We start from the raw sequence: 72,089 nt of genomic DNA on the forward strand, positions 1-72,089 counted from the left end.
AAGGTCCAAGTGAAAAGCTTGAGACTGAGTGGTTAAAGTCGTGATCCAAAGCAAAGAGTGTGCTTAAGAGCTCTGGACACCACTAATTGGGGACTTTAGCAAAGCTAAGTCACAATCTGAAAAGGTTCACCCAGTTATGTGTCTGTGGCATTTGTGTATCCGGTGGTAATACTGGAAGACAAAATGCTTAGGGCCACAGCCAAGACTCATGAGTAGCTGTGTTCAAGAATCAACATGCTTAACTAAGAAAGTCAATAACACTATCCCAAATTCTAAATTCCCCCAGAGACGTCAATACCTCTAAACTACAAAGGAAAAAGTGAGATGCCAAAGCTGTTCAGAAGCAAAAAGCTACAAGTCCCGCTCATGTAATTAAATTAATATTCATTGATATTTTGGACTTTATAGTATATTCTCTTCTTTTTATCCTATTTGATTTTCAGTTGCTTGGGGACAAGCAACAATTTAAGTTTGGTGTTGTGATGAGCGGATAATTTATACGCTTTTTGGCATTGTTTTTATTTAGTTTTTAGTAAGTTCAAGCTACTTTTAGGGATATTTTCATTAGTTTTTATGTTAAATTCACATTTCTAGACTTTACTATGAGTTTGTGTGTTTTTCTGTGATTTCAGGTAAATTCTGACTGAAATTGAGGGATTTGAGCAAAACTCTGAAAAAGGCTGACAAAAGGACTGCTGATGCTGTTGGATTCTGACCTCCCTGCACTCGAAATGGATTTTCTGGAGCTACAGAACTCCAAATGGCGCGCTCTCAACGGCGTTGGAAAGTAGACATCCAGGGCTTTCCAGAAATATATAATAGTCCATGCTTTATTCGAAGAATGACGACGTAACTTGGCGTTGAACGCCAAGTTCATGCTGCTGTCTGGAGTAAAACGCCAGAAAAACGTCATGATCCGGAGTTGAACGCCCAAAACACGTCATAACTCAAAGTTCAACGCCAAGAAATGCCTTAGCTCGTGGATTGATCAAGCTCAGCCCAAGCATACACCAAGTGGGCCCCGGAAGTGGATTTATACATCAATTACTTACTCATGTAAACCCTAGTAGCTAGTCTAGTATATATAGGACATTTATCTATTGTATTAGACATCTTTGGTCTCATCTTTGGTCTCAGTTTTTTTTTATTCTTCATCTTAAGAGATCATTGATCACGTTTTAGGGGGCTGGCCATTCGGCCATGCCTGAACCTTATGCTTATGTATTTTCAACGGTGGAGTTTCTGCACACCATAGATTAAGGGTGTGGAGCTCTGCTGTACCTCAAGTATCAATGCAATTCTATTTTCTCTTATTCGGTCTCTATCTTATTCTTATTCCAAGATATTCATTCGCACCCAAGAACATGATGAATGTGATGAGTAAATAACCCTCATTATCATTCTCACTCATGAACGCGCGTGATTGACAACCACTTCCGTTCTACATGCAAAGAAGCTTGAATGTGTATCTCTTAGATTCCCCAACAGAATCTTCGTGGTATAAGCTAGATGGATGGCGGCATTTATGAGGATCCGGAAAGTCCAACCTTGTCTGTGGTGTTCCGAGTAGGATCCTGGGAATCCGGAAAGTCTCACCTTGTCTGTGGTATTCCGAGTAGGATTCCGGTAATGAATGACTGTGACGTGCTTCAAACTTGTAACCTGCTGGGCGTTAGTGACAGACGCAAAAGAGGGATTCTATTCCAGTAGGGGAGGGAACCAACCGGTGATTGGCCGTACTGTGACAGAGTGCGTGAGCATTAGCTTTCACTGCGAGGATGGGATGTAGCCATCAGCCATGGGTGATGCCTCCAGACTGGTTAGCTGTGCGAGTGACAGCCGCATAGGATATTTCCCCGAGAGGATTGAAAGTAGCCACAGCTGATGGTGAACCCCTATACAAAGCTTGCCATGGAAAGGAGTAAGAAGGATTGAGTAGAAGCAGAAGGAAAGCAGGCATGCTTGGGCTCTACAGCATCTGCATATACTTAACTGATACCTCTACTAATGAATCTACATAAGTATTCTATCTCTTTTATTATTTCTTATTTTATTATTAATTTTCGAAACCCATAAATCAATGTTTAATCTGCCTGACTGAGATTTACAAGGTGACCATAGCTTGCTTTATACCAACAATCTCTGTGGATTCGACCCTTACTCACGTAAGGTTATTACTTGGACGACCCAGTACACTTGCTGGTTAGTTGAACGGAGTTGTGAATTCCAATAAAGAAAATAAACAGTGCCCTAAGAGTAAATACATACTAAAGCTCAAAAGATAGTAATCACAATTTCGTCCACCAATTCACTTGAATGATCAATTCTCCTCTGTCCACATCAATCACAGCCTTTGCTGTGGCTAGGAAGGGTCTGCCAAGGATGATGGATTCATCCATGCACTTCCCTGTCTCTAGCACTATGAAATCAGCAGGGATGTAATGGTCTTCAATCTTTACCAGAACATCCTCTACAAGTCCATAAGCTTGTTTTCTTGAATTGTCTGCCATCTCTAGTGAGATTCTTGCAGCTTGCACCTCAAAGATCCCTAGCTTCTCCATTACAGAGAGAGGCATGAGGTTTACACTTGACCCTAGGTCACACAGAGCCTTCCTAAAGGTCATGGTGCCTATGGTACAAGGTATTGAGAACTTTCCAGGATCTTGTCTCTTTTGAGGTAATTTCTGCCTAGACAAGTCATCCAGTTCTTTGGTGAGCAAAGGAGGTTCGTTCTCCTAAGTCTCATTACTAAATAACTTGTCATTTAGCTTCATGATTGCTCCAAGGTACTTGGCAACTTGCTCTTCAGTGACATACTCATCCTCTTCAGAGGAAGAATACTCATCAGAGCTCATGAATGGCAGAAGTGAATCCAATGGAATCTCTATGGTCTTATTATGAGCCTCAGATTCCCATGGTTCCTCACTAGGGAACTCATTGTAGGCCAGTGGACGTCCATTGAGGTCTTCCTCAGTGGCGTTCACTGCCTCTTCCTCCTCTCCTAGTTCGGCCATGTGGATCATGTTAATGGCCTTGCATTCTCCTTTTGGATTCTCTTCTGTATTGCTTGGAAGAGTACTAGGAGTGAGTTCAGTAATTTTCTTGCTCAGCTGTCCCACTTGTGCCTCCAAGTTTCTGATGGAGGAACTTGTTTCAGTCATGAAACTTTGAGTGGTTTTGATTGGATCAGAGACCATGGTTGCTAAGTTAGAGTGGTTCTGCTTAGAATTCTCTGTCTGTTGCTGAGAAGATGATGGAAAAGGATTGCCATTGCTAAACCTGTTTCTTCCACCATTATTGTTATTGAAACCTTGTTGAGGTCTCTGTTGATCCTTCCATGAGAGATTTGGATGATTTCTCCATGAAGAATTATAGATGTTTCTATAGGGTTCTCCCATGTAATTCACCTCTTCCATTGAAGGGTTCTCAGGATCATAAGCTTCTTCTTTAGATGAAGCATCCTTAGTACTGCCTGGTGCATTTTGCATTCCAGACAGACTTTGAGAAATCAAATTGACTTGCTGAGTCAATATTTTATTCTGAGCCAATATGGCATTCAGAGTATCAATCTCAAGAACTCCTTTCTTCTGATTTGTCCCATTGTTCACAGGATTCCTTTCAGAAGTGTACATGAATTGGTTATTTGCAACCATTTCAATGAGCTCTTGAGCTTCTGCAGGCGTCTTCTTCAGATGAAGAGATCCTCCAGCAGAGCTATCCAATGACATCTTGGACAGTTCAGACAGACCATCATAGAAAATACCTATGATGCTCCATTCAGAAAGCATGTCAGAGGGACACTTTCTGATCAATTGTTTGTATCTTTCCCAAGCTTCATAGAGGGATTCTCCTTCCTTCTGTCTGAAGGTTTAGACTTCCACTCTAAGCTTACTCAATTTTTAAGGTGGAAAGAACTTTGCCAAGAAGGCATTGACTAGCTTTTTCCCAAGAGTTCAGGCTTTCTTTAGGTTGTGAGTCCAACCATATCCTAGCTCTGTCTCTTACAACAAAAGGGAATAGCATAAGTCTGTAGACCTCAGGGTCAACCCCATTGGTCTTGACAGTGTCACAGATTTGCAAGAATTCAGCTAAAACTGATGAGGATCTTCCAATGGAAGTCCATGGAACTTGCAATTCTGTTGCATTAGAGAAACTAATTGAGGCTTAAGCTCAAAGTTGTTTGCTCCAATGGCAGGGATAGAGATGCTTCTCCCATAGAAGTCGGGAGTAGGTGCAGTAAAGTCACCCAGCACCTTCCTTGCATTGTTGGCATTGTTGTTGTTTTCGGCTGCCATGGGTTCTTCTTCTTTGAAGATTTCTGTTAGGTCCTCTACAGAGAGTTGTGCTTTAGCTTATGTTAGCTTTCGCTTTAAGGTCCTTTCAGGTTCAGGGTCAGCCTCAACAAGAATGCTTTTGTCTTTGCTCCTGCTCATATGAAAGAGAAGAGAACAAGAAAATATGGAATCATCTATGTCACAGTATAGAGATTCCTTGAGGTGTCAGAGGAAACGAAAAACAGAAGGAGGAGGTAGAAGAATTCAAACTTATCAAGAAAGATGGAGTTCAAATTGTGCATTGAGGAGAAGTGTTAGTCCATAAATAGAAGGATGTGAAAAGAGGAGAAGAAATTTTCGAAAATAAATTAAAAACATTTTAAAAACATTTTGAAAAATACTAATTGATTTTCGAAAACTAAGAGTGAAAAAGAAATCAAGTGATTTTTGAAAAAGATTTTGAAATTAGAAATCAAAAAGATATGATTGAAAACTATTTTGAAAAAGATGTGATTAAAAAGATATGATTGAAAAGTTATGGTTTTAAAAAGATGTGATTGAGAAGATATGATTTGAAAAACAATTTAAAAAGATTTGATTTTAAAAAAATTAATGACTTGGCTAACAAGAAAAGATATGATTCAGACATTAAACCTTTCTCAACAGAAAAGGCAACATACTTGAAATGTTGAATAAAATCATTAATTGTTAGCAAGTATCTTTGAAAAAGGAAAGAAATTGATTTTGAAAAAGATTTGATTGAAAAGATATGATTTGAAAAAGATTTGATTTTGAAAAATTTTGAAAACTTGAAAAAAATTTGAATTAAAAACAAAATCTTCCCTCTTGTGCCATCCTGGCGTTAAACGCCAGAATGGAGGGTGCCTGGTTGGGCGTTTAACGCCCAAATTGCTACCCTTTTGGGCGTTAAACGCCCAACCAGGCACCCTGGCTGGCGTTTAAACGCCAGTTTGCCTTCCTCACTGGGCGTTTTGAACGCCCAGCTTTTTCTGTATAATTCCTCTGCTGTATGTTCTGAATCTTCAATTTTCTGTATTATTGACTTGAAAAGACACAAGTTAAAAATTTTTTGGATTTTAAATAATGAAGAAAAATCAAAATGCAACTAAAATCAAATAAACAATGCATGCAAGACACCAAACTTAGAAGTTTGTATACTATTGACACTAACAAATGAGAATGCATATGAGAAACAACAAAACACTCAAGTTAAGAGAATTCAAAGATCAGAGCAAGGAAATCATCAAGAACATCTTGAAGATCACTTAAGACACATGAATGAATGCAAGAAGAACAGAAACATGCAATTGACACCAAACTTAACATGAGACACTAAACTCAACAAGAAACATAAAATATTTTTGGTTTTTATGATTTTGTAATTTTTTTTTTGGATTTTTTTTCGAAAATTAAGTGGAAAAGAAAATAAAGGTATCAAAATTCTTAATGAGAATTCCAGGAATCATGCAATGTTAGTCTAAAGCTTCAATCTAAAGAAATTAGACATGGCTAGCCAAGCTTCAGCAGGACATTGCATTCAAGAGCTAAATTGATGAAAATCAATCAGCTTTGGTGATGATAAGAACATCACCTTGAAACACTAGAATTCATTCTTAAGAACTCTGAAAAATACCTAATCTAAGCAACAAGATGAACCGTCAGTTGTCCAAACTCAACAATCCCCGGCAACGGCGCCAAAAACTTGGTGCACAAAATTGTGATCATCAATGGCGCCATCAACATGGTACGCTCAATTGTAATCTCAACTCTTTATCACAACTTCGCACAAATAACCAGCAAGTGCACTGGGTCGTCCAAGTAATAAACCTTATGCGAGTAAGGGTCGATTCCACGAAGATTGTTGGTATGAAGCAAGCTATGGTCATCTTGTAAATCTCAGTCAGGCAGATTCAAATGGTTATGGGTGATTTATGAATAAAGCATAAAACAAGGATAGAGACACTTATGTAATTCATTGGTGAGAACTTCAGATAAGCGTATGGAGATGCTTTGTCCCTTCCGTCTCTCTGCTTTCCTACTGTCTTCATCCAATCCTTCTTACTCCTTTCCATGACAAGCTGTATGTTGGGCATCACCGTTGTCAGTGGCTACAGTCCCGTCCTCTCAGTGAAAATGTTCAACACACCCTATCACGGCACGGCTAATCATCTGTCGGTTCTCAATCAGGTTGGAATAGAATCCATTGATTCTTTTGCGTCTGTCACTAACGCCCAGCCTTCAGGAGTTTGAAGCTCGTCACAGTTATTCAATCATTGAATCCTACTCAGAATACCACAGACAAGGTTTAGATCTTCCGGATTCTCTTGAATGCCGCCATCAATTCTAGCTTATACCACGAAGATTCCGATTAAGGAATCCAAGAGATATCCACTCAAGCCTTGTTTGCTTGTAGAACGGGAGTGGTTGTCAGGCACGCGTTCATAAGTGAGAATATTGATGAGCGTCACATAATCATCACATTCATCAAGTTCTTGAGTGCGAATGAATATCTTGGAATAAGAACAAGCTGAATTGAATAGAAGAACAATAGTAATTGCATTAATACTTGAGGTACAGCAGAGCTCCACACCTCAATCTATGGTGTGTAGAAACTCCACCGTTAAAAATACATAAGAACAAGGTCTAGGCATGGCCGAATGGCCAGCCTCCCAAAGAGGGTTCAATCATAAAAACATGATCGAAAGATTCTAAGATTGAAAGATGAAAATACAATAACAAAAGGTCCTATTTGTAGAGAACTAGTAGCCTAGGGTTTACAGAAATGAGTAAATGACATAAAAATCCACTTCCGGGCCCACTTGGTGTGTGCTTGGGCTGAGCATTGAAGCATTTTCGTGTAGAGACTTCTCTTGGAGTTAAACGCCAGCTTTTGTGCCAGTTTGGGCGTTTAACTCCCATTCTTGTGCCAGTTCCGGCGTTTAACGCCGGGCATTCTTGAGCTGATTTGGAACGCCAGTTTGGGCCATCAAATCTTGGGCAAAGTATGAACTATTATACATTGCTGGAAAGCCCAGGATGTCTACTTTCCAATGCCGTTGAGAGCGCGCCAATTGGGCTTCTGTAGCTCCAAACAATACACTTCGAGTGCAGGGAGGTCAGAATCCAACAGCATCTGCAATCCTTTTCAACCTCTGAATCAGATTTTTGCTCATGTCCCTCAATTTCAGCCAGAAAATACCTGAAATCACAGAAAAACACACAAACTCATAGTAAATTCCAGAAAAGTGAATTTTAACTAAAAACTAATAAAAATATACTAAAAACTAACTAAAACATACTAAAAACATACTAAAAACAATGCCAAAAAGCGTATAAATTATCCGCTCATCATGGCCCTAATGCTAGGCGACGCGACCGCGTGCTCTATGCGGCCGCGTCACAGTGACGAAAAACCAGCGTGGCAGATTTCTTCTCCAGCGATTTCTGGGCTGTTTTCGACCCAGTTTTCGGCCCAGAAAACTCAGATTAGAGGCTATAAAGTAGAGAGATTGCATCCATTCAGATCAGGCTCTCATAATTCACTTTTTACAATTTTAGATGTAGTTTTTAGTGAGAGAGGTTCTCTCCTCTCTCTTAGGATTAGGATTTAGGACTTATCTTAGTTTTAGGAGTGACTCTCAATCCCAGGTTCTTTATTTTTATTTATCCCAATTCAATTTATGAACTCTTCCATGTTACAGATTACTCTTTTAAATTAATGTTATTTGAGGTATTTCAGTTTATGATTATTTCTTTTTATTATTCCTAATCTGAGGATATTGTTACTCTAGTAGATACAATTTTCTTTCCTTTTGGTCTTGGTTAAATAATTGGTGACTCTTGAGTTATCAAACTCATTGTTAGTTGAGAATTAAAATTAATTCATCCACTTAACTTACCTTCATAGTTAGAGGTTAACAAAGTGGGAGAAGAATCCAATTCTCATCACAATTGATAAGGATAACTAGGATAGGACATCCAGTTCTTATACCTTGCCAAGAGATTTTATTATTGTTAATTTATTTTACTTGTCATTAAAATATGCTTGTACCCATTGCCCAAACTCCAAAACCCCAAAACACACTTTTTCATAACCAATAATAAGAACATACCTCCCTGCAATTCCTTGAGAAGATGACTCGAGGTTTAAATACTCGGTTAACAATTTTTAAAGGGGTTTGTTACTTGTGACAACCAAAACGTTTGTACGAAGGGATTTCTGTTAGTTTAGAAACTATATCTACAACGCGACTATTTTTATAAATTCTTTACTAGCAAAAATCCTAACGTCAGAGACCATCCTCTCGACATAACTTCGAACCCCCACACTCACAAGCTTCCTTTCACCATTCACTAGCATATGATCCTTATCCACCCCAACACCAATCCAATTACTCCCAAGAACCACCACTCCCCCATACACCATGCCCATATCCATCAAAGCCAGAATCACAGGTTCGCCTCGAAGAATCAATAAACCAATTCAATACAACCCTTCATCAACTGGAGCAAGCAATAAATCAACTATCTTCCAGACGTTCAGCTACTCAACAGACCCCATGGCTTCATGTGGGGAATCTAATGAAGAATGTATTGTGAAGAGGACACAAGAAATTCCAGTGGATAGCATAGAGCATAACTTCGTACTGGAACAAATAGAGGAAGCTGTCATGGTAGAAGAAGAAGAGTTGGTTGAAGATTTAGGAGATGCCGAACCGCCACCTGAATCCAGAATTGTGGAGAATTCCGTCAAGGATGTTACAATTGATGCTAAAGAGGATTTAGCACCGCCTCCAATGCAAATATCTTATGAAGAAATGGACGGAATAACCCAGGACGCAGGTTTCCTTGACGATGATGATCACGAGTCCTGTTCTCTTAGTTACGAACTTGCATCCGCAAGTGATTTCTTTGCAACAGAAGAATCTTCCCCGAGTGAACATGAAGATGATGCTGAGGTAGATTTTTCTCAACCTCCAATATATGGCTTGAGCGATGATGAGGGAGAAATTGAAGACTCTGATCAAGATATGGTTGAAGTGGAAGAAATTTGCAATGAAGTGGAGAAATTCACAGAAGAGCACAAAGGAGTAAAACTTACAGAACCACTGGAACCACTGATGGAGTGCAGAAGCTGGTGAATTAAAAATTTATTAAAATGGTTACGTTGCGAGTATAGTTCTTAACTCACCGAAAATCTGCCTATCAATTTAGAAATATGTCACAGAAAGTTTAAATTAAAATTATTGGGAGTTTTAAGTCCCAGGTCGTCTCCCAACGAGTTGCAGAAAGATGTGCTGTTTTATTAATCAGATATTCCAAAAAGTTGAGCTAAGTAAATTGGGATTTAAATTGAGGGATTTTAAATAATATAAATAAAAGCCTTGACTGGGAATTGATTGGTTAGAATCTCTATCATTGACGGAATGATTTTTAAGATTAATTTATAATTAATGGTTACTCTGTTTGGTTATCCCTTACTAGGTAAGGGAAAGTCAAACAAGTTGGAATGCCAGATCTGTTCACGAGTTACAACCCACTTAGTTCAAAGGAATTGGCGTTGGTGACAGGATAGCAATCCAACAATTAACCCAACTACAAATTTTTCCTTCAATCCTTCCAATTCAGAGTTACTTTTAATCAATTTCCCATCAAGTAATGAAACTACTCACGCATTGTAAATAAAGAATCCATGGCACATGAAAGGGAATTAAAAGAAGACATGATTATTGGAATTGAAATTAAATTAAAAAGAAATAGTCCTTGCATTAATTAATCATAAAAGTATCCGAATGACAAAATTGAACATAACAAAGAACATGAAAGAATAAAACCAAGTTAAGAGAACAAACTAGAGTGATGAAGTCTTGATGAGGAAATAACTCTTCTCAATGTTCCAATGCTAAGACCAATTGAAAGTTAAAATTCTAAAAGCTATCGAGAGAAAACCTAAGAGAGTGAAAAACTAGATCTACACTACTGAATGAATGTATCTCTGTTGTTTCTGCATATTCTCCGACTCTAGTCTGCTGTTTCGGGCCAAAAACTGGGCTGAAATAGGGTCCAAAATCGCTGGTTTCGGATTCTGCAGATTATGCAGATCGCGCATGTCACGCGATCGCATCGTCCATGCGGACGCGTCGCTTGCGCTATTCCTCTTCATGCGTTCGCATCATCCAAGCTACCGCGTTGCTTGTGCTTTCCAATCCGCGCGGCCGCGCAAGCCATGCGGCCGCGTCACCGCGTGACTCATGCGATCGCGTCACTTTTCGCTGGTTATCTCCTCAAATTCTTGTGTTCCTTCCATTTTTTGCTAGCTTCCTCTCCAATCTCCGTCTCATTCATGCCCTATAAAGCATGAGACACTTGACACACAGATTACGGCATCGAATGGAATAAAGGAGAATTAAAATTAAATAATTAAAGTCTCTAGGAAGCAATTTTCAAACATGTAATAAATTCAGGAAGGAAATCTAAATGCATGCTAAATTGATGAATAAGTGGGTAAGAATCATGACAAAACCACACAATTAAACACAATATAAACTATAAAATAGTGGTTTATCAACCACCTATCCCGAGGCCACTACCACCCAATACAAGCTTCAAGTGGGTAAAATCCTTAGTTTTTATCTTTACTTTTCCACTTGAATATGGTTTACTTGAAACAGATGGCCAGCTTAGAGCTCTCTGCGGCTTTAAAAGTAAGAGGGAAATGGCTCGTACTCAGAGCGGGTGCACAAGGTTCAATAAGGTTTCACGCTTCAACTCGAAGTGCAAGGATTGCTATCATGCTCAATTAAATGGATCACGGAGAATGTTTGGTCACCATGGTGAGAATCTACTTTTTAAACCACCCGGATGGAATCATGTAGATCAAGACAGAGGCGGATTTAAAAGCAAAGCTTGGGATCATGGATCCTATCCTAACATTCGTCATCCCGGGAGCCTGAAAATTTGTTTGAAGCTGCTCAGAAGCTTTACATTCCTAGTTTGTGACCCCGGAGGCTATTGGCATTCCAAGCATTGGTGGAGATTTCTGGATGAATTTAAACATAAGCCGCCATAACAGGAAGCTCAACCAATGTCCAACTTAAGGACTTTAACTAAAAGTGCTAGGTGGGAGACAACCCACCATGGTATGATCGTTTCTTTTTCATTTTTATCTAGTTTTATTTGTTTTCGAGTTTTATTTTATTTTATTGTATTGAATCTGGAATTTTGCATAACATTCATATTAGCATTGCATTTTGCATACTACATATTTGCATACCTGCATTTAAAAAAAATTTCATGCGACGCGACCGCCTCATTGACACGTCCGCGTCGCATGTGTGGGAGAGAATAATAAAATGAACAGAGAGTCACGCGAAAGCGTGGCTGGAGGCGTGCCAATGGCACAAATCGTCCCACGCGACCGCGTCGCTGACGCGTCCGCGTCACATGGGAATAATGGCCTCCCACGCGACCGCGTGCCCCACGTGGCCGCGTGACCTGAATATCGACGTGAAAAGAGTGCATGGCCGAAAGTTGTGCTGGAGTTGGGCCGGACTCGTGCTGGAAGCCCAAGCCCTCCCACGCGAACGCGTGCCCCACACCTCCGCGTCATATCTCCATGATGACCACTCACGCGATCGCATGACCCACGCGATCGCATGACCCACGCGATCGCGTCACCCCAGATTTGGCAAAAATAAAAATTTTGAACAGAGAGTTGTGCAAGCGCGAGGCTGCCCTCGCGCCAGTAGCATAAACTGTGTCACGCGACCGCGTGACCGACGCGACCGCATCAATCCGTATAAGTGCAAGTCACGCGACCGCGTACCCCACACGATCGCGTCACTTGCGTCGCACAGCTTATCCTAATTTGCCAAATATCTTATCTTTTCTTCTCCAAATCCTTATTTTTCTTATCTTTTCTTATTTCTTTCTCCTTCCTTTCTTATTTTCTTTGACTTCTCATCTTTTTCACCTCCATTCTATTTTATTTAATTTATTTGCATACTTTCTTCCATTGCATTTTAATTTTGTGCATCTTTTTTTTCTTTTCTAAATTTATTAATTTTTCCATTAGTGTTACTTGTTCATATTCAACTATTGTGTCTTTTCTGGTATTATTTTGGTACTCAGTGACTTGTTTTACACTGTTGGGTAATATTGTTTAAGTCAATGCTAATCTTTTATGATATTTGTATTAATTTTGTATTGACATGAATTTATATTATCTTGCACTCTCTTTTCCATTGTTGCAAATTTTTGCACTCTTGCTTTGCCATTTACTTCTACTGTTTTCTCACTTACATGTTGTAGCTACCATGTAATTGAGACCCTTATTATCTGGCATTAACACCCATATTTTATTTATTTTCTATCTTTATTTTTGGGTTACTTTTCTTCTTTTTCCTCTTCTTTCAGGATGGCCACCACGAAGGGAGAGGAAAAGCTTCTTAATGGGAAGACAAACTAGTGCACCTGCACAATCTTTGAAAAAAGGCATCAGTTGGAGCAGCCAATCCACTTGTACATCTTAGCATGCACCGAGGACGGTGCAATCTTTAAGTGTGGGGAGGTCGATACCGATCTCCAGGGGTTAGCTATTTTCTTTGTGCATTTGAATGTTTCATTGCATGATTGTTTGATTTTATGCATTTAACCACTGCTTGGTTAAAGTAATGAGTTTCTTCTAAGACCCTATTTTTTTGAAAAATTTTACTAATTTAAATCAAAACTTTTGTGTTAAATTTGTTTGAAGTTGTAAGTGGAACATGGTTTTTGAGCCAAAGACCACACAACCTGTGAGATTTTGAGCTTATTTATATGGTTATATTATTTAACCATAAATTTTTATTCTTGTGTGTTTTCTTCACTATGATTGTAATCTTTGCTTTGTTCCATTCTATATGTCCAATATTTAGTGTATTTACATGTTTGCATATGATTGAGGCCATTATTTGATTTTAGCTCACTTATTCCGAATAAGCCTACCCTTTACATCACCCTTGTTAGCCACCTTGAGCCTTTTTATCCCCATTTATTCTGTTCTATAACCACATTACTAACCTTAAGTAGAAAAACAAAATAAAAATCCCAAGTTGAATCCTTGGTTAGCTTAAGATAGATATTGTGTATAATTTAAGTGTGGGAAATTTTATGGGAACATGGGATGATATGAAAAAGTAAGGAATTAAATTAAATAAGTTATTTGAAAATTTGGGAAGCATGCTCATGTGAAATCAAAATAATTAAATTACCATGTGCATTGAAAAAAAATATTAAGTAATTAAATAAGGGGATACAAAAAAAAGAAGAAGAAAAGAAAAGAGAAGAAAAATAATATTACCCCAAATGCGAAATAAAAAGAATCAATCCACATGGGACAAAATTCAAAAAAATAAGTTTGATACATGAGCATTTAATACAAAAGTGGGAAAAATTATAGGAAGCTAAGTATAATTTTAAAATTTTTATAGAGTATGTATATGTTAGGTGAGATCTTAGACTACTCAAGGATTCACTTCACTAGCTCACTTAGCCTTATATATACCCTTACCTTCACCTTAGCCCCATTACAACCCTGAAAAGACCTCATGATGTTTGCATTAGTATGCTAAATATTTGTTGATTGGTTAGATGAAGAACAAGGTTTAGAAAACATGATTAGAGAAGAGTAGAGCAAATTACCCTATACACTAGAGAGACTAGAGTGATATACACTACCAGTAAGGGTTCAATGCTTGATTCTATGTTCCCTGCTTTTATGAGCTATCTTCTTACAAGTTTACTTGTTTTCACTGTATGATTTGAATTAGAGAAATCTGATTTATGTTTGTCTTGGAGAACTTATTTATTTTTAACCAAGTAGGTAGAAACATTTTGCATTTAGTTGCATTCATAGGTTGCATCTCATACATTCTATTATTCCTCTTCATCTCTTTATAGTTTCTCTTGAGCTTAGCATGAGGACATGCTATTGTTTAAGTGTGGGGAGGTTGATAAACCACTATTTTATGGTTTATCTTATGCTCAATTGAGTGGTTTTTATGAACTCTTTACTCACTTATTCATACAATTCGCATGTTTTACATTTTCCTTCCTGATTTTGTGCTATGATTGAAAACATGCTTCTTTGATCTTATATTTGCTTATTATTTATCCTCTCTTATTACCATTAGATACCTTGATATGTGTGTTAAGTGTTTTCAGATATTATAAGGCAGGAATGGCTAGGAGGATGGAAAGGAAGCATGCAAAAGTGGAAGGAATACAAGAAGTTAGAGAAACTGCAAAGCTGTCAGCCTGACCTTCTCGAACTAAAACGACCATAACTTGAGCTACAGAGGTCCAAATGACGCGGTTCCACTTGATTAACGTCCGGGGCTTTAATTTGATATATAATTTGCCATAGTGGCCGTACAGATAGGCGACGCGAATGCGTCATCCACGCAGACGCGTCGCATCTGCGAAAATCAGCGTGGCAGATTTTGCAAACAGCAAATCCTGGGCTATTTTCGGCCCAATTTCAAGCTCAGAAAACACAGATTAAAGGCTGCAAAGTAGAGGAATGAAGGGGACTTCAGAGGAGGCTCTCATAATTCATAATTTTAGTTTTAGATGTAGTTTTTAGTGAGAGAGGTTCTCTCCTCTCTCTTAGGATTAGGATTAGGATTAGGATTTCAACTTCTTCATTACAAGTTCAATATTCTTTTTACTATTTAATTTCTCTTCTATTTTTGTTTACTCTGAAGCCTTTATTTTTGTTTGGTTTATGTTGCCCAATTGGCTTATGAACTTTTCCATGTTAGATTTTATTGCTTTGAATGTATTGTTATATGAGGTATTCCAGATATTGATGATTTTAATTTAGCTTTCTATATTTTTGGTTTTGGTTAAGAAATCAGTAACTCAGGAGTTACCTCAACTCAATATAATTGATAATTGTTATCTTCGCTAATTGAATTGAACTTCAATAATCCCAACCTTTTCTTAGGAAATAAATAGGATTCAAAGATCAAACTAATTAGTCGCTTGACTTTCCTTTGCTTTAGTAAAGGTCAACTAAGTGGAATTAAGATTCAACTTTCATTATTATTGATAAGGATAACTAAGTCTGGACTTCCAATTTCTTATATCTTGCCAAAAGTTTATTTTATAGTTATTTGTTTATTTTAATTGTCATTTGAATTACTTGTCATACTTCTTCCTTATTTCCAAAACCCCCAATTTTACCTTTTTCATAGCTAATAATAAGAACATACCTCCCTGCAATTTCTTGAGAAGACGACCCGAGGTTTAAATACTTGGTTATCAATTTTAAAGGGGTTTGTTACTTGTGACAACCAAAACGTTTGCACGAAGGGATTTCTGTTGGTTTAGAATCTATATCTACAACACGACTATTTTTATAAAATTCTTACTGGAAAAAGTCCTCTCATCAGAGGTTGATACCAATCTCCATGGGTTAGTTATTTCCTATTTCAACACCAATGTTTTATTTTATTTGATAGTTCATTGTTGCATTTGCATATTTGTTTGATTTTTGCATATTTTACCACTTGGTTAAAGTAATAATTTCTTTTGCAAGAAACTTTTTATAGCATTTCACTAATTTGAATAAAATTTTTTGTTACACTTGTTTGAAGTTGTATTTGGAACATGGTTTTTGAGCCAAAGAACACACAACCTGTGAGATTTTGAGCTTATTTATATGGTTACATTATTTGACCATAAATTTTTATTCTTGTGTGTTTCCTTCTCTATAATTGCAATCTCTGCTTTGTTCCATTCTATATGTCCAATATTTAGTGTATTTACATGTTTGCATATGATTGAGGCCATTGTTTGATTTTAGCTCACTTATCCCAAAATTAGCCTACCTTTTACATCACCTTTGTTAGCCCCCTTGAGCCTTTAATTCCCTCTTATTCTATAAACCACAACACTAGCCTTAAGCAGAAAAACAAATTTAAAATCCCAAGTTGAATCCTTGGTTAGCTTAAGATAAAAAATTGTGTAATTGTTTAAGTGTGGAAAACCTATTGGGAACATGGATGATAAAAACAAAGGGTGGGAAGTTGAAAATAATGAAATAATTCAAAATAAAATTTTTGGGAAGCATGCTCATGTGAAATCAAAATAATTGAATTACCATGTGCATTAAAATATATATATATATATATAATTCAGTATTTGAATAAAGGGGATACAAAAGAATTCCCCAAATGCAAAATAAAGCAATGCACATGGGACAAAATTAAAACTAATGCATGAGCATGTAACATCAAAAGTGGAAAAAATATGGGAGAATAGGTAAAGAAGCTTTGCTTTACAAAGTATGTATGTTAGGTGAGATCTGAGACTAATCAAGGATTCACTTAATTAGCTCACTTAGCCTTATATATATATATCCCTACCTTTACCTCAGCCCCATTACAACCCTGAAAAGACCTCATGATGTTTGCATTAGTATACTAAATATTTGTTGCTTGGTTAGATGAAGAACAAAGTTTTAGAAAGCATGATTAGAGAAGAGTAGAGAGATTGACCCTAGACACTTGAGAGATTTGAGCGCATATACACTACCAGTGAGGGTTCAGTGCTTAATTCTATGTTCCCTGCTTTCATGAGCTATCTTCTTACAAGTTTACTTGTCTTTATTTTATATGATTTGAATTAGTGAAATCTGATTTATGTTTGTCTTGGAGAACTTATTTATTTTTAACCAAGTAGGTAGAAACATTTTTGCATGTAGTTGCATTCATATAGATAGGTTGCATTTCATACATCCTACCATTCCTCTTCATCTTTATAGTTTCTCTTGAGCTTAGCATGAGGACATGCTATTGTTTAAGTGTGGGGAGGTTGATAAACCACTATTTTATGGTTTATCTTGTGCTTAATTGAGTAGATTTTGTCAACTCTTTACCCACTTATTCATACTATTTGCATGATTTTACATTTGCCTTCCTAATTATGTGCTTTGATTGAAAACATGCTTCTTTGGCCTTAAGTTTCCTATGTTTAATCTTCTCTTATTACCATTAGATGCCTTGATATGTGTGTTAAGTGTTTTTAGATATTATAGGGCAGGAATGGCTCAGAGGATAGAAAGGAAGAATGCAAAAATGGAAGGAATACAAGAAGTTGGAGAAACTGCTAAGCTGTCCAACCTGACCTCTTCGCACTTAAACGGCTATAACTTTAGCTACAGTGGTCCAAACGACGCGGTTCCAGTTGCGTTGGAAAGCTAACGTCTGGGGCTTCGATTTGATATATAATATGCCATAGTTTCCCTGATGATAGGCGACGCGAACGCATGATCCACGCGGACGCATCGCATCTGCGAACTTCAATCCGCGCGGCCGCATGGGCGACGCCTTCGCGTCACTTGCCCGCGACATGAACGTACCAGAATACGCAGGGGACGATTTCTGGGCTATTTTTGACCCAGTTTTCGGCCTGAAAAACACAGATTATAGGCTATAAAGTGGGGGAATGCATCTATTCATCAACATGCTCTGATAATTCATAATTTTAGGATTAGATGTAGTTTTTAGAGAGAGATGTTCTCTCCTCTCTCTTAGGATTTAGGATTAGGATTTCTATTAGGATTTGTTTCTTCATACCAGGTTCAATAAATTATGTTTCTCTTTTACTTTTATTTACTCTGATATTTTTATTTGTGTTTGATTGATGTTGCCCAATTGGCTGATGATATTGTCCATGTTAGAATTGACATTTTTATTTAATATAATTTGAGGTATTTCAGATTTATATGTTATGGATGCTTTGGCTCTATCCAAATTATTTTCATTCAAGTAGATTTTATTCCCTTTTGGCTTTGGTTGATTAATTGGTAACTCTTGAGTTATCAAACTCATTGTTGACTGAAAATTGGAATTCTTCAAGAATTAATTCGAGATCCAATAACTCTAACTTTTCCCAAGGAAAGACTGGAACTTGAGGATTCGAATTGATTCATTCACTTAACTTACCTTCATTGTTAGAGGTTAACAAAGTGGGAGAAAACTCCAATTCTCATTACAATTGATAAGGATAACTAGGATAGGACTTCCAGTTCTCATATCTTGCCAAGAGTTTATTTTATAGTTATTTATTTATTTTAATTGTCATTTGAATTACTTGTCATACTTCTTCCTTATTTCCAAAACCCCCAATTTTACCTTTTTCATAGCCAATAATAAGAACATACCTCCCTGCAATTCCTTGAGAAGACGACCCGAGGTTTAAATACTTCGGTTATCAATTTATTTAGGGGTTTGTTACTTGTGACAACCAAAATGTTTGCACAAAGGGATTTCTGTTGGTTTAGAATCTATATCTACAACGCGACTAAATTTTATAAAATTCTCTACTAGCAAAAATCATAACGCCAATTAGGGTTTAGTCAATTAGAGTCTGCCATAGATAGGATCGTGCATGATTAAAATAGTTGATAAGAAAGATTAATATAGAAAAATAAATACCTCTGAAACCTTAACTGTTCTCTCACAAAGATTTCACCCCAAATTTACTGCTTGCTCTCTAAATTTTTGAATTATTGTTTAATGCAAATTGAACCCCAAAACATTGTTTTCTATTTGTCTAACTAAGTGAATCCTTCAACCATTGTTGCTTGGTCCATCAATCCTCATGGGATTGAACCTCACTCACTTGAGGTATTACTTGGTACGACCCGGTGCACTTGTCAGATAGTTTGTGGTTTTTGAAATTCGCACCATATTTTTGGCGCCGTTGCCGGTGATTGACTGAGATTGACAACTACCCGTTATTTAATTTCTTAGATTAGACGTCCCTAGTTTTAATTTTAAGTATTTTTAACTTTGAATTTTTGAAAATTTTACTTTAGTTTCTTTAAAAAAAAAAACAAAATTTCCCTTAATTTATGAAATTAAGTTTGGTGTCCCTTAGTTGTTAAATTTTATTTTTTCATAATTATTTTCTTTTCATTATTTTTGAAATTATTACCTTGTCCTTAATTAATTTTTGAATTTATTGGTTTACTTACTTTGATTATTTTCGAAAATTTTGGGGTGTTTAATTATTTTATTTTATTTATTTTCTTTACTCAAGTTACCTCACCGAAAATTCTCTTTACTATAATGTGGAGATTCCCACTTTTCTTTGTTTTCTGTTTGTTTATGAGTAAGAACAGGAACAATGAAACTCTTCTTGACTTTGATCTTGAGATTGAGAGAACTTTGAGAAGGCATTTACAATAGGCTAGAGCTTACAAAGTCACTGAGAATCTCAAGGATAATTTTGAGAAGAAAACCAAAGGAGATACTATGGATCCAAATAACACCAACAATGTTGTTAATCCTCATGTTCTCAATGCTCCTAATGTGCCTGAGCAACCAAGACGGATACTGGACTCATACACTGCTCCTAACCCCAGCTTCTATGGTAATAGCATTGTTGTACCTCCTGTAGTTGCTAATAATTTTGAGTTAAAGCCTTAGATCATCTCTTTGGTGAAACATAATTGTCAGTTTCATGGATTTCCGCAGGAAGACCCAAATTTGTTTATCTCTAATTTTCTGCAGATTTGTGACTTCATGAAAACAAATGGAGTTCATCTGGATGTTTATAGGTTGCTTCTCTTTTCATTTACTTTACGAGACAAAGCCAAGTATTGGCTTGATACACAGCCCAAGGAAAGCTTGGATACTTGGGATAAATTGGTTAACAGATTTTTAACGTTGTTCTTTACACCTCAGAAGGTGACTAAGCTAAAGGACTGATGTTTAGACTTTCATGCAGAGAAAAGGTGAGTCTCTTTATGAATCCTGGGAGAAGTACAAGATGATGCTCAGAAAGTGTCCTCCAAATATGTTCTCAGACTGGATTCAATTACAGATTTTCTATGATGAAGTTACTGAGGCTGCCAAAATATCTCTGGATAATTCTGCAGGCGGGTCTCTTCACATGAAAAAGACTCCTGAGGAAGATCTTAATTTGATCGAGATGGTTGCTAACAACCAATATCTATATTCTTCTGAGAGGACCTCTGTGAGAAAAGGAGTCATGGAATTGAATGCTTTGGATGTAATTTTTGCTCAGAACAAGGCTATGTCTCAACAGATTAATGCTATTACTTAGCACTTGAGTAGAATGCAAGTCTCAGTTTTCAATACTCAAGATAAATCTTATGACATGAGTGGTGGCTTCTCTTAAGGTGAAAGTTGTGATTATAGCCAATTCTCCCCTGAACAGGTCAATTATATGGGCAATTCCTCTAGACCCCCTATGATCCATTCTCTAAGACTTATGATTTGGGGTGGAGGAATCATCGTAATTTTGGTTGAAAAAATCAAGCACAGAGGCAACAGAATTTTGGCAATAACTCTCAGGAAATTTCAATCAGAGCAACTTTAACAACTGTCAGTTTCAGCCCTCTCAACCACAACAAGCACCTTCTCAGCCTCAGAAATCATCTGACTTGGAGTCTATTGTTGCAGAACTCCCCAAGAATACTCATAGCTTTATGTAGGAGACTAGAGTTTCACTCAGAAATCTAGAGATTCATGTGGGTCAATTAAGCAAGCAAGCACCTAAGAAGTCTCCTAATACTCTTCCTAGTGACACAGTGTCTAATCCAAGAAAAGAATGCAAGGCTATTCATCTGAGAAGTAGTAAGATAACAGGTTCAGAAACAAAGGTCAGTGAGGAGACAATTGAAAAAGAATAAACTGCCCTTCTATCTAAAAAATAAGGGTATACGATCACACTACAAATATTTGATTTTATAAATGAATTTAAAAGATATGAAAAATAAAGAATATAATAAATGATATTAATGTCTAACTAAAAGATAATATAATTTATGTGGTTAACTATATTTCAAACAAATCTTTTTTATTGAGCTTTATATGTGATCCTTTTTATAAACTAATAAGTGATAATAGTCTTAAGAAGTTAGATAAGATTTAAATAAATTTTTATTTTCTACAAAATACACATGTTTGGATAAAAAAAAAAGAATTTTAGTAAATTATATAATTCTCCCATTCAAATAATATATTTATATATTGTCAAATTTATTAACATCAAATTATTATAAAAATATAGATATATAAATTTAAAGCTTAAAAATATTTATAAAAACTTTTGTTTTTTAAGAACATGCGAAAAATAGAACAAAAAGTTAATAGATATAAAATTTTAAGAATTTTAAATTTAATAGACGAAATATAAGAAAGATTGGCTAAGAGACTAATTTGATACATGACTTTAAATTTTAGAGACTAAAGTGAATTATGTAGTATTAGAATATATATTTATATATATAATCAAAATTTAAAACATAAAAATATTTATACAAACTTGTGTTAAAGTAACACTAAAAATAAAAACAAAAAATAATAAGTTTAAAAAAATTAAACTTTTTAAATTTACAAAAAAAAAATTTTGATCAAGAACTAATTTGATTCATTATCTTTAATTTCAACAACTAAATTAATCCACTTCCAATTGAAGTCACTTGGAATATTAAGTGACACATGAACAAATAACACGTGACATTACTGTCCACGTTGATATATCATATGTTACTAGAACCATATTCTACTGTCCACGTCAACACCTCGTTAATAGAAAACATTTGAAAATTTAATGTGACTCGCAAAACTAAAATTCAAGATCCAAATTGACGTAATTGAAATTCCAAGAATCATTTTAAATCTAGGATGAAAATTCAGAGAGCATTGTGACTTAACGCAGCAATTCATTGAGCACAGCTTTTTAAAATGACTATTTGATAAAAATAAAGATAACATCAAATAACTAATTCTTAGCTACTATCTATTTAAATTATAATCAAATCAGAATGGAAGAAAGATAGAGATAAAGGCATTCAAGTTCAACTACTTAACAGATGTCCTAAAGACATTTGTTGATAATAAAAAAGTTAGCAACAGATTTAGGATATTAAATATAAGCTCTATCTTTCATTTTATAATCTGTTGGCGGGAATTGAACAAATGAGTATAGAAGAAATGAATTAGATAAAATGTAAATTTAAAGCTCATCTCATTAAGAAAAACAAAAACAAAAACAAAAAAGAAAAACAAAACAAAAAACAAAAAAAAACACACAAAACTGCTACAATCAATTTCATTCTCTGAATTTCGTGGCACTTCACATTCTTCCTCAAAAATTAGAGTCTATTCGACAGAAGGATTTTATGATTAGTGATAGGTATAAGAGTAAACGGCATGATGCAGGAAAAAGAAACAAAAAATTGCTAACAAATTAAACGAATGAATTACTACAAACACCTTTAATCAAAAGGAAAAAAAAAAAGAAGTATAAAAAATGAAAAAAGAATATGCGCTACTTCAACGGAACCTTCAAAATCTACAGCTTCAATTTGTCAGGACTCTCGGCAGTATATACAATCAAGCTGTGCCAACAAAACAATGCATTCTCTGAAATTGAAACAAGCAATGGACAAATTATTGATTTTTAATGTAAAGTATATTGATTCCTTCTAAAATTAAGCAATGTTACACACGATACCTCTTCATTTATTAAATATAGGCTTAATTACTCTACTGGGTATTATAATTTAAAAATTTGTGATTGAATCTTTGTATTAGATAAAAATTTTCAACTAAGTCCCCTCAAACTATTTTTTGTTAAAAAATACAAAATATTTCTGGAATGTTTTTGTGTTTGATATAAGATAAATTATGAAATATTCTAAAGACAAATATTCTAATATTATTTTAAAAAAAAAAAGAATAACAACTAATAAGGATTTAATTACAATTTTTGTTTATTATAGGGACCCAATTACAAACTTTAATTTCTAAACTCTAAGGACGTAATTTAAAGTTGGACAAAACTATAGAAACTAACAAAATAATAAAATCTTAAATATAAACATTAACCTCGGCTTCCTTGTATTTTATAAAATATGACAACGAACTCCTTTGTACACATTATACTATACTCTGAGAGTTTGGAGTAGGTATCACAATTCAAAGTGTATAGTGTGTAATATCATCTAATCTAATCTAATCTAATCTAATCTAAAGAGAGATTATTGAATTTTAATATATTAATCAGACAAATATATAAGATGCTACAAGAGATTAAAGGATCAAAACCAAGTCCAATGCAAAATCAAAGGTTACCCTCAGAAGGTAAAAGGTTTAGAAGAATTACCAGAGCCTAGAAAACAATGTTCATCCACCAAATTGAAACATATTGGTGTCAACTCAATCATTTTTTCAGAAATGGTTTCTGGCAAACAAGTAGCCTCTGGTCGCTGCCATTCTGAAGGTCAATTAACCTCGCCTCCCAACGTACTTGTGATGCAAGTGAACGAGCCATCTCAATAGCTCCAAGTTTATCAGTAAGAATAATCCATCCCTACCAACACATGTAACAGCTTGTCCACAGACTAGCCTTGAAAAGGAACACTTAACTAACAATTTGGTCTCTCAAAGATACACACAATATCAATTTCGCACCTAAAAGATTTTTGACATTAACTTAGTCCTTGAAATTACATGTGACATCGATTTAATCCCTAACAAACACAACTGAAATCACTTTGGTTCTTAAAAGATGCATTTAATATCTATTTGATCCTTCATTTTTGATGAACTCGATAATTTATCTGATGCCACATTTTTCCCAAGGAACAAAATCATGTCATATTATCTTTCAAGAACTAAACCTACAGCAAAAATCTGATAGGTGTTATGTTGTATGTATCTTTCAAGAACTAAACTTACAGCAAAAATCAGATAGGTGTTACATAGAGCAATCACGGAATTATCACATCGAAAGTTCGATAACATGTAATCATGATATTGAATTTTGTACCTCTGGACGCAGTATTCTATCCATCTCCAAGAACAGGTCTATCATGGTGCACCTCTCTGAAGAAAGATGAGAGAGCAGTCCATTCGCATGAAGCAGATCATATGTCCGGGGGTAGGTTGGGAATGGTTCACACCTAAACATCAATCAGCACATCAAAAATTTGAACAATTTATTTAACATTTGTCATCAATGGCTCCGGCAAAAAGAATTTAAAGATGGAACATAAAAATAGGTGTATGTTCTTCAGAAATAGATTTTGCAATTATCAAAGTCAAATAGGCAAGAGATCAAGTACTTGCATGCGTGCCACACTCCATTCCCGAATTCAGTCTCGAAAGAGGAATTTTTCCAAAAAGAATTTTCCCCCCCAGTTAATACCACCGATGTCATTGACATTTTTAATCGAGTAGCCAAATGTGTAAGGTAACACTTTAACGAGGTAAACAATAAACATTAAACAAGGTTTAGTGATATTATCTTCCCCCACAGGTCTTACTCTCAATCAATTATATAAAAAAACCGTCTAAGCCGCTCAACAACTATCAGACTACATAGAAAACAGCAACTTACCAATCATGCTTTACACCAGGGAAACCTCTATCTATTATAAGAGGAAGTGTATTAGAAGCCCCAGTAGGAACTACATTCATGACCCAAACTGCTTTTTTCTCCTCCATAAGGGCTTTGTTCAAACCACCATAATTAGCATTCATGTCCATTACATTGCGTATCATGTTAAATGGTGGCAATGGATCTTCATCTCCTGGTCTCTTTGGATGGTCAGAGAAAATTAGAGGTGTAAGCAAAGACCAATAATCGTTGGTAGCTGATCTCCAGAATTGTAAGTCTTCGGAAAATTCTTCAGGCTCGACTCCTGCTAAGACCAAGGGAGGTCAATGAAAGGGAAAAGCAGTGCAAAATGAGAAAGAAGGTAAGAGATGCTGAATCAAATAAGCTGAAACTTTTTACAAACAATACTTTCCATGGATGTTAAGCTCATCTGAACTCAATTCCAATGTTCTATTCTGTATTGCAATCCAACGCTTGCTAGAGGTACCACTTATGCATCGTACAAGAGGCCGATAATATGACTGATCATTATCATCTTCTTTACATAGCGGAATAGCATGCTTCTTGCTACAGCATAAGGAACCATGTCACTAAAAATAGTCATCGTGATAAACTACTAAACTGATCCATGAAGCAAGCCAATAGCAGTTGATATAGTAATTTCAAATAAACATTGCTTAGTATGTTATCATAAAATAAATAAAGCATTTACAATAATTCAACTATATTTACCGAGATGCATAGCAATGAACATCAGCAGTCTTCTGCCAGATGAATGTCTCATCCTGCTGAGCTAGAAGAATCCAACAAAGTTGCTGGGTCAGGTCTCCCATTGTTGTTAACATGTTTCTCTTTTTCTCCCGTGATGAACTTCCTTGTGGCCGGCTATTAGGTGAGGTTAAAACAAAGTATCCACCAGGTCTAAGAACACGGTCAACTTCTATAAGGGACATCCCATCTGTCAAATCCTATATCATGTTAGAGTAAAAATGTAAAATTAAAGGCAGCAGCAGTTCATACAGAACCTAAATATCATAGAAAGTCTACTCCAAAGGAAGCATGAACAAAAGTTTTACAGTTCATTAAAAGTCTAACAGCTAAGTCTTGCCCCACTAGGTACCATTGGCTACATGGATCAAATGCAAAAATATTCATTCATAAATCATGCCAAATTTAACCCATTCTATCATCAGCAATAACAATACACCATCACCTTTTTCATCCCAAATGATGTCACATTGAGCACAGTGAACCATGTCATACGAAAACAACGGATACGGAAGCTGTCTTGCAACAAAGTTCCCAATCACAGCAGGAAGGCCTCGCTCAAGAGCCAACTGTACCTGACTGCCAGTCACTTCATACCCCGAAACACACATTGCCATTAAGTTGAGTGATGAGAAATGAGCTCCCAAGCTACCAAACCCACAATTAATGTCTAGTATGGTGCGTACCTGCCATAATGTAATCAATATAAGATAAGAGACAAACCTTGCAGAAAACTGGCCATCTCAGACATTATGGTCCTCGAAAGAAACAAATTTGTGATGACAAGATTATGGAAGACTTACACCAGCTTGAGGAAACTCTTTGTCACTTCCCAACCCTATCAGCTCTGCAAGTTGGCGGGAGTAATCTTTTACCCCATCATAGATAAGTCCATCCTCGGAGCGAAAAGCAATTTGATTCTCCTCTAGTAGCATTAACCTATACATTTATTGAAAAAATTTAGAGATATTAAAACCGTAGCAGTTAATATCCAATCAAGATATTATCTATTATAGCTCTTGTCCGAATTATTGTTTTAGCCAAAGGAAAAGTTCAACCACTAGCAGCTAAGAAAAAGTTATACCTTTTAGTCATACTTCCAGATGAAAGAAATTGGTCTTTGGTTATCTTCACATTTCCACTCCATATAATATCCCTACTGGCTGGCCATTGCAAGGGAATCTTATATTCCTTAGGAGGACGAACCAAACACTTCTCACTGCCAACCAAAAGTTCACAATGCCTGTCAAACTCCTCACCTTCTTTAAACCCCGCTAACAAATTGGCCGATACATTATAGCAAGGGACAAAATTCTCACTTTCCTTGCTGCAAAGGTTGAGTTCTCTATTCCCAGCAGCACTTACTAAAACAGATCTTAACTCCAAATAATCAACCGCTGCTTGTTCTTTAATCCTCCTATAGTTAGTATAAATGAGAGATGCAGGAACGTGAGCCGCTGGATCAATAATGCCCACAGAAGATGAACCGAAAATGGCAATCAGCGCGAGCAGAATGATCAGGCACAGGATTAGCCTGCTCACTGGTTGTCTAGAGCCAATTTTTATGAACAATTTATTGAACCAGGAGCTTCTCATGTCCAAACCCTTAAACTGATTCAAAACACTCCCTAAATTGTAAATTCTGCCAGCACGAAATCCCAACAGCAGCAAAACCCAAAGCCAGTTATCACATGGAAGGTTCTACTGCTACATATGTTACCATGAATCCTCACTATCCCAACAAGCATTGAAACAATAGCTCACACTCCTACCCCAATAACGGAGGAATGGGTTCATCAAAAGCAAAACAACTCGGAAGAGAAAAAAATGTACCGAATTCTGAATCAAACGCAATTATGATTGAACCAATCAGATCCCTGCAACACAAATTCAAAGAGATTAATTAACTTTGTTAATAATCAACGCACTGCATTTCACATTTTGCACTCCTATCATTAAAAAATGAAACTCTCCAACAAAACAAACAAAATGAAATAGATCAGATCAAAGGTGTTAAAAGCCGAGAGAGAGAGAGAGAGAGAGAGAACGGGGAATTAGGGTTTATAGAGTTAGTACCAGAGAAGTTGGTGTTGGTTAAAGAAGATGAAGAAGGAGAAGGAGAAGAAGAATAGTGAGATTGAAAGAGCAAATTGGGTTGGGGAAGCTTGTGAGTGCAGTTTCTTCCTCTGTATGTTTTGCTGGCTCTGTCTGCATTTGCCATTTATATGCCAACAATCATTCTTAAATCAGATCCAAAAAAGAAAACAACAAAAAAAAACATTTATTAAAGTTTTAATTATTTGGTTGGTGTATGTAACTTTACTAAAATTATAATTAAATTTCTAATTTTTTTTAATTAGATTTTATATTACTTTTAATTTTATAATTAAATTTTGTTAATATAAAACTATTAGAATTATAGAATATTTTTTTTATAAATTAAAAATACCCACAGTTAATAATTTAATTAGATCTTTAATCATATATTTTTAGAGAATAAATATTTTGTTGATTTTAATATTTTTGACATAGAAAAAATTCAATTATAAAATTAAAATAATATAGAGACTTAATTAAAAAAAGTATGAAAACATAATCATAAATCATAAATTTGATAAAATTATAAAAACTAATAAAATAATTAAACGTGTTCCGATGGTTACTTGAAACATTGATTTGGGTCTAAGCGTGAGGCCCAGACTCCTTTTGAGGCAGCCCCCGATTTGTTCTAACGTCGAGGTACCGTCGTCCGAATTCCTCATGAGGAGGTGGGGGTAGTACCTGCAAGAGACTCCGATGCTTAAATTAACAAAGGCTTTAAGCAGGTTTTTAATAGATTAGAATGTGAATATACCTTAGAAATGTCAGTATATTTGTAGTAGAGCTAATAACCACATTTGTTGGAATAGTTCTACCTTTATTAGTTGCTTATTTGAATAATTATAAGCCAGTCACTTTCACCCTGTCCGACCTCTTTAAAGAGGTCGGGTATGCAGTAGGGGCCACCTTTTTGGGTGGGCCTTTTATTCTTATTGGGCCTGACTTTTATCTTTTGGGTCAGGATATGAACAGTGTCCCTACTTGAATCCGAGCTTTCTGGAGGTCGGGTTCAAGCATTTCGTGGCTTTAATTTGATGTCGAGTACATCGCTTTCAAGAGGTCGGGTACTCGACGTGTTTTGAAATTTGAACGTTGCCTTTTTTAAATAAGGGACAAACGTTTTGCAGCAGTTCCCTTGGGATCTGCAGCAGTTCCCCTGGCATCCGTGCACGTCTTTAAAGGGGTATGAAATGACTATCTTGCCCCTTCTCTCTTATAAATACTTCGCGCTTTCTTTCTTCTTCCTTCTTCCAATTTTGAAAATGCTTCCTTTGCTTCTTTCATCGTAGAAACTCTTTCATTTTCTTTCTTTGTTTCTTGTCTTCCAACCATTTTTGGCTCCAAGATTTCTCTATTTTGGACCTTTTGAAAATCTTGTCTTGTTGTTTGGAGAGTATCGTTTGTGTTTATTTGTGTTTGGCATGCCCCTTCCCTTCTTCGAATCTTCATCAAGGTTGGTACTCTTGGTTCCCCTTTTTTGCATAACTGTTCTTTGGTCTTTTTAGAATCTGTTTGTATTGGGGCGACATTTTGAGTAAGAGCAGACATTCTTTGAATTCTTGGTTTCGTTTGTATCATTGAAACTTTTCTTTGGAAAATTTGCTGACTGCTGTCACTTTGTCTACTAAAAAGTCCCTTCTTGAAACCGTTTTTTGATGTTACTGTTGTGAATGCTTGGCTGTGTTTCTGAGATTTAGAGGAGCTTTGTTGTCATTTTATTTGTTGTAGAATATAGTCGTGTTTTTCCCTAATGGTGTCGCTTCTTATGATATAGGAAGGGCCCCATTTTTATGTTTTGCTGTTTGAAAAAGATCTAAAATAGCGTTTTATGTTTTGTTTCTTTTACCCGACTTCTTTTGGACAATGGCCGAGTTCTTTTGGTGATGATTTCTATGTTGCATTTGTAGGTATAGCTTTATATCTCGTTCTGTTATTCGCGACATGTTGACAAAAATCCCTCCTTCCTTTTTGACTTGGGTGGATTCTTCTGTCATTTTTGCTGTCCCCATAGTCGATAAAGAATATCCTGAGGTATTCCATACACATCATAGGATATATGAGAGTCACGAGGATGAAAGGAACTATGAAATAATAGTGGCTGATCTCGAGGAGAATATTTATTTTTCTCCTTTAGAGAATTCAGAACGCCCTTTTTTTATGCCTATGAGTGCTTTTTTACAAAGTTAGGCATTAAACTCCCTTTTTCTTATTTTGAGACAAATATCCTTTGGTCTTGCAATGTTGCTCCCTCCCAATTTTACCCAAACTTCTGGACTTTTTTGAAAATTTACCAGCTTCTATTTCGGGAGCTCGATGTCCGACCTTCTCTCAAGGTCTTCTTAGACCTTTTTGTCTTGACCAAACCGGGGTCTTTGAACGAGTGTTGGGTCAGTCTCCTCACTTAGATACAAAAATATTTCTAGGAGACCCTAGTCAACTCCAGTCCGAGATAGGTAGGTTTCCAACCTTTAGCTTTATGATTTTCAATTGCACTTTATTGACTAAGGTGCCTTTTATTTTGTCTTGCAGAGAATATAGCTCCAAAATCTGCAGCGATGAAACAACTATGCCAGACCAGAAAAACATGTGGCTCGGAGTATTAAAAAAAAGAAAACTGAGGGTACCTCTATTCGATATACTCTGAAGAAATCGAACTCAAGTACTTCGGCCCAAAAGAAGATCATTCCTACTCAATCAAGTCGGTTAATCCCTCCCGACTACCCTCTAGTGACTATGACAATCTTCTCTTCTCCTTTATCCTCAGAGCTTCCTCTAAAATAAACATAGAAGAGGGGAATAGTATTTACGATAAAGGTTTCGACGGGCTTTCCTGGAGTGAAAAGAACATTCTTCCTCATTTCCGTATTAGTATGGACGACGTGGCTATTCAAAACCATCTCTAGCTCATGGCCCAAAATGGAATTCGAATAGCCGGAGTGTATGCTTCTTTATCCAAGGAGTTGTAGAAGACACCTCTCAGTGCTACTCATAGTGCCTTAGTGGCCACCCGGGTTGAGGTGGAGAGACTAGGTGGAATCAAGAAGGAGTTGGAAGAGGAGAGGGACGGGCTAATGTCTGACCTGGAGAAAGCTCGAGCCAGGGTAAAAAAGGTAGAGGCAGCTACAACTATGGCAGAGGGGTTACAAAAGAAGGCCGACGAGAGCTATGCCCGAGTCTTTGGGGAGAAGCTCGACCTTAAGGAGGAGTTGGAGAAGGCCAAGGAAAGATAGGCCACCCTTGAGTTGTCTATGGCTGAAGGGATGGACGAGATGTTCGCCAACCTCAAGGCCTAGGTTCAAGTTCTGGCTCCCAAGGCTGGTCTCTCCTTGTTCAGTCAGGACAACATCATGGTGAATGGAAAGATTGTCCTGGCCCCTGAAGACGACGAGGAGGAGCCCTTGCCCGATCAACCTAAAGTCTTCTGGTACATAAATCGGCCAACCTTCTCATATTCCCGAGATCCCCCTCTAAAGTCGTCGATGCCGAGCTCCTTCCATCACCACCTAGTGTCCTTCCTGCTTTGCCGGTCTCAGTTCATCCTCAAACCTCTACTGCCCGAGACAAGGATGTCGTAACTGGGGAGGACCTTAATCCTTTACTTGGTCCTTCTTCATAGTTTTTTGTAGTTTTTTTTTCCACTTGTTTTTTGGATGGTCTGGCTTGTGGGTCTTTATAAAAAATTTTTACTTGTAATAGTTAGTAGTTTTTTAGACAAAGTTAATTTTTCTTTTAAGTTTGTTCTTCAAACACCTTTAGAATATAAATAACCTTTCTTCACTTTGATAATGATTTTAGCTCTTCCAATAACTATTTTCCAAACTGGCTTTTGGCTAATATAGCTATTTAGTTGGGGATTATACCTCGACAACTTTTAAGGATTTTTCTTTGCCAAGTTTTATGTAGTAAACTAGCTTATATAGTTTTCCTTTTCATGAGTTTCGACTTTATTTAGTCGGGCTTTACTGAGTTATTTTTACACTTCGTTTTTATTCTGCCTTGATTATAAGGTCGGTTGTCACGAGTTATTTGTATAACTTTTTACATTAACTTGTACCTCATCGTTTCATCTTACCGACCATTTTAGGTCTAACAACGATTTTTGCAGTTTGTCGAGCTTAAATTAATGTGTTTTTATAGGAAACTTTTGAAGAAAAAATGGAATTGTATTAATAAATGAAGAATTCCTTTACATAAATTTACTACTAAAGGATTTTGACTACCCTTAGCCCTTACTGTGATGCCTCGTTAAAACTCCCTTCGGAAAAAAAAAACCTTTTTAAGGGAAAAATGTTAAGGTTGGGAAAAAGAATACACCAGGAAACAAGGTACGCTACCTAACTGTAGTATTTCTTCAGATTGCATGCATTCCATGACCTCTAGTGCTCCCGCCCTTGCAGGTCAGACACTGTGTAGTATCCATTTCCTAAGACTTCGACAATCTTGTAGGGTCCTTTCCAATTTGCAGCTAGCTTCCCTTTGCCTCACTTCTAAACTCTGATGTCATTTCAGATCAGTATGAGGTTGTTTGTGGAAAAGTTTCTTTTGATCACCTTCTGATTGTACCTTAGGGCCATCCTCTGTTTTAGTGCTTTTTCTCTGATTCGAGCTTTTTCTCGAACTTTTGGGAGGAGGTTGAGCTCTTTCTTTTGCACTTGGCTATTGGCCTCTTCACTATAGAATACAACCCTAGGAGACTCTTCAATAATTTCTATGGGGATCATAGTTTCCATTCCGTAAACAAGTCAGAAAGATGATTCCTCGGTCGTGGAATAAGAGGTTATCCGATATGTCCATAAGACTTGAGGGAGCTCGTCAGCCTATGCTCCTATTGCATCTTGTATTCAGCATTTCAATCCGACTAATATGACTTTATTTGCAGCTTCATCTTGTCCATTAGCCTGAGGATGTTCCGCTGACGTGAATTAGTGTTTTATTTTGTGGTCGGCCACCAAATTCCTGAAGGTCGAGTCGGTGAATTGCATCCCATTATCTGTGGTGATGGAGTGAGGAACCCTGAACCTCGTGACAATGTTCTTATAGAGGAACTTCTGATTTCTCTGGGCAGTGACGGTTGCTAGTGGTTCCACCTCGATCTACTTAGTGAAGTACTTGATCCCACTATGAGGTATTTAACTTGTCCTGGGGCTTGGAGAAATGGATTGAGAAGATCGAGTCCCCAGTTTGCAAACGGCCAGGGAGAGGTGGCGCTAATAAGCTCTCCAAGAGATGCCACATGAAATTTGGCATGCTTTTGGCAAGGCAGGCACTTTTTAACGAACTCAGCCGCTTCTCTTTGTAAAGTCGACCAGAAAAAGCCAGCCCGGATCACCTTCTTGGATAATGATCGAGCTCCTAAGTGATTCCCACATATGCCATTGTGTACTTCCTCTAATACCTCTTTTGTGTTAGAGGTCGGGACACACTTTAATAAAGGTATTGATATGCCTCTTTTTTATAGGACATTGTCGACCAATGTATAATTTTGTGCCTGCTTTATAAGTCTTCGAGCCTCTTTTTCGTCCTTAGAGAGGACATCAAATTTAAGATAATTGGCTATAGGGTACATCCATCCTAAATTTTGGTTAGATACAACCATCACATTTGATATGTCATCTCCTTTTGATATTGATGGTACATGGAGAGTTTCCTGGATGAGGCTTCTATTGTTGTCCCCTGACTTGGTGCTGGCTAGCTTGGAAAGGGCATCTACTCGGGAATTTGATTTCCGAGTTATATGCCAAACTTTTCCTTCCTAGAACATTGTAGGTGTTTCTGTGCTTCCTCTAAGTATCTCTTAATATTGGGGTCTTTGGCTTGATAAGTTCCATTAATTTATGATGTTATTACTTGAGAATTACTGAACACTATCAGCTTGTTTGTCCTTACTTCCTTAGCCAGTTTTAAGCCAGCAAGCAAGGCCTCATACTCTGCTAGATTATGAGAAGCAGAAAACTCGAACCTTAGCGAAAGTTCTATCTGAGTTCCTTGGTCACTTTCCAGGATGATGCCTGCTCCGCTGCCGGTTTTATTGGACGAACCATCTATGTATAGGTTCGATGTCATTGGGCTTCTCCAACTTTCAATGTATTCAGCTACGAAGTCGGTGAGATATTGAGATTTGATTGCTGTCCGAGCTTCGTATCTCAAATCGAACTCAGATAGTTCTACAGGCTATTGCAACATCCTTCCTGTTAGGTCCATCTTTTGCAAAATGTGCTTCATTGATTGGTGCAAACCTTTATAGTGTGAGCCTGGAAAAAAGGTTAGAGCCTTCAAAAAATGAGGACAAGAGCATACGCAAACTTTTCTATCTGTTGATAATTTAGCTCTGCTCCTTGTAGCGCTTTGCTGACAAAGTAGACATGTTGTTTTCTGCTCTCATCTTCTCTTATTAAGGCTGAAGCTATAGGTTGGCTAAGTATGGGGGGTTGACCCCAGAAAGGCCTTGAAGTATTGAAAAGCTTGCTCATATTCTGAGGTCCATTCAAATTGCTTTCCTTTTCTGAGAATTGAGTATAGGGGTAGTGATTTCAATGCTAATCCTGCTAGGAATCTAGAGAGAGCTGCCAACCTTCCATTTAGTTGTTGAACTTCTTTGAGGTAGGTCAGACTCTTCATGTCTAGTATGGCTCTACACTTGTCTGGGTTTTTTTTATACCTCTTAGAGTTAGCATGAAACTTAAGAATTTTCCTGCCTCTACTGCGAATGTGCATTTTGAGCCTCATCCCATTCTTCCTTATTGTAAAGAATATCTTGGAGAGGTCGGGCAAGAGTGCTAAGTCAACGTTAGTTTTAACAAGCATATCTTCCACATACACTTCCATAAGTTTTCCAATGTGAGAGGAAAATACTTTGTTCATTAGTCGTTGTATGTCGCGCCAGCATTCTTTAATCCTAAAAGCATTACTACATAACAATAGTTAGCCTTTGGTTATATCCCGAGTAAGCGTCTATGAAGAACAGGTACCAATGACCTGAGGCTGAATCGACCAGAGCGTCGATACTTGGAAGGGGGTAGGGATCCTTAGAACATACTTTGTCAAGGTCGGTATAATCTACGCACATCCTCCACTGTCCATTCTGTTTTTTCACTAGGACCACATTTGCCAGCCAAAGTGGGTACTGTAACACCCTTGTTATCAGAATGTCACGCTTTTGGTTGTGCCACTCTGATAGCTTGGATATTATGATAACTGTAATATATTTAATACTAAAATAGGAGCCTGTTAAAACTTAAAACTGTATAATCTTTCCAAAAGGGACTTCTTAGTTGAAAACATAAATACGTACATACAGACCAGATACAATACTTACAAATTGTATATATATACATAATATTAATTTACAAGCATAGCATATCACTATTCCTATCCCTCTTACAAAATTTGTAAAGATTAAGGCGAGGGAAACATAATATATAAAACAATATAAAATATCGTGTAAACAGAAAATGAAATAAACTCTTCATGACTTCTTCGTCCATATCCTGAAAAGAAAAAACTTGTAGGAGAGTGAGAACATCATCCTCGCTGGTTCTCACTATAAAGTTGGAGAATTGATATAATAAAATACGTAAAATAAAACTGTTTTCAAGGTACAGAAATCGTTGCTCGTCTTATGTATCTTTTAAAAAAACCAAAGGTTTACAATAAAAATTCTTATTAAAAGAGAAATCCGTTAATTCTTCAAAATCTAAAACCCCTTTTTTTTCCTTTTGTTCAAAATATTAAAAATTTTCCTTGACAGTGTGAATGACTAACCTATTCTAAGCATAGGTTTATTAAGTCTATGGTGAACTAGTTTGATTTTTCATACTTTACTAAAACTACAACACAAACCAATCATAGCCTGTGGCCTGTGATGAGCGGATAATTTATACACTTTTTGGCACTGTTTTTAGTATGTTTTTAGTACATTTTAGTTAGTTTTTAGTATGTTTTTATGAGTTTTTATTTAAAATTCACTTTTCTGGGCTTTACTATGAGTTTGTGTATTTTTCTATGATTTCAGATAATTTCTGGCTGAAATTGAGGGACTTGAGCAAAAATCTGATTCAGAGGCTGAAAAAGGACTGCAGATGCTGTTGGATTCTGACCTCCCTGCACTCGAAGTGGATTTTCTGGAGCTACAGAAGCCCAATTGGCGCGCTCTTAATTGCGTTAGAAAGTAGACATCCAGGGCTTTCCAGCAATGTATAATAGTCCATACTTTTCCCGAGATTTGATGGCCCAAACTGGCGTTGCAAATCAGCTTCAGAATTTCCGGCGTTTAACGCCGGAACTGGCACAAAAGTTGGAGTTAAACGCCCAAACTGGCACAAAAGCTGGCGTTTAACTCCAGGAAAAGTCTCTACACTTGAAAACTTCAATGCTCAGCCAAGCACACACCAAGTGGACCCCGGAAGTGAATTTTTACGTCATTTACTCATTTCTGTATATCCTAGGTTACTAGTTCACTATAAATAGGATCTTTTGACATTGTATCTTTACCTCATGACACTTTACACATTTCATATTGTACCTTCTACGGCATGAGTCTCTAAACCCCATGGTTGGGGGTGAGGAGCTCTGCTGTATCTTGATGGATTAATGCAATTACCACTGTTTTTCATTCAAACACGCTTGTTTCTATTCTAAGATATCACTTGCTCCTCAATTTGATGAATGTGATGATCCGTGACACTCATCATCATTCTCATCTATGAACGTGTGCCTGACAACCACCTCCGTTCTACTTTAGATTGAGTGGATATCTCTTGGATTCTTTAGCCAGAATCTTCGTGGTATAAGCTACAACATATTCGCGGCCATTCATGAGAATCCGGAAGGTCTAAACCTTGTCTGTGGTATTCTAAGTAGGATTCAGGGATTGAATGACTGTGACGAGTTTCAAACTCGCGATTGTGGGGCGTTAGTGACAGACGCAAAAGAATCACTGGATTCTATTCCGACATGATCGAGAACCGACAGATGAATAGTGGTGCACGAAATTATGATCATCAATGGCGCCATCAACATGGTACGCTCAATTGCAATCTCAACTCTTTATCACAACTTCGCACAACTAAGTAGCAAGTGCACTGGGTCGTCCAAGTAATAAACCTTACGCGAGTAAGGGTCGATCCCACGGAGATTGTTGGTATGAAGCAAGCTATGGTCACCTTGTAAATCTCAGTCAGGCAAATTCAAATGGTTATGGATGATTTATGAATAAAGCATAAAATAAAGATAGAGATACTTATGTAATTCATTGGTGAGAATTTCAGATAAGCGTATGGAGATGCTTTGTCCCTTCCGTCTCTCTGCTTTCCTACTGTCTTCATCCAGTCCTTCTTACTCCTTTCCATGGCAAGCTGTATGTTGGGCATCACCGTTGTCAGTGGCTACAGTCCCGTCCTCTCAGTGAAAATGTTCAACACGCTCTGTCACAGCACGGCTAATCATCTGTCGGTTCTCAATCAGGTTGGAATAGAATCCATTGATTCTTTTGCGTCTGTCACTAACGCCCAGCCTTCAGGAGTTTGAAGCTCGTCACAGTCATTCAATCATTGAATCCTACTCAGAATACCACAGACAAGGTTTAGACCTTCCGGATTCTCTTGAATGCCACCATCAATTCTAGCTTATACCATGAAGATTCTGATTAAGGAATCCAAGAGATAAACATTCAAGCCTTGTTTGCTTGTAGAACGGGAGTGGTTGTCAGGCACGCGTTCATAAGTGAGAATGATGATGAGCGTCACATAATCATCACATTCATCATGTTCTTGGGTGCGAATGAATATCTTAGAACAAGAACAAGCTGAATTGAATAGAAGAACAATAGTAATTGCATTAATACTCGAGGTACAGCAGAGCTCCACACCTTAATCTATGGTGTGTAGAAACTCCACCATTGAAAATACATAAGAACAAGGTCTAGGCATGGCCGAATGGCCAGCCTTCCATGATCTAAGAACTAGATGTCCAAAGATGATCCTAAGATCTAAAATGATCCCCAGATGAAAATACAATAGCAAAAGGTCCTATTTGTAGAGAACTAGTAGCCTAGGGTTTACAGAAATGAGTAAATGACATAAAAATCCACTTTCGGGCCCACTTGGTGTGTGCTTGGGCTGAGCATTGAAGCTTTCATGTGTAGAGACTTTTCTTGGAGTTAAACGCCAGCTTTTGTGCCAGTTTGGGCGTTTAACTCCCATTCTTGTGCCAGTTTCGGCGTTTAACGCCGGGCAGTTTTGAGCTGATTTGGAACGCCAGTTTGGGCCATCAAATCTCGGGCAAAGTATGGACTATTACACATTACTAGAAAGCCCAGGATATCTACTTTCCAACGCAATTGAGAGCGCACCAATTGGGCTTCTGTAGCTCCAGAAAATCCATTTCGAGTGCAGGAAGGTCAGAATCCAACAGCATCTGCAGTCCTTTTCAGCCTCTGAATCAGATTTTTGCTCAGGTCCCTCAATTTCAGCCAGAAAATACCTGAAATCACAAAAAAACACACAAACTCATAGTAAAGTCCAGAAAAGTGAATTTTAACTAAAAACTAATAAAAATATAATAAAAACTAACTAAAACAAACTAAAAACATACTAAAAACAATACCAAAAAGCGTATAAATTATCCGCTCATCAAATAGCCGTGTTGTGACAGAGCGCGTTGAACATTTTCACTGAGAGGATCGGAGGTAGCCATTGACAACAGTGAAACCCTACATACAGCTTGCCATGGAAGGAGACTTGCGTGTATGAAGAAGAAGACATTAGGAAAGCAGAGATTCAGAAGATAGAGCATCTCCGAAACCTCAACCTGTTCTCCATTACTGCAAAACAAGTATTTATTTCATGTTCTTCCACTTTTCACAATTAAACCTGAGAATTATTGATATCCTGACTAAGAGTTACAAGATAACCATAGCTTGCTTCAAGCCGACAATCTCCGCGGGATCGACCCTTACTCACGTAAGGTATTACTTGGACGACCCAGTGCACTTGCTGGTTAGTTGTGCAGGATTGCAAAAGTGTGATTGCAATTTCGTGCACCAAGTTTTTGGCGCCGTTGTCGGGGATTGTTCGAGTTTGGACAACTGACGGTTTATCTTGTTGCTTAGATTAGGAATATTTTATTTTTGTTGGTTTAGAGTCTTTTATTTGAGTTTAGTTTCATATTTTAAGTTTGGTGTCAATTGCATGCTTTTACTTTCTCTTAATTTTTCGAATTTGCATAGTCTTAGCTGTTTCTTTACCTATAAAAATTCTAAGTTTGGTGTCTTCTTTGAGTTTTCCTTTAAATTTTTGAAAATTTGTGTTTGATTTTCTAAAAATTTTAAGTTTGGTGTCATTTTGTTGTTTTTCTCTTTCCTCATTTCAAAAATCAAATCTTTTTCAAAATAATTTTCAATCATATCTTCTTAATTGCTAATTCCAAAATCTTTTTAATTAATTAATTAATTTAGTTTTCAATTTGCTTTGATTTTATTCTCTTTCAGTTTTCGAAATTTTATTTTATTTTCTTTTCCATTTATTTTAGTTTATTATTTTCGGTCACTTTTAATTAAATAAAATAAAAAAATAATAATATCCACATCATCTCCCTTTCTCCATCATGGACCTAAGTGGAATTGAGCAGTCCAGAAGGACTCTGGGATCATATGCTAACCTCATTACTGCTGCATATGGGAGTAGCATCTGTATACCTCCCATTAAAACACTACCACTACCACCATCCCTGAAGTATGCATTTCTGGGAGAAGGTAATACTTTTCCAGTGATCATAAGCTCTGCTTTAAATTCACAGGAAGAGGAAGCACTAATTAAAGTGTTAAGGACACACAAGACAGCTCTTGGATGGTCCATAAGTGATCTTAAGGGCATTAGCCCAGCAAGATGCATGCACAAGATCCTATTGGAGGATAATGCAAAGCCAGTGGTTCAACCACAAAGGCGGCTAAATCCAGCCATGAAGGAGGTGGTGCAGAAAGAGGTAACTAAGTTATTAGAGGCTGGGATTATTTATCCTATTTCTGATAGCCCCTGGGTGAGCCCTGTCCACGTTGTCCCCAAGAAGGGAGGCATGACAGTGGTTCATAATGAAAAGAATGAACTGGTTCCTACAAGAACAGTTACAGGGTGGCGTATGTGTATTAACTACAGAAGGCTCAATACAGCCACCAGGAAGGATCATTTTCCTTTACCATTCATAGACCAGATGCTAGAGAGACTGGCAAGTGATGGAGTGCGGAAACTGGTGAATTAAAAATTTTATTAAAATGGTTACGTTGCGAGTATAGTTCTTAACTCACCGAAAATCTGTCTATCAATTTAGAAATATGTCACAGAAAGTTTAAATTAAAATTACTGGGAGTTTTAAGTCCCAGGTCGTCTCCCAACGAGTTGCAGAAAGGTGTGCTGTTTTGTTAATCAGATATTCCAAAAAGTTGAGCTAAGTAAATTGGGATTTAAATTGAGGGATTTTAAATAATATAAATAAAAGCCTTGACTGGGAATTGATTGGTTAGAATCTCTATCATTGACGGAATGATTTTTAAGATTAATTTATAATTAATGGTTACTCTGTTTGGTTATCCCTTACTAGGTAAGGGAGAGTCAAACAAGTTGGAATGCCAGATCTGTTCACGAGTTACAACCCACTTATTTCAAAGGGATTGGCGTTGGTGACAGGATAGCAATCCAACAATTAACCCAACTACAAATTTTTTCTTCAATCCTTCCAATTCAGAGTTCCTTTTAATCAATTCCCCATCAAGTAATGAAACTACTCACGCATTGTAAATAAAGAATCCATGGCACATGAAAGGGAATTAAAAGAAGACATTATTATTGGAATTGAAATTAAATTAAAAAGAAATAGTCCTTGCATTAATTAATCATAAAAGTATCTGAATGACAAAATTGAACATAACAAAGAACATGGAAGAATAAAACCAAGTTAAGAGAACAAACTAGAGTGATGAAGTCTTGATGAGGAAATAACTCTTCTCAATATTCCAATGCTAAGACCAATTGAAAGTTAAAATTCTAAAAGCTATAGAGAGAAAACCTAAGAGAGTGAAAAACTAGATCTACACTACTTAATGAATGTGTCTCCCTTGTTTCCGCATATTCTCCGACTCTAGTCTGCTGTTTCGGGCTGAAAACTGGGCCGAAATAGGGTCCAAAATCGCTGGTTTCGGATTCTGCAGATTATGCAGATCGCGCATGTCACGCGATCGCGTCGTCCATGCGGACGCGTCGCTTGCGCTTTTCCTCTTCACGCGTTCGCGTCATCCAAGCTACCGCGTTGCTTGTGCTTTCCAATCCGCGCGGCCGCGCAAGCCATGCGGCCGCGTCACCGCGATTTGCGCTCCTTCGCGCGGTCGTGTGAGCCATGCGACCGCGTCACTTTTCGCTGGTTATCTCCTCAAATTCTTGTGTTCCTTCCATTTTTGCTAGCTTCCTCTCCAATCTCCATCTCATTCATGCCCTATAAAGCCTGAGACACTTGTCACACAGATTACGGCATCGAATGGAATAAAGGAGAATTAAAATTAAATAATTAAAATCTCTAGGAAGTAATTTTCAAACATGTAATAAATTCATGAAGGAAATCTAAATGCATGCTAAATTGATGAATAAGTGGGTAAGGATCATGACAAAACCACACAATTAAACACAATATAAACTATAAAATAGTGGTTTATCAACAGGTCATGAATATTATTGCTTTTTGGATGGCTATTCAGGTTATAACCAAATTGCAGTAGATCCTCAGGACCAAGAGAAAACAGCATTCACATGTCCTTCTGGAGTGTTTGCCTACAGAAGGATGCCTTTTGGTCTGTGTAATGCACCTGCAACCTTTCAGAGGTGCATGCTCTCTATCTTCTCAGATATGGTAGAGAAATTTCTGGAAGTCTTCATGGATGACTTTTCAGTATTTGGAGACTCATTCAGCTCCTGCCTTAACCATCTAGCACTTGTTCTGAAAAGATGCCAAGAGACCAACCTAGTTTTAAACTGGAAAAAATGTCACTTTATGGTGACTGAAGGGAGTGTCCTTGGGCATAAAATTTTAAACAAGGGAATAGAGGTGGATCAAGCTAAAGTTGAAGTAATTGAAAAATTACCACCACCTACCAATGTTAAGGCAATCAGAAGCTTTCTGGGGCATGCAGGATTCTATATAAGGTTTATAAAGGATTTTTCAAAAATTGCAAAACCTCTGAGTAATCTGCTAGCTGCAGACATGCTATTTATCTTTGATAAGGAATGTCTGTAGGCGTTTGACCTTCTGAAAGCTAAGCTGGTCACAGCACCAGTTATCTCTGCACCAGACTGGACACTGCCATTTGAACTAATGTGTGATGCCAGTGACCATGCTATTGGTGCAGTGTTGGGACAGAGGCACAACAAGCTTCTGCACGTCATTTATTATGCTAGCCGTGTTCTAAATGACGCACAGAAGAATTATACAACCACAGAAAAAGAGTTACTTGCAGTGGTTTATGCCATTGACAAGTTTAGATCCTATTTAGTAGGATCAAAAGTGATTGTGTACACTGACCATGCTGCTCTTAAGTACTTACTCACAAAGCAGGATTCAAAACCCAGGCTCATAAGATGGGTGTTGCTTCTGCAAGAGTTTGATATAGAAATAAGAGACAGAAAAGGGACACAGAACCAGGTAGCTGATCACTTGTCCCGGATAGAACCAGTAGCTGGGGTGTCCCTCCCCTCTACTGAGATCTCTGAGACCTTTCCAAATGAGTAACTCTTTGCCATTCAGAAAGAACCATGGTTTGCAGATATTGCAAACTATAAAGCTGTAAGGTTCATACCCTAGGAGTACAGCAGGGTGCAAAGAAAAAAATTAATTTCAGATGCCAAGTACTACCTATGGGATGAGCCATATCTCTTTAAGAGATGTGCAAACGGAATGATCTGCAGATGTGTACCTAGAGAGGAAGCACAAAGGATCTTATGGCATTGCCATGGATCACAGTATGGGGGACATTTCGGAAGTGAGCGAACAGCCACTAAAGTCCTCCAATGCGGCTTCTACTGGCCTACTCTCTATAGGGATGCCCAAGAGTTTGTGCGTAACTGTAACAGTTGCCAAAGAGCTGGTAACTTGCCTCATGGTTATGCCATGCCTCAACAAGGGATCTTAGAGATTGAATTTTTTGATGTATGGGGTATTGACTTCATGGGTCCCTTCCCACCATCATACTCAAACACTTATATTCTGGTGGCAGTAGACTATGTATCTAAATGGGTAGAAGCAATTGCCACACCCAATAATGACACCAAAACCATGCTAAAATTCCTCCAGAAACACATCTTCAGCAGGTTTGATGTTCCCAGAGTACTAATGTAATACCCGGTCTAACCGAAATTAATTAAATAATGAGTTAAGTAGGAGCGAATATGGTTGGAAGATTTGGCAATTGGAATTTGATGATTTCAATATGATATTTGGATTCAGTGAATTTTTCCGAGTCGGAAGACATAGTTTTCTGCGTAAAAGCGCGCAGTGGAATTTTGACCGGCAGTACCGGCTGAGACCTGTCTGGTACCGCAGCTGAGAAAATTGATTATGAGTAAATAAGATTAAGAAATGAGGAATTATAATTAGGGGAGGTAGAAATATTTGAAGTGCGATTTAGAGCGCTAATCTTAAAGGTTTTGGTCCAAAATTGGGCCAACGGACAAAAATAAATGAACTGGGCCTAAGTGGGCCCAAGACCCAACATATATAAACATTAGTTATGAGCATTTCAGCTCATTTTTACCCTAAAAGAGAGGTTGGGGCGCTGAATTGAGAAGAGAGAAGAGAAGAGAGAAAACCTAACTCTCTTTGATCTTCAAACCACCATAACTTGAGCTACGGAGCTCCGATTGACGAGCCGTTTGCGGCCACGCGTCGCTCTTCTCATCCTCTACAATTCTATCTAAGTTTTGTGGTGAGTATTCCATTCATCTCTGCCCAGTTTTCGAATTTCCCCACTGTTACACGTTTTTGGGAAGTTAGTGTTGAAATCTTGTGATTTTGGGTGTTTAGGGATACTCCAACATGGATTCTAAGTGGGTTATATCCCTACTTCATATGGGCTGAGGTAAGAAGTGCTCAAACCCTTGTGATTTGTCATTTTTATGAGCCCTAGGTTGATGTATGTATGTAATATTGGTTATGTTAGTGCATTTGATGGTTTTGGTGCACAATTGGGAGTTTGGTGTTGCTTGTGGAGCTTTGGTGAGGCTTGGAGCTAAGGGTTGGTGGAGACTTCCATAGAAGAGGCTCAATTGATTTGGCTACAAGAGGTACGGTTTAAGTTTCATTTAAGTACCGTGTGGTGTGATGAGAATTCCTAGGCTAGATGCCCCTAGGATTAAGTTTGGATTGTGTAAATGGTTGATGCTAATATGCATAGTTGGTATGTAATGTGAATTGATGATTGGGTTGAGAATTGTGTGGCCTTGTGTGCTTGGTGTATTAAAAATTTGATGTATTGGGTAATGAGTATTAAATTGTGGTTTATGCATTTAAATTGTGAAATTGGGCCGGAGGCCGTATATTTTGGGCCGGAGGCCGGAAAGAGGTAAGAAAGGTAAGTTGATGTGTACATTGTATGATGACACAAGTGATTGGATGAATTTCATATAATGAATATATGGATGATTGGGTTGGTTATTGAATAATGAGGTTTGAGGAGTTGAAGTGTGGAAAATTGGTAAATTTTGGGTGAAATAGTATAGATGAGGTATGTTTGATTTTGGTTGAGATATATTATGTGGTCATATATGTGAGTATGATTATTGATGCCTTGATGGTATGATAATGTATGAGAGATATGTATGTTGTGATATATGCTTGTGGAATGATTAAGGTTGATTTGGGGGGTGAACCCACATGATAGTGAGTATGATATTGGTTATGTATAATGATGGTTGATTGGAAATAGTATTGTTGAGAATTGGCATGTGAAAGAGTATATGATATGTCAATATGTTTGAGTTTGAGCCACTTGGGTGAAGTGGGTTAAAATGATGGGATAGTGATTTTGTATATTGTGGTAAAGTGTCAATGTGTGAGTTGAGGAGGCTTGATGTTGAAATTGATGTATTTTGATTGATTTCAAAGAAAAGGGATGAAAATGGCATGTTTTGATTGATTTTGAAAAGAGTTGAAAATGGTTTGTTTTGAAAATGGCACTTTGTGGTTTTATATGAAAAACATGGTTTTTGGGCATACTTTGGCGGGACATAACTTGGACTACGGATCTTTGTTTTGTGCCAAATCTGTTTAGAAATGAAATTGGATCCGGGATGTCCATGCCGTTCGAAGAACGGGTGAAAAACGATTTAAAATGAGGAAGTTATGTCCGTCGGAAGATTGGGGGTTGAAGCTGTGAATTCTGCAGTTTTTAATTTAGTAAAAATTTAGCAGAATAACCCCTTGCGCGTGGGCGCACTTGGCGCGTACGCGCCGATCTTTCAGAAAACGCCATACACGCGTGCGCGTGATGTGCGCGGGCGCGCCGATAGTGCTGCACCTAATGCCCAGCCATTTTCCAGAGAGTTGTGCCAGAACTGTGCCAGCTTTGTGCCTGGGGCACGAGAGTATCCACGCGTACGCGTGGTTGACGCGTGCGCGTCGATTTGGCAAATTTTAATCCACGCGTTAGCGTGCATGACGCTTGCGCGTCGATGAGTTTTTAAGGACATCCACGCGTGCGCGTGGAGTACGCGTACGCGTGGCATTGTTTTCATGCCAAAGTTGATATTTGAGTTTTAAAAGCCAAATCTCATACTTCTAAGCCTCCGATCTCACCACTTATATCTTAAATCTTTATGATATGACTAGCTATTAGAAAAGGGCTAGTGAATGAGGTAACTTGCGAGTGAAGCAAGGGGAAAATGAATAATCAATGAGGACCATTGAGGATTATGTGAGATGTGGAGGATGGTGGTGGAAGTGCTTGTTATGCCATTGGCCGAAGGGCCGTAATTGTTTATGAATTGGCTGGTTCTGGATTGAACCGTGAGCCGGAATAGCTGTGTATGCTATGAATATTGGCTGGTTATGGATTTAACCGTGAGCCGGATGGCTGATATGGATGTTGATCCATGGATGAGAATTCATGCATGTTTATGCTGAATTATTGGTAATTGTGATTTGCACTTCCACTATCTGAGTTACGAGTTTCCCTGGGTAGTAGCAGTGGCTAGTCCACTTGCTCCGGGTGTGAGACGAAAAATGATGTTTATGATAAATGAGTTAATTATGGAGTTTTGAATGAATGTAACTCAGATACCTGGGTAGTAGCAAGGGTTGTGGTTCGTCCCGCTTGCTCCGGGTCAATGCTTGTGTTTTCTCTCTGGTTGTAAGGGTGACAGGGCACCGATACCCTCTAATGGCGACAGGGCGCAGATACCCTCTAATGGCGACAGGGCGCAGATACCCTCTAATGGTGACAGGGCACATATTCCCTCTAATGATATTAATACGCAACAGAGAGACTGTGCCCGGGTTAGCTACCGGACACGTCGGGTTGGCTTGATAACCGACAGATGATATCATCAGCCATAGGGCAGGCATTCATCATTTGCATATGTTTGAATTATTTGGGTTTGCCTATTTGTTTTGGATTTCTATATTATATATGCTATGTTACCTGATTACATGCTACTTGTTCTACTTGTACCTTATTTGTGTATTACTTGACTGTATTGCTTGTGTTTGTACAACTGAGAGGTCCCTCATGATGGTGTTGGTGGATGTTGGGGGCTGTTCTTGATGAGATGAATTGATAATGCGATTGCATAATGACGATGATTTTCAAATGAGATCATTTGAGCTCCCTGGGTAGACGCAGTGATGTGATTTCACTAGCTCCAGGCGAGGGTATGATGTATTGATATAGAGTTGCTGAGGCAGAATAACTGATGATGGTTTTGCTTATGATTCTGAGTCCGATTCGTGAAAGAATCAGCGGAATGGGAAAGCATGTGTAATGTGAACTAGATTTAGTATTCCCTTTACGTCAGATGCCTATTTATGGATTAGTGAGAATCTAGGCTGGATATTTGGTGAAAAGGAGTTTAGGATGCTTAGTGAGTTTTTATTGCAGTGCATTGGATTTATTTGGCACTTTTACCGTACTGGGAACCCATGGGCCCGGGGTTCTCATTCCGTATATATCTCTTGTTTTTCAGATACAGGTTCAGGTGCTCAGAAGTGAGCTGCGGTTCGTCTGAGAGACGGCGAAGATATTTATTTGCTCTACTTGTATTTTGCTTAGAATCTCTCCACCTTTGTTTAAAAAGGATTATATTATGTGTTGAACTCTTTCGGAACTTGCCTATAGAGGCTCTTATGTTTCCTTTGGGAGAGATTAGGATGTACTGTTGTCAACTACTTTCATACTGTACCCTAGCCGGCCTAAACTTCGCGGGTCGCGACTAGTGGCTATTACTTATGTTATATATATCTATCCGTTATCTATCTCTTAATCTCCTTTATGCCTTGTCCGTTTATCGCTTTCGGCTTCACAGTTTAACTTTTCGTTGTCAAAACGTGAGTGATACGTCTTCGCGATTTTATTTCTACTCTTTTCAGGCTTCTCGATTAATACTCCTTTCGAAATTAACTATATTTATATATATTAAAAATCCACCTGAGAGTCGTACCACCGTAATATCATTGACTTATGACTCGAGCATAAGGATTTGAATATTAGGGTGTTACAACTAATCAGTGATGGGGGCACTCATTTCTGCAATAAACAGCTGTACTCTGCTATGGTCCAATATGGAATTAGCCACAAAGTAGTAACTCTATATCATCCACAGACAAATGGGCAAGCTGAAGTCTCTAATAGAGAGCTAAAAAGAATCTTGGAATGGACTGTAATTGCCCGTAGAAAGGATTGGGCAAAGAGCTTGGATGATGCTTTGTGGGCATACAGAACAGCATTCAAGACTCCTATAGGAACCTCTCCATACCAACTTGTGTATGGCAAGGCCTGTCATCTGCCCGTGGAACTGAAACATAAAGCTTATTGGGCAACCAAATTCCTAAACCTGGATGCTAAGTTAGCTGGTGAAAAAAGATTGCTCTAGCTAAATGAGCTAGAGGAATTCAGACTCAGTGCCTTTGAAAATGCAAAAATTTATAAGGAAAAGGCAAAAAAGTGGCATGACAAGAAGTTGTCATCCAGAGTCTTTGAGCTAGAACAAAAAGTTCTGCTCTTCAACTCTAGGCTCAGACTATTCCCAAGAAAACTGAAATCCCGGTGGCGGGGTCCTTATGTGATTACAGGAGTGTCACCATATGGATATGTTGAGCTTCAGGATATTGATTCTGACAAAAAGTTCATTGTTAATGGACAAAGGATTAAACATTATCTTGAAAGTAATTTTGAGCAGGAATGCTCAAAACTGATGCTTGAATAAGTCTCAGTAAAGGTCCAGCTAAAGACAATAAAGAAGCGCTTGCTGGGAGGCAACCCAGTCATTAGCAGGTTATTTATTTTATAAAAGTTTGATATATATTCTTCAAGGTTGATCATTGAAATTGAAAGAATTCACAGAGTTACAGAATGATTCAGTGAAATAAGCAGAGAAAAGGAGCTTGCTGACAAGGAAATGCCAGTAAAGGGCATCCTGGGCGTTAAACGCCAGAATGGATACCATTCTGGGCGTTTAACGCCAGTAAAGGCACCATTTTGGGCATTAAACGCCAGAATTGCAGCATCCTGGGCGTTCAGCAAAACGCCCCGTGATAAAGGGGTTTCTGGTGTTTAACGCCAGCCAGGGTGCCTGGCTGGGCGTTAAACGCCCATAATGGGCACCAATTGGGCGTTAAACGCCAGAATGGATACCATTCTGGGTGTTTAACGCCAGAAAGGCAGGGGAAGGAGATTTTGCTTTCCACTTCAATTTTTTTCACACTTTCATGTTTTGACCCATAATTTTCTACATAAACATGTTACAAATTTTCATCATTCACCCTCAAATTTCAAAAATCCAACAATTTTCTAAATTATTTCTCAAATCTCTTTCAAATCCTTTCCAAATCTTCTTCAAAAACTCAAGTATTTTCTCAAATTCTTTCCATATCTTCTCAAATCTCTTTCAAAACTTTCGAAATCCCTCCCCATCCCTTATAAATACACATTCGGCCATCCCCCTCTCCCCACCATTCGAATTTGCTCTCCTCTTTCCTTTCTTTTGCTTGAGGGTAAGTAAACCTCTAAGTTTGGTGTGCTTTTCCGTGATCACTAAGCCAAGATTTATCAAGATCATGGCTCCTAAGGGAAAACAAACCAATTCAAAAGGCAAGAAAGAGAATAATCCAAAGAATTTTTGGAATCAAGAGAAGTTCTTAACCAAAGAACATGCAGACCATTACCACAAAATAATGGGTCTGAGGTCAGTGATCCCAGAAGTCAGATTCGATCTGAAAGAAGATGAATATCCGGAGATCCAAGAGCAAATTCGAAACAGAGGATGCGAAGTTCTAACCAACCCTGAGACAAAGGTTGGAAGAAACATGGTTCAGGAATTCTACTCAAATCTGTGGCTGACAGATAAGCAGAGAATGACTAGAACTGCTTTTCATACCTACAGAACCATGGTCAGAGGGAGAATTATTTACTTTCATCTGGACAAAATAAGAGAGGTCTTCAAATTGCCTCAACTACAAGATGACCCTGAATCCTTTAATAGGAGAATGGTGAGAGTAGATAAGGGGTTGGATCAAGTTCTAGAGGACATATGCCTCCCTGGAACCAAGTGGATAACCAATTCAAAAGGTGTCCCAAACCAACTCAAGAGGGGAGATCTCAAACCAATTGCAAGAGGATGGCTAGACTTCATTGGGCATTCTATATTGCCCACTAGCAACTGTTCTAAGGTCACGGTCAAGAGAGCAGTGATGATTCATTGCATTATGCTAGGAAAAGAAGTGGAGATTCATCATCTGATTGCCTGTGAGATTTACACAATTGCAAACAAAAACTCCACGGAAGCCAAACTGACTTACCCAAGCTTAATCTCTTTGCTATGTAAAGATGCTGGGGTGAGGATGGGAGTAGATGAATTCATCCCAATTGAACATCCAATCACCAAGAAGTCAATGGAAGGACAAATTCAAGATAACTCTATCAAAAGGAGGGCGCAGGAATTCCTCCCTAAACTTCCTGAAATTGACTACTGGGCCAGCCTAGAAGCATATGTTGCCAAGCTGCAAGAAACTATGGAACAAATTAAGGAAGAACAGCAGAATCAAAACTGCATGCTCTACAAATTACTGAAGGAACAAGAGAAGCAGGGGCGTGAGCTACAAGAGCTGAAGCGCCAGAAGCTCTCCCTTGAAGGGTCAAATACCCCACAAGTTGAGGGAGCATCCACTTCTCAAAATCAAGGTTGTTGAGTCCTAACTCTGTGATAACCTCTATCATTAGGAGTCTATTTTAGAGTCATTTAAGTTTTTGTTTTCTATTACTATTAGTCTTATCTTATATTTATTTTTGAGTCTTGTTCTTAATTCATGATTAATAAAATTTAAGGTTCATGTCTTAAAGCTATGAATGTCCTATGAATCCATCACCTCTCTTAAATGAAAAATGCTTTAATCACAAAAGAACAAGAAGTACAGGATTTCGAATTCATCTCTGAAACTAGTTGAATTAGTTTGATGTGGTGACAATACTTTTTGTCTTCTGAATGAATGCTTGAACAGTGCATATGTCTTTTGAATTTGTTGATTAAAGAATGTTAAACTTGTTGGCTCTTGAAAGAATGATGGAAAAGGAGAAATGTTATTGAGGATCTGAAAAAATCATCAGATTGATTATTGAAGCAAGAAAAAGCAGTGAATTAAAAAAAAAAGCAGTAAAAGCCAATAGCCCTTTTAAACAAAAAGGCAAGGGTAAAAATAAAAAGTGATCCAAGGCAAAAAGAGCGTGCTTAAGAACCTTGGACACCTCTAATTGGGGACTCTAGTAAAGCTGAGTCACAATCTGAAAAGGTTTACCCAGTTATGTGTCTGTGGCATGTATGTATTCGGTGGTAATACTGGAAGACAGAGTGCTTTGGGCCACAGCCAAGACTCATAAAGTAGCTGTGTTCAAGAATCATCATACTTAACTAGGAGAATCAATAACACTATTTGAATTTTGAGTTCCTATAGACGCCAATCATTCTAAACTGCAAAGGATAAAGTGAGATGCCAAAACTGTTCAGAGGCAAAAAGTTACTAGTCCCGCTCATCTAATTGGAGCTAAGTTTCATTGATATTTTGGAGTCTATGGTATGTTCTCATCTTTTTATCCTATTTGATTTTCAGTTTCTTGGGGACAAGCAACAATTTAAGTTTGGTGTTGTGATGAGCGGATAATTTATACGCTTTTTGGCACTATTTTTAGTATGTTTTTAGTACATTTTAGTTAGTTTTTAGTATGTTTTTATGAGTTTTTATTTAAAATTCAGTTTTCTGGGATTTACTATGAGTTTGTGTGTTTTTCTGTGATTTCGGGTAATTTCTGGCTGAAATTGAGGGACCTGAGCAAAAATCTGATTCAGAGGCTGAAAAAGGACTACAGATGCTGTTGGATTCTGACCTCCCTGCACTCGAAATAGATTTTCTGGAGCTACAGAAGCTCAATTGGCGTGCTCTCAATTGCATTGGAAAGTAGACATCCTGGGCTTTCCAGCAATTTATAATAGTCCATACTTTGTCCGAGATTTGATGGCCCAAACTGGCGTTGCAAATCAGCTTTAGAATTCCCGGCGTTTAACGCTAGAACTGGCACAAAAGTTGGAGTTAGACGCCCAAACTGGCACAAAAGCTGGCGTTTAACTCCAGGAAAAGTCTCTACACATGAAAGCTTCAATGCTCAGCCCAAGCACACACCAAGTGGACCCCAGAAGTGGATTTTTACGTTATTTACTCATTTCTGTATATCCTAGGTTACTAGTTCACTATAAATAGGATCTTTTGACATTGTATCTTTACCTCATGACACTTTACACGTTTCATATTGTACCTTCTATGGCATAAGTCTCTAAACCCCATGGTTGGGGGTGAGGAGCTCTGCTGTATCTTGATGGATTAATGCAATTACCACTGTTTTTCATTCAAACACGCTTGTTTCTATTCTAAGATATCACTTGCTCCTCAACTTGATGAATGTGATGATCCGTGACACTCATCATCATTCTCACCTATGAACGTGTGCCTGACAACCACCTTCGTTCTACTTTAGATTGAGTGGATATCTCTTGGATTCTTTAATCAGAATCTTCGTGGTATAAGCTAGAACATATTGGCAGCCATTCTTGAGAATCCGGAAGGTCTAAACCTTGTCTGTGGTATTCTGAGTAGGATTCAGGGATTGAATGACTATGACGAGCTTCAAACTCGCGATTGTGGGGCGTTAGTGACAGACGCAAAAGAATAACTGGATTCTATTCCGACATGATCGAGAACCGACAGATGAATAGCTGTGCTGTGACAGAGCGCATTGAACATTTTCACTGAGTGGATGGGAGGTAGCCATTGACAACGGTGAAACCCTATATACAGCTTGCCATGGAAGGAGACTTGCGTGTATGAAGAAGAAGACAGTAGGAAAGCAGAGATTCAGAATATAGATCATCTCCGAAACCTCAACCTGTTCTCCATTACTGCAAAACAAGTATTTATTTCATGTTCTTCTACTTTTCACAATTAAACCTGAGAATTATTGATATCTTGACTAAGAGTTACAAGATAACCATAGCTTGCTTCAAGCCGACAATCTCCGTGGGATCGACCCTTACTCACGTAAGGTATTACTTGGACGACCCAGTGCACTTGCTGGTTAGTTGTGTGGGATTGCAAAAGTGTTATTGCAATTTCATGCACCAGCCTATCACATAATCAATCACGACCTCAGGCCTAAATAACTCAATCAACATCCAATTCACCATAATCTAACCAATTTCAATCACAAACACAAGTAGAGAAGTTCAAACACAATCAAAGCAGTTAATTACATCAAGTATAGCAATTAATAGTTAAACATAATTATTTACATAGGCAAACTAATTATAATATGAACACCCAAACAATGTCACATAGATGCATATGATGAATATCTGTCCTATTGGCTGTGATATCACATTATCGATTCAACTGCCAACTCGACATATCCTTTCGGATGTAGCCCTTCCTGCCACGCCAGGGATATAGTGCCTTGCACAATATCATATCATGCACATCCTAGAGATATAGTGCCTATCTCACTCTTGCAGCAGAGAATCTGCTACGCCAGGGATATAATGTCCTGCACACTCATACGACAGAAAATGTTATCAATTATAATTTCATCCTAGGGATATAGTGCCCTATACACTCCTACGAAAGAGAATCTACCACGCTAGGAATATAGTGCCTTGCACACTATCATAAGCATCCCAGGGATATAATGCCCTGCACACTGTCTAGGGATATAGTACCCAACACACTATTGCACCTTACAAATCGTGCCTCAATCAAAACCAAACTCATCTTTATCCAATTTCAAAATTATTTTTGGCTCAATTTCTTTCAAAAAGAAAACGTACTCAATTCACATTTTGCCAAGAGTCACCTTTTCTCGAATCAATTTCCTTTAAAACCAAACCACTTTTGGTAATATTTTCCGAAGATTGCAAACAACTTCAAAATCATATCAATTGTAAATCTCTTTGAAAAAACTAAAAAATTCTTCACTCTTAAAACCATTCGTTTAACTACTTTAAATCGGAATTATCAATTAACTCTTTCGGCAAAGTCTCAAGACTTTAAGGGGGATTCCACCAAATCTCAATTTCGTAAATTCATTAAAGATCCTTAAAAATCATTGTTTTTCTTAAATTGAATTAACCAAATAAAGTTCCTAAAATAAATCAAAACCAAATCATATTACTCAAAAGTCCCAAACAAATTTCGAAATTGAATCACTTAGAATAAAACCAATCCGTTCAAATCAAAACCACCTCCAGGTTCACTTTTAAAACAAATTCTTTGACTCCTTCCAAAATGTCACAAACGGAATTATTCAATCAAAGTCTAATTTCTTTTACATCCACTAAAACTCCTCTGAATGTGACTTTTTAATCAATTTCAAAATATAAACCCTCTTCACATTTAAATCAAACTCAAAACATAAGTCTTATCTAAATAACTTGCACTCAAAATATAATACTTTTCTTAAGGAATAAAGCTTAATCATAATTCTATTTTCAATAATTCAATTTAAAACGTAATTCATTATTTTCTTAAATAATTCAAGTAAAATAATATAGTTCTTAAATTCATAATTTTCTAAATAGCATTTCAAACAAAGTCTCAAATTTTATAAAAATTTTGGTAGCACCTCCCCTAAAACATGGACTTTGTCACCTGTTTCGGATCCTAACCAGACCATTCTGCAACCTTTTCCAGTGGGTTCAAGACCAAATCAGTTCAAAATCAAGCAGATTCCAAAAATTCATATCATTTTCATATCTCAAGGAAACCGATACAAAATCAAATTATTTTCAATGAATCAAACTCATTTCCAAAACTTTAAAGAAACAATTTAACAATCATCCATTTAACAAAACCAAACAATAATCCAATCAGACAAACAATCATATTCATCCAAAACAGCTAAACAATACATAAGACTTGTACAATCCCTAAAAAGTGTATTTCTCACATCAATATCCATATATAACAATTCCAAATTATAAAAATGAGTTTTTAGAAAAATTCTTACCTCGACAAGTCAAACCCAAAAACCAAACGCGTCAAAGAAACCTTTTTCTTTCGGCCTAAAATCAGCGGTGGCCGCAACCACAGCTCATCTTACGTCCACAACAATAAAAACGACTTTAAATTGCAGCATGTAATCTTGACAACTCAAACCTAAAACATTAATATTGCGAAAACCTTAACAATACATAATAGAACACTAACGTGAGGTTATCGAAATAGAGATACCTACTGTAATAGCAAAACGAAGCAACAACAGTCTCTGAACCGGTTTGGTGGCATCCCCGGCAGCCATCCCAAGCAACAGCGGCGACCAGAACTTTAGTGATGGCGACTGTAACAACATGCAATGATGATAAAGTTCCTAGAAACTAAAAGAAAACAAAACCAAAAGCAAAAACTCTTATCGGCGATGGGTCTTGGCGACGGCAACAATGTTCTTTGGCGATGCACCTCCAACAACGGCGGTAGAGCGCGCAACAGCAGCGGTTCAGATGAGGACGAAGATGGCCACTGAGGTCCCGCAATGGTGACGCAAACAGCTTCGTCTCCTTCCTCCGTTCACAATTCCAACGATGGTGATGTTAGGCAGAGACGGCGACGACCCAACTACCCACGACGAGTTGAAGCAGTTCGATGGCAACAGTGGCAGTCCTCCATGGATGGCGGCGACAAGCATGACCGCAGAGGCACCGACGACGTCCAGGGAAGAACGGCGATGAAAGTGCGTCGCCTACTCTCACACTATTAGACTCTCTCTCCTTGCACCTCTGCTCCTTGACGGTGATGTGGGGTGGTCGTGACGTGACGGACGGTGGCGACCACTTAGTAGGGCATGACAAACAGCGGTGGCGGCGGTGCCGGGCCCCTCCAGCCACGCTCTTCCCTCTCTCCCTCTCTGCTCTCTCGGATCTCACTCTCTCTTTCCCACTTTCCCGATCAATTTTCCCCTTCTCTCTTCCCTTTCTTTTCTTTCTTGGTTCTATTCATATGTGTGTGTGTGTGTGTGTGTGTTAGGAGGGGAGTATGTTAGCGGTTAATGGGTTTGGGTTAGGATTTGAGTTAGGTGTTGGTAAATTAGGGTTTTGGGTTGTTTAGTAATTTGAATAAAATTGGGGGGGAGGGGGGGATAATAGAGTAATTGAAAAACTATTTTAATCCAACAATAATATTTATAAAAATACTATTTAATTATCAAATCACAAATTATTTCAAAGAAATACTCTGATTGAAGAATTAGAGATAATATAATTAATTTTTTTTATTCATAGAAATTAAAGTATTAAATTCTAAATCTCAATTATTTAAATTAAATGGTATAAAATTCTTATTATTTTAGAATTACTAAACTCTATAATTTAAATATGGAAATTTATCCAATAATTGTAGAATTAGATAAAAATTCTAATTCAATTATAAAAAACTTGATTTAATTAGCTTTAATAAAATAATTTATGAAATTAAAGTCTTTAATGAATAAATAAATTAAAATTGACTCATAATAAGATTTTTCAAAAGTTGTTGGTCTTACAGGTACTTTACCTCCCTTATGGATCTGGCTTCTAATAGGTTTTGCACTTGTTCCTCCACGACTTGTGTCCTTTTTGGTCCAAGTTTTCAACGCTTTGGTTGTATAGCTCGGGAACTGACGTTGGGATTTTTGCTAGTAAAAAATTTTATAAAGTCGCGTTGTAAGTATAGATTCTGAACCAACAGAAATCCCTTCGTACAAACGTTTTGGTTGTCACAAGTAACAAACCCTTTTTAAAATTGATAACCGAGTATTCAAACTTCGGGTCGTCTTCTCAAGGAATTGTAGGGAGGTATGTTCATATTATTGGTTATGGGTTTTGTAAATTGGGGTTTTGAAAGTGAGGAACAAATAAATTAAATGACAAATAAAATAAATAAATGACTGTAAAATAAACTCTTGGCAAGATATGAAAATTCGGAAGTCCTATCCTAGTTACTCCTATGAGAATGGAAGTTAATCCCACTTAGTTAACCTTTGCGTAAGCAAGGAAAAGTCAAGAGAACTAATTGGTTAGATTTCCCAAGTCCTAGCCAACTCCTAAGGAAAGATTAGAGTTAGTGGAATTCCAGTTAATCAGCCGACATAACAATCAATCCTGAATAGTTGATAACTCAAGAGCTTCCAGTTAATCAATTAAAGCCAATAATATAAAAAGCTAAATAAGAATCATAAATATCTGGAATACCTCAAATAACATTCATTCAAAGTAGTCAAATCTAACATGGGAAATATTCATAAGCCAATTGGGCAACATAAATCAAACATAAATAAAAGCATTAAAGTATCTCAAAGTAGAAGAGAAATATAAAGTAAAAGAAATATTGAACCTGATAAAGAGTTGAAATCCTAATCCTTTAAGAGGAATCCTAATCCTAAAACCTAAGAGAGAGGAGAGAACCTCTCTCACTAAAACTACATCTAAACTATAAATTATGAATTATGAAAAGCATGTTGAGTCTTTGCATGTTCCCTGACTTTAATCTGTGTTTCTGAGCCGAAAACTGGTTTGAAATGCGGCCCAGAATCTCTGCCAGCGACTTTTATAATTCTGCAGATCGCGCACATCACGCGGCCACGTCGTCCACGCGATCGCGTCACTCAGCATTTTTCGTACCACGCGTGTGCGTCGTCCACGCATTCGCATCATTCGTGCAGCTTCCAGTCCGCGCGGTCGCGTCAGACACGCGAACGCGTCACTCTGATTTCTTCCATTTCACGCGGTCGCGTGAGCCATGCGACCGCGTGACATCTCGCTGGTCATCTCCTCAATTCCTTGTGTTCCTTCGAATTTTGCACGCTTCCTTTTCATTCTCTAAGCCATTCCTGCCCTATGAAGCCTGAAACACTTAACACACAGATCAAGGCATCGAATGGTAATAGGAAAGGATTAAGATAAGTTAAATTAAGACCAAAGAAGCGTGTTTTCAATCATAGAACCAAACTAGGAAGGAATTGTAAAATCATGCAAATCCTATGAATAAGTGGGTGAAAAGCTTGATAAAACCACTCAATTAAATGCAATATAAACCATAAAATAGTGGTTTATCAGAAACCTAGGTACACGGTGAGCTTATGAGACATCAGGTCAGGATCTATACCAGGCAAGTCAGAGGTTTTCCAAATGAAGAGATCGGAATTTCTTCTTAGGAGGTCAATGAGCTGCTCTTTTAGACCTTCTTCCATGTTGGCCCCCTATATTTGTTGTTTTTTCAGGATGATTTCCAATCTGCACTTCTTCCACTTTCTTTCCGGGTTGGCTAAACAGTTTTTTCCGAGTTGGAACACCTCCAAGCTCAATGGTGTTGACTTCCTTTCCTTCCAGGTTACCTTTTCAGTTAAGGCTTTCATTATAACTCTTGCGCGCTAGTTTTTGGTATCCCTTTATGGTAGCAATTCCTTCTGCAGTGGGGAGCTTCATGCATAGATGAGGCGTAGAAACAATTACTGCAAGTCGGTTCAAGGTTGTTTGACCTATTAGGGCATTATATGCTGAAGTGACATCGACCATGATGTAATCGATGCTTAACATATTTGACCTCGCGCCTTTTCCAAAATTAGTGTATAAAGGAATATACCCAGAGGTCGAATCGGCACGTCCCCCAGTCCGAAGAGGTTATCTGGGTATGCTTGAAGATCTTTTTCCTCCAATTCGAGTTTATCAAAAGCAGGTTTAAACAAGATATTTGCCGAGCTACCTTGATCTATAAGGGTTTTATGTAGGTTTGTGTTAGCGAGGATCATTGTTAACAGCATTGGGTCGTCATGACCAGCAGTTTCCCCATGAGCATCTTCTTTAGTAAACAAGATGGTGGGCTAGTTGGGTGATCTGCTATCTTTTCCGACTTGGTATACCTCTTTAATATGCATTTTTTGTGATGACTTTGAGATTCCTCCTGCAGCAAATCCCCCATTAATAATTGATGTGTGGAAAACGATCCAACACAAAACTCACCGGCAAGTGTACCGGGTCGCATCAAGTAATAAAACTCACGGGAGTGAGGTCGATCCCACAGGGATTGAAGGATTGAGCAATTTTAGTTTAGTGGTTGATTTAGTCAAGCGAATCAAGTATTGGTTGAGTGATTTTGTATCTGACAGCAAGTAAATAGCAGGAAATATAAAGGGAGAGGGATAATTTGCAGAAATTAAAAAGACTTGAAAGTAAAGGTACTGAATCTTAAAGAACAAGAAACTAAATGACTGAAACTTAAAGTGCGAGAAATGTAAATTACGGTAACTTAAAGTGCAAGAAATATAAATTGCTTGAATGAAAAAGGGATTGAGGGGCTAGGAATTCAGAATTTAAGCAAGAGAAGTAAATTGCAGCAATTAACAAAGCAAGAGATGAATAGAAATTGACTAGATCTCAAACAGAAAATGGAAATTTAATTTCAGCAATGGTTCAGCAGAAGAACCAAAAAGAGAGAATCAGATCTCAGGACTCCAGAGACTAGATAGCAGAGTCTAGATCTCAATTGCCTTCCTAGATCCAAGTTCACAAAGCAAGTAAAGAGAAATTGAAGATTGAAGCAGTAAAGGAAATTGAATTTAACTCAATTATGCAGTAGGAAAATTTAAGAGATCTTAAATGGAGATTGAGACAGAAGTTCCTCAATTCTTCACACTCAAGACTCGAACAAAACCCAGTAAAGAAAACAAAACGATCAGAGGAAGAAGAAGTGAACTCTCTCCTCCAATTCTCAAGCCAATTTTGCAGAAAACAGAAAATGGAAATTGAGCTCTCAAGTTGACTAAGGATGAAAATTAAAAATGAAAGTCTGCTCTCTTCTAATCCTAACTAACACCTATTTATACACTTTCTATTGTGGATCTAAGAATTTTGAGTGGGCTTTTTGATTTGGTGAAGAAATGAATTAAGTTGGATTTTTGAGTGAAATTAAGCCCATATTGCTCCCAGGAGGCTGCTCTGCTCTTGTGGAGAGCAGAGCAGTGAAGCTTTGCATGGGGATCCAACTAGCGTGCCAAATATGGGAGGGGCATCAGGATGCTGCCCTGCCCTTGTGGAGAGCAGGGCAATGGTGTCATGGTGTGTGCCTTGCCTCCCTGCCCGTGCATCCAAGCTGCGCGCGCCCAAGCTCCTGGCCGTGCCAAATTGTGCGTGCCATGCACCAAGGAATGCTGCCCTGCCCTCCTTATGGGCAGCGCTTTCCTTGTTCTTGGGTGAGGTCCCAGGTTCGAAACTTGGTGGTAGCCTTTTAGCCAAGTGTGGCTGGTGCACGAAATTGTGATCACTACTTTGTCCATATTCAAATAATCACCGGTAATGGCTCCAAAGACTTGGTGCTCAATACCATGGCATAAACACAACTTCGCACAACTAACCAGCAAGTGCACTGGGTCGTCCAAGTAATACCTTACGTGAGTAAGGGTCGATCCCACGGAGATTGTTGGTATGAAGCAAGCTATGGTCACCTTGTAAATCTCAGTCAGGCAGACTCAAATGGGTATAGTGATAAACGAATAAAGCATAAAGATAAAGATAGAGATACTTATGTATATCATTGGTGAGAGCTTCAGACAAGCGTATGAAGATGCCTTCCCTTCCGTCTCTCTGCTTTCCTACTGTCTACATCCAATCCTTCTTACTCCTTTCCATGGCAAGCTTATGCAAGGGTTTCACCGTTGTCAGTGGCTACCTCCCATCCTCTCATTGGAAATGTTCAACGCACCCTGTCACGGCACGGCTATCCATCTGTCGGTTCTCAATCAGGCCGGAATAGAATCCAGTGATTCTTTTGCGTCTGTCACTAACGCCCCGCCTTCAGGAGTTTGAAGCACGTCACAGTCATTCAATCATTGAATCCTACTCAGAATACCACAGACAAGGTTAGACCTTCCGGATTCTCTTGAATGCCGCCATCAGTTCTCGCCTATACCACAAAGAGTCTGATCTCACGGAATGGCTGGCTCATTTGTCAGGCGAGCACTCGGTTGTCAGGCGATCAACCATGCATCGTGTTATCAGGAATCCAAGAGATATTCACTGGAGCTTTGATTGCTTGTAGAACAAGAGTGGTTGTCAGTCACCTTGTTCATGAGTGAGAATGATGATGAGTGTCACGGATCATCACATTCATCAAGTTGAAGAACAAGTGATATCTTGGACAAAGAACAAGCGGAATTGAATAGAAGAACAATAGTAATTGCATTAATACTCGAGGTACAGCAGAGCTCCACACCTTAATCTATGGTGTGTAGAAACTCCACCGTTGAAAATACATAAGAACAAGGTCTAGGCATGGCCGTGAGGCCAGCCTCCCAAATGATCTAAGATAGCATAAAACTCAAAGATAGCTACCAAGATGTCAAATACAATAGTACAAGGTCCTACTTATAGAAAACTAGTAGCCTAAGGTGTACAAAGATGAGTAAATGACATAAAGATCCACTTCCGGGCCCACTTGGTGTGTGCTTGGGCTGAGCAATGAAGTATTTTTCGTGTAGAGACTCCTCTTGGAGTTAAACGCCAGCTTTTATGCCAGTTTGGGCGTTTAACTCCCATTTGGGTGCCAGTTCCAGCGTTTAACGCTGGGATTTCTTGAGGTGACTTTGAACGCCGGTTTGGGCCATCAAATCTTGGGCAAAGTATGAACTATCATATATTGCTGGAAAGCCCAGGATGTCTACTTTCCAACGCCGTTGAGAGCGCGCCAATTGGGCTTCTGCAGCTCCAGAAAATCCACTTCGAGTGCAGGGAGGTCAGAATCCAACAGCATCTGCAGTCCTTTTGAGTCTCTGGATCAGATTTTTGCTCAGATCCCTCAATTTCAGCCAGAAAATACCTGAAATCACAGAAAAACACACAAACTCATAGTAAAGTCCAGAAAAGTGAATTTTAACTAAAAAATAATAAAAATATACTAAAAACTAACTAGATCATACTAAAAACATACTAAAAACAATGCCAAAAAGCGTACAAATTATCCGCTCATCACAACACCAAACTTAAATTGTTGCTTGTCCCCAAGCAACTGAAGATCAAATAAGATAAAAAGAAGAGAATATGCAATGAACTCCAAAAACATCTATGAAGATCAGTATTAATTAGATGAGCGGGGCTTTTAGCTTTTTGCCTCTGAATAGTTTTGGCATCTCACTCTATCCTTTGGAATTCAGAATGATTGGCTTCTTTAGGAACTCAGAATCCAGATAGTGTTATTGATTCTCCTAGTTAAGTATGATGATTCTTGAACACAGCTACTTATTGAGTCTTGGCCGTGGCCCAAAGCACTCTGTCTTCCAGTATTACCACCGGATACATACATGCCACAAACACATAATTGGGTGAACCTTTTCAGATTGTGACTCAGCTTTGCTAAAGTCCCCAATTAGAGGTGTCCAGGGTTCTTAAGCACACTCTTTTTGCCTTGGATCACAACTTTATTTCTTTCTTTTTCTTTCTTTTTCTCTTTTCTTTCTCTTCTCTTTTTTTTTTCGGTTTTTTTTTTCGCTTGCTTCCTCTTTTTTTTGTATTCACTGCTTTTTCTTGCTTCAAGAATCATTTTTATGATTTTTCAGATCCTCAGTAACATGTCTCCTTTTTCATCATTCTTTCAAGAGCCAACATCCATGAACCACAAATTCAAAAGACATATGCACTGTTCATGCATACATTCAGAGAACAAAAGTATTGCCACCACATCAAAATAATTAAACTGTTATAAAATTTAGAATTCATGCAATTCTTATCTTTTTCAATTAAGAACATTTTTTATTTAAGAAAGGTGATGGATTCATAGGAAATTCATAACTTTAAGGCATAGACACTAAGACACTAATGATCACAAGACACAAACATGGACAAACATAAAGCATAAATTTTCGAAAAACAAGAAAATAAAGAACAAGGAGATTAAAGAACGGGTCCACCTTAGTGATGGCGGCTTGTTCTTCCTCTTGAAGGTCTTATGGAGTGCTTGAGCTCCTCAATGTCTCTTCCTTGTCTTTGTTGCTCCTCTCTCATGATTCTTTGATCTTCTCTAATTTCATGGAGGAGGATGGAATGTTCTTGGTGCTCCACCCTTAGTTGTCCCATGTTGGAACTCAATTCTCCTAGGGAGGTGTTTACTTGCTCCCAATAGTCTTGTGGAGGAAAGTGCATCCCTTGAGGTATCCCAGGGATCTCATGATGAGAGGGGTCTCTTGTTTGCTCCATCCTTTTCTTGGTGATGGGCTTGTCCTCATCAATGGGGGTGTCTCCTTCTATGTCAACTCCAACTGAATAACAGAGGTGACAAATGAGATGAGGAAAGGCTAGCCTTGCCAAGGTGGAAGACTTGTCCGCCACCTTATAGAGTTCTTGAGCTATGACCTCATGAACTTCCACTTCTTCTCCAATCATGATGCTATGAATCATGATGGCTCGGTCTAGAGTAACTTCGGACCGGTTGCTAGTGGGAATGATTGAGCATTGGATAAACTCCAACCATCCTCTAGCCATGGGCTTGAGGTCATGCCTTCTCAATTGAACCGGCTTGCCTCTTGAATCTCTCTTCCATTGTGTGCCCTCTTCACATATAACTGTGAGGACTTGGTCTAACCTTTGATCAAAGTTGACCCTTCTAGTGTAAGGATGTGCATCTCCTTGCATCATGGGCAAGTTGAATGCTAACCTTACATTTTCCGGACTAAAATCCAAGTATTTCCCCCGAACCATTGTAAGATAATTCTTTGGATCCGGGTTCATACTTTGATCATGGTTCTTGGTGATCCATGCATTGGCATAGAACTCTTGAACCATCAAGATTCCGACTTGTTGAATGGGGTTGGTAAGCACTTCCCAACCTCTTCTTCGGATCTCATGGCGGATCTCCGGATATTCACCCCTTTTGAGTGAAAAGGGGACCTCGGGGATCACCTTCTTCAAGGCCACAACTTCATAGAAGTGGTCTTGATGCACCCTTGAGATGAATCTATCCATCTCCCATGACTCGGAGGTGGAAGCTTTTGCCTTCCCTTTCCTCTTTCTAGAGGTTTCTCCGGCCTTGGATGCCATAAATGGTTATGGAAAATGAAAAAGCAACGCTTTTACCACACCAAACTTAAAAGGTTTGCTCGTCCTCGAGCAAAAGAAGAAAGAAGAGAGTAGAAGAAGAAGAAATGAGGGAGAAGGGGATGGCTTTGTATTCGGCCAAAGAAGGGGAGAAGTGGTGTTTAGGTTGTGTAAAAATGAAGGAGTGAAGAAGGGTATTTATAGGAGAGAGGGGAGATGGAGTTCGGCCATTATGGGTGGGTTTGGGAGGGAAGGTGGTTTGAATTTGAAGGGTGAGGTTGGTGGGGTTTTGTGAAGGATGGATGTGAGTGGTGAAGAGAAAGATGGGATTTGATAGGTGAAGGGTTTTTGGGGAAGAGGTATTGAGGTGATTGGTGAATGGGGGAAGAAGAGAGAGAGTGGTGGTGGGGTAGGTGGGGATCCTGTGGGGTCCACAGATCCTGTGGTGTCAAGGAAAAGTCATCCCTGCACCAAATGTTGCTCAAAATCACGTTTTGAGCCATTTCTGGCGTTAAACGCCGGGCTGGTGCCCATTCCTGCCCTTTTCTGGCATTTAACGCCAGTCTGGTGCCCCTTTCTGGCGTTAAACGCCCAGAATGGTGCCAGACTGGGCGTTAAACGCCCAACTGCTAGCCTCACTGGCGTTTAAACGCCAGTGAATTCTTCCTCCAGGGTGTGCTATTTTTCTTCCTGTTTTTCATTCTATTTTTGCTTTTTCAATGGATTTTGTGACTTCTTATGATCATCAACCTACAAAAAAAAAACATAAAATAACAAAGGGAAATAGATAAAATATAATCATTGGGTTGCCTCCCAACAAGCGCTTCTTTAATGTCAGTAGCTTGACAGAGGGCTCTCATGGAGCCTCACAGATACTCAGAGCAATGTGGGAACCTCCCAACACCAAACTTAGAGTTTGAATGTGGGGGTTCAACACCAAACTTAGAGTTTGGTTGTGGCCTCCCAACACCAAACTTAGAGTTTGACTGTGGGGGCTCTGTTTGTCTCTGATTTGAGAGAAGCTCTTCATGCTTCTTCTCCATGGTGACAGAGGGATATCCTTGAGCCTTAAACACCAAGGATTTTTCATTCACTTGAATGATCAGTTCACCTCTATCAACATCAATCACAGCCTTTGCTGTGGCTAGGAAGGGTCTGCCAAGGATGATGGATTCATCCATGCACTTCCCAGTCTCTAGGACTATGAAATCAGTAGGGATGTAATGGTCTTCAACTTTTACCAAAACATCCTCTACAAGTCCATGAGCTTGTTTTCTTGAGTTGTCTGCCATCTCCAATGAGATTCTTGCAGCTTGTATCTCAAAGATCCCTAGCTTCTCCATTACAGAGAGAGGCATGAGGTTTACACTTGACCCTAAGTCACACAGAGCCTTCTTGAAGGTCATGGTGCCTATGGTACAAGGTATGGAAAACTTCCCAGGATCTTGTCTCTTTTGAGGTAATTTCTGCCTAGACAAGTCATCCAGTTCTTTGGTGAGCAAGGGAGGTTCATCTTCCCAAGTCTCATTTCCAAATAACTTGTCATTTAGCTTCATGATTGCTCCAAGGTATTTAGTAACTTGCTCTTCAGTGACATACTCATCCTCTTCAGAGGAAGAATACTCATCAGAGCTCATGAAAGGCAGAAGTAAGTCCAATGGAATCTCTATGGTCTCATTTTGAGCCTCAGATTCCCATGGTTCCTCATTGGGGAACTCAGAGGAGGTTGGTGCACGCTCATTGAGGTCTTCCTCAGTGGCGTCCACCTCCTCACTTTCCTCTCCATATTCGGCCATGGTTATGGCTTTGCACTCTCCTTTTGGATTTTCTTCTGTATTACTTGGGAGAGTACTAGGAGGGAGTTCAGTAACTTTCTTGCTCAGCTGTCCCACTTGTGCCTCCAAATTCCTAATGGAGGACCTTGTTTCAGTCATGAAACTTTGAGTGGTTTTGATTAGATCAGAGACCATGGTTGCTAAGTCAGAGGGGTTCTGCTTAGCATTCTCTGTCTGTTGCTGAGAAGATGATGGAAAAGGCTTGTTATTACTAAACCTGTTTCTTCCACCATTATTATTATTGAAACCTTGTTAAGGTCTCTCTTGATTCTTCCATGAGAAATTTGGGTGATTTCTCCATGAAGAATTATAGGTGTTTCCATAGGGTTCTCCTAGGTAATTCACCTCTTCCATTGAAGGGTTCTCAGGATCATAAGCTTCTTCCTCAGGTGAAGCATCCTTAGTACTGCCAGGTGCATTTTGCATTCCAGACAGACTTTGAGAAAACAAATTGACTTGTTGAGTCAATATCTTATTCTGAGCCAGTATGGCATTCAGAGCATCAATCTCAAGAACTCCTTTCTTCTGATTTGTCCCATTGTTCACAGGATTCCTTTCAGAAGTGTACATGAATTGGTTATTTGCAACCATCTCAATTAGTTCCTGAGCCTCTGTAGGCGTCTTCTTCAGATGAAGAGATCCTCCAGCAGAGCTATCCAAAGACATCTTGGATAGTTCAGAGAGACCATCATAGAAAATACCTATGATGCTCCATTCAGAAAGCATGTCTGAGGGACATTTTCTGATTAATCGTTTGTATCTTTCCCAAGCTTCATAGAGGGATTCTCCATCCTTCTGTCTGAAGGTTTGGACTTCCACTCTAAGCTTACTCCATTTTTGAGGTGGAAAGAACTTTGCCAAGAAGGCATTGACTAGCTTTTCCCAAGAGTCCAGGCTATCTTTAGGTTGTGAGTCCAACCATATTCTAGCTCTATCTCTTACAGCAAAAGGGAATAGCATCAGTCTGTAGACCTCAGGGTCAACCCCATTAGTCTTGACTGTGTCACAGATTTGCAAGAACTCAACTAAAAACTGATGAGGATCTTCCATTGGAAGTCCATGGAACTTGCAATTCTGTTGCATTAGAGAAACTAACTGAGGCTTAAGCTCAAAGTTGTTTGCTCCAATGGCAGGGATAGAGATGCTTCTCCCATAGAAATTGGGAGTAGGTGCAGTAAAGTCACCCAGCACCTTCCGTGCATTGTTGGCATTGTGGTTGTTTTCGGCTGCCATGGATTCTTCTTCCTTGAAGAATTCGGTCAGGTCCTCAACAGAGAGTTGAGCCTTAGCTTCCCTTAGCTTTCGCTTCAAGGTCCTTTCAGGTTCAGGGTCAGCTTCAACAAGAATGCTTTTGTCTTTGCTCCTGCTCATATGAAAGAGAAGAGAACACGAAAATGTGGAATCCTCTATGTCACAGTATAGAGATTCCTTGAGGTGTCAGAGGAAAAGAAAAATAGAAGAAAGAAGGTAGAAGAATTCGAACTTGATTAGATAGCGTTCGAATTGTGCATTAAGAAGGAGTAGTACTCCATAAATAGAAGGATGTGGGAAGAAGGGAAGAGGATTTTCGAAAATTAATTAAAAAGATGTCAAAAACATTTTGAATAATTGATTGATAATTTTCGAAAATTCAAAGTGGAAAAGAAATCAAGTGATTTTTGAAAAGGATTTTGAAATTAGAAATCAAAAAGATTTGATTGAAAAACTTATTTTGAAAAAGATGTGATTAAGAAGATATGATTAGTTTTAAAAAGATGTGATTGAGAAAATATGATTTGAAAACAATTTTAAAAGATATGTTTTGAAAACAATTTTTTTAAAAGATTTGATTTTGAAAATTAGTGACTTGCCTAACAAGAAAAGATATGATTCAAACATTAAACCTTTCTCAACAGAAAAGGCAACAAATTTGAGATGTTCAATCAAATCATTAATTGTTAGTAAGTATCTCTGAAAAAGGAAAGAAATTGACTTTGAAAACATTTGATTGAAAAGATATGATTTGAAAAAGATTTGATTTTGAAAAACTTTGAAAACTTGAAAAAAAATTGATTTGAAAACAAAATCTTCCCCCTTTGCCATCCTGGCGTTAAACGCCCAGAATGGTATCCATTCTGGCGTTTAACGCCCAAAATGCACCCTTTTTGGGCGTTAAACGCCCAACCAGGTACCCTGGCTGGCGTTTAAACGCCAGTCTGTCCTTCTTCACTGGGCGTTTTGAACGCCCAGCTTTTTCTGTGTAATTCCTCTGCAGTATGTTCTGAATCTTCAATTCTTGGTGTTATTGACTTGAAAAGACACAAATTAAAAATATTTTTGGATTTTTTTTTTATAATCAAAATGCAACAAGAATCAAATAACAATGCATGCAAGACACCAAACTTAGCAGTTTGGATACTACTGACACTATATGAGACACATAAACACTCAAGTCAAAAGAATTCAAAGATCAGAGTAAGAAATCATCAAGAATTATTTGAGGATCCTTAAGACACATGAATGTATGCAATTGACACCAAACTTAAGATGAGACACTAAACTCAAACAAGAAACATAAAATATTTTTGGTTTTTTTGATTTTGTAAATTTTTTGTGTTTTTCGAAAATTAAGTGGAAAAAGATATCAAAATTCTTAATGAGAATTCCAGGAATCAGTGCAATGCTAGTCTAAGACTCCGGTCCAGGAATTACACATGGCTTCACAGCCAGCCAAGCTTTCAAAGAAAGCTTCGGTCCAAAACACTAGACATGGCCAAAGGCCAGCCAAACCTTAGCAAATCACTGCTCCAAAAGCAAGATTGATGAAAATCAACAAGCTCTTGTGATGATAAGTTGAAACCTCGGTCCAATGAAATTAGACATGGCTTCTCAGCCAGCCAGATTTCAACAGATCATCATGAAACACTAGAATTCATTCTTAAGAACTCTGAAAAAAAAATACCTAATCTAAGCAGCAAGATGAACCGTCAGTTGTCCATACACGAACAATCCCCGGCAACGGCGCCAAAAACTTGGTGCACGAAATTGTGATCACTACTTTGTCCATATTCAAATAATCACCGGTAATGGCTCCAAAGACTTGGTGCTCAATACCATGGCATAAACACAACTTCGCACAACTAACCAGCAAGTGCACTGGGTCGTCCAAGTAATACCTTACGTGAGTAAGGGTCGATCCCACGGAGATTGTTGGTATGAAGCAAGCTATGGTCACCTTGTAAATCTCAGTCAGGCAGACTCAAATGGGTATAGTGATAAACGAATAAAGCATAAAGATAAAGATAGAGATACTTATGTATATCATTGGTGAGAGCTTCAGACAAGCGTATGAAGATGCCTTCCCTTCCGTCTCTCTGCTTTCCTACTGTCTTCATCCAATACTTCTTACTCCTTTCCATGGCAAGCTTATGCAAGGGTTTCACCGTTGTCAGTGGCTACCTCCCATCCTCTCATTGGAAATGTTCAACGCACCCTGTCACGGCACGGCTATCCATCTGTCGGTTCTCAATCAGGCCGGAATAGAATCCAGTGATTCTTTTGCGTCTGTCACTAACGCCCCGCCTTCAGGAGTTTGAAGCACGTCACAGTCATTCAATCATTGAATCCTACTCAGAATACCACAGACAAGGTTAGACCTTCCGAATTCTCTTGAATGCCGCCATCAGTTCTCGCCTATACCACGAAGACTCTGATCTCACGGAATGGCTGGCTCGTTTGTCAGGCGAGCACTCGGTTGTCAGGCGATCAACCATGCATCGTGTTATCAGGAATCCAAGAGATATTCACTTGAGCTTTGATTGCTTGTAGAACAAGAGTGGTTGTCAGTCACCTTGTTCATGAGTGAGAATGATGATGAGTGTCACGGATCATCACATTCATCAAGTTGAAGAACAAGTGATATCTTGGACAAAGAACAAGCAGAATTGAATAGAAGAACAATAGTAATTGCATTAATACTCGAGGTACAGCAGAGCTCCACACCTTAATCTATGGTGTGTAGAAACTCCACCGTTGAAAATACATAAGAACAAGGTCTAGGCATGGCCGTGAGGCCAGCCTCCCAAATGATCTAAGATAGCATAAAACTCAAAGATAGCTACCAAGATGTCAAATACAATAGTACAAGGTCCTACTTATAGAAAACTAGTAGCCTAAGGTGTACAAAGATGAGTTAATGACATAAAGATCCACTTCCGGGCCCACTTGGTGTGTGCATGGGCTGAGCAATGAAGTATTTTTCGTGTAGAGACTCCTCTTGGAGTTAAACGCCAGCTTTTATGCCAGTTTGGGCGTTTAACTCCCATTTGGGTGCCAGTTCCAGCGTTTAACGCTGGGATTTCTTGAGGTGACTTTGAACGCCGGTTTGGGCCATCAAATCTTGGGCAAAGTATGGACTATCATATATTGCTGGAAAGCCCAGGATGTCTACTTTCCAACGCTGTTGAGAGCGCGCCAATTGGGCTTCTGCAGCTCCAGAAAATCCACTTCGAGTGCAGGGAGGTCAAAATCCAACAGCATCTGCAGTCCTTTTGAGTCTCTGGATCAGATTTTTGCTCAGATCCCTCAATTTCAGCCAGAAAATACCTGAAATCACAGAAAAACACACAAACTCATAGTAAAGTCCAGAAAAGTGAATTTTAACTAAAAACTAATAAAAATATACTAAAAACTAACTAGATCATACTAAAAACATACTAAAAACAATGCTAAAAAGCGTACAAATTATCCGCTCGTCAGTGGCTCATTTTCCTTTATTGTTGCGCCACTCCCTTCCCTTCATGTGCTTGGGTTCGAAACCCATGGGTTGCACTTGGAGAACAATTTCCTTGAATTTTTCCATGAGGAGCCCGAAATTGCTCTTGAGGAGGGCAGGGCAGAATTTTTCCTTCCCTTGTTTCTTGGCCTAGAATTGTGCTCCACCCTTAAGGAGGACAGGGCAGTGAAGCCTTGAATGCTTGGTTCATTGTTGTGCTCCCTTGGAGGGCAGTGTGCTCTTGTGGAGGGCAGTGTGGTTTCCTCCTTCAATGTTGTGCCACACTCCTTCTTCTTTTGCCACACTATTTTCTTCCTTTGGCCACACTTCTTAAGCCACGCTTCCTTCTTTTCTTCTTTTCTTCACCTACAAATAATCAAAACAACCAATCAAAGCATCACTAAATTCACAAGGTTTATAAATCAATTAAAAATCAATTAAATTTAGCTTAAACCTCATGATTTAGCATCAATTAAATGGTGGTTGTTTGATTCAAATAAAACATGCAATTCCACTCTAAATTACTTACTTATAGTGCAAGAAAGTGCATAAAAACTAATGAAACAAGTGAAATTAGCTTGAGAAATGGGTATATGATGACTTGTCATCAATAATGTGTATGTGTCTTTCAAGAGTTTGAGGGGGACATTCTTGTCGTCCTCCTTCTTCTCTTTTCCTTTTTCATTGATCGTTCACTACAAGAAAATAAGCTTTCTGCCACGCTTTTAAAGCGTGCCGAAAAGTGCTAAAAAGCGTGCCGATAACTTTTTGTCACGCTTTTTGAGCTATCGGTACGCTTTTAAAAAGGTCACATCCACCAGCGTGCCAGTTGCTCTATCGGCACATTTTGTGGATTTATCGGCACACTTTCTTTTTTGTTACACTTAGGTAGCGTTTGTTTTGAAGTATTGGGACATAGATTGAGAGATTGAGACTCAGTATCATGTTTGTTGGCTCAAAGACTAGTACTAAAATTTCTGTCTCTATCTCTAAAATTTCAGTATTTCAGTACCTCCAAAAAGTGAGGACACATGAGACTGAAATTTTTAGAGATAGAGACTGAAACTTTAATAACATTTTATACCTAAAATACCTTCATTTTAATTAATTAATTCCAATTTTACCTTTTGTACAAATTAAATTAGAGTTTCATTCTTGTTTTAATTTCTGTCTCCCATCTTGCACCAAACAAAATACTGAGATTTATTTTTGTCTCTGTTTCTTAGTCTCTATCTCTCAGTCTTAGTCTTTCAGTCTCTGTCTCTCCACCAAACGCTATCTTATATCTCTTGTCACGCTTAAAAGCGTGGCCATTGGTGTTAAACTATTGACACGCTTTAAAAACGTACCGAAAAGTTCACATATCGCCACGCTTTTGAAGCGTGTCCAGAAGGTTGGTTTTGGGTACACTTCAAAAGCGTGCCGATAGGGAAAGGTAAGGCTATGCTTTTAAACGTACTTAGAAATGAACTTGTTTACACGCTTTTAAAGCATGGCTATATCCTTGTTAAATTAAAAAAAATTAGTATTTGCTTTTACATGCACTCTACTACACTCCAAAAACAATAAAAAAATATTGACAAAAATATGTGAATATCATTTAAAAAAATTAATAAAAATTAGTATTACATGAATAAAGTTTAAACCCAAATTAACCATGTCATCTCTCTACACGCAACGACACTGTACATGAAAATTACAAACATAAACAAAAATGAATTTCTAGGAAGAGAATTAAGAAATGTTATTGAATCACTCCAAGCTTGTACTAAGCCTTTGTCAGATAAAGCAACCACATGGAAAGCTCCACAATACACTTCACGAATAATATGTAAGTATGATCATATGAATAACGAAAAAACAAACAGTAAGTAAATTATAAAACATAATATAAATAACAAATGTCTAAAAACTCCAAAAGAACGCGTAATGATAACCACACAGTAGAATACATAGGGATCCCTTTATTCATAACAAGGTATAAGGTACACCCCCTAAACCATCATTCACCGAAAATAAAAAACACAAAAAGAAAAAAAGAAACTATAGTACTAATGTTAGCAATAAACATATCTAAAAATGAAGT

General features: G+C 38.1%; 1 protein-coding gene and 2 non-coding genes across 3 annotated transcripts; 2 read left to right on the forward strand and 1 right to left on the reverse strand.

Moving 5' to 3' along the window:
• The first annotated feature begins 3,782 nt into the window (after positions 1 to 3,782).
• On the forward strand, positions 3,783 to 3,890 carry LOC130983941 (small nucleolar RNA R71). Its single transcript, XR_009087908.1, has one exon. It is a non-coding gene; the product is annotated as a small nucleolar RNA R71 (small nucleolar RNA).
• An 18,521-nt stretch (positions 3,891 to 22,411) lies between these two features.
• LOC130978978 (probable methyltransferase PMT4) lies at positions 22,412 to 27,685 on the reverse strand. The gene is made up of 10 exons (XM_057902310.1): positions 27,564 to 27,685; positions 26,572 to 27,364; positions 26,291 to 26,426; positions 25,933 to 26,173; positions 25,452 to 25,677; positions 25,130 to 25,286; positions 24,720 to 25,021; positions 24,150 to 24,282; positions 23,484 to 23,690; positions 22,412 to 22,741 (listed from the first exon to the last, which is right to left on the reverse strand). The coding sequence occupies exons 2-9, from the start codon at positions 27,081 to 27,083 to the stop codon at positions 23,541 to 23,543; spliced, it is 1,857 nt and encodes a 618-aa protein (XP_057758293.1). The 5' UTR covers positions 27,084 to 27,364; positions 27,564 to 27,685; the 3' UTR covers positions 22,412 to 22,741; positions 23,484 to 23,540.
• A 38,285-nt stretch (positions 27,686 to 65,970) lies between these two features.
• LOC130983388 (small nucleolar RNA R71) lies at positions 65,971 to 66,078 on the forward strand. The gene has a single exon (XR_009087382.1). It is a non-coding gene; the product is annotated as a small nucleolar RNA R71 (small nucleolar RNA).
• The last annotated feature ends 6,011 nt before the right edge of the window (positions 66,079 to 72,089 follow it).

Source organism: Arachis stenosperma, chromosome 5, assembly GCF_014773155.1.
Source record: "Arachis stenosperma cultivar V10309 chromosome 5, arast.V10309.gnm1.PFL2, whole genome shotgun sequence".
In the NCBI taxonomy this organism is placed as follows: domain Eukaryota; kingdom Viridiplantae; phylum Streptophyta; class Magnoliopsida; order Fabales; family Fabaceae; genus Arachis; species Arachis stenosperma.

Bases quoted from the DNA above. Each gene is read 5' to 3' on its own strand.
- LOC130978978 (XM_057902310.1), bottom strand. From the start codon at position 27,083: ATGAGAAGCTCCTGGTTCAATAAATTGTTCATAAAAATTGGCTCTAGA. The intron at 25,287-25,451 runs GTAAATATAGTT...CTTATGCTGTAG, and splicing joins GTTCATTGCTATGCATCTCG to CAAGAAGCATGCTATTCCGC. The intron at 24,283-24,719 runs GTAAGTTGCTGT...ATTGATGTTTAG, and splicing joins CCTGGTGTAAAGCATGATTG to GTGTGAACCATTCCCAACCT.